The sequence below is a fragment of the Diospyros lotus genome, chromosome 10 (genome assembly GCF_014633365.1).
Source record: "Diospyros lotus cultivar Yz01 chromosome 10, ASM1463336v1, whole genome shotgun sequence".
Classification (NCBI taxonomy): domain Eukaryota; kingdom Viridiplantae; phylum Streptophyta; class Magnoliopsida; order Ericales; family Ebenaceae; genus Diospyros; species Diospyros lotus.
Genome location: NC_068347.1, coordinates 18,996,593 through 19,068,681, shown reverse-complemented (window position 1 = coordinate 19,068,681; position 72,089 = coordinate 18,996,593). Strand labels below are relative to the sequence as shown.

Below are 72,089 nucleotides of genomic sequence, written 5' to 3'. Positions count from 1 at the left end.
AATTGCATGGAATACCAAGGAGTATAGTGTCTGATCGGGACACAAAATTCTTGAGTTACTTTTGGAAGACATTGTGGAAGAAGCTTGGCACAAGATTGCTCTTTAGTACTATTTGTCATCCTCAAATCGAAGTGGTAAACCGTGCATTTTCTTCTTTACTTAGAGCTGTTGTTAATAAAAATTTGAAGAATTGGGATCAGTGCTTGGCTTTTGTTGAGTTTGCATATAACAAGAGTGTGCATAGTGCAACCAAACATTCTCTATTCGAACTGGTTTATGGATTTAATCCCATTACACCACTTGATTTAGCACCACTTCCGCTTAATGAGCGAGCATGTTTGGATGGAGAAAGGAAGGTTGACTTGATCAAGAAGTTACATGAAAGTGTGAAACAACAAATAGAGAAGCGAAATGCAACCAATGAGAAAGTGGCAAATAGAGGAAGAAAGCAAGTTTGATTTACTCTAAGTGATCTTGTGTGGATTCATCTTAAAAAAAAGCGATTTCCAAGCAAACAGAGGTCTAAACTCATGCCACGAGCAAAAGGTCATTTCAAAGTATTAGAAAAGGTGAATGATAATACATACAAAATTGACTTACTAGGTGAATATCAAGTATCAGCTACATTCAATGTAAGGGATTTAACACCTTATTTGGAGGACACTGAAAAGTTGGATTTGAGGGTAAATCCTATTCAACCAGGGGATGATGATGTGAACGGTAAAGAAGAAAAGGCAAGGGTTATCTAAGAGCGTATAAGTCTTGGGTCAATTACTCATTCAAGGGTTAAATAATTTCAAAATGAACTTGAGTTATTTATTAGGAAAACTCCAGCTCATTTGAAAGAGTTAGAATTCAAAGTGAATGAGTTAAAGCCCAAATTAATCACATTGTTTGTTTGCTTGGAAGCTCAGGACCAGAATGCAACCTAGGCACTCCATGATCAAGCCCAAGCAATCAGCCTATCTGCCAGGCCCAAGTCTTTCCAACAAGCCCAAGTCTCATAACTGATGTCATAGATGATGTCACCCTTCATTTGTTCTTTATGTTTGAGAGTGTTTTGTCTTGTTTGTATCATTATGTTTTATCATCATAACCCATTTGTCAAAAGTGACATAATGATATTTTCTTTATGCTTTTGATTTGTCTTTTATCATCATTAACCCTATTTTGTCAAAAGAGGCAATCATGATTCCCTTTGTCAAAAATGGCATGATAATGTTTTACTTTATGCTTTTTGTTTGTTTTTTATTATCATCATTAATCCTTTTTTTCAAAAGAGACAATAATGTTGTTTATCTTTAATTATTAGGTTTGTCTTTAAGACTAGTATTTATATGTGTGATCTTGTAATGTTTTGACATGAACATTTTTATGAAAAAAATGCAAGAGCATTTTTATCCTAATTCTTATCTAAGCAATTCATTTATTTAGTGACAAATTTACTTAATTCTTATCACTTTTCTTTCTTCTATCTTGGAGTGTGACGAATCAAAACTAGTATTTTTTTATTTGTTACGAACTTTTTTATCAAACAAGGGGTGCTAGTATTTCTTTTGTGTTTTGGACACATCAAACAATCTCCATAAGAAGTGTCATATGGGTCAACAATCTCCCCTTGCCTACCTTTGACCAAAAATTAAACTTGTTCCCCCTTGATTTCTTGTTCGATTCTTGTTAAATGGACACATGTAGGGTTTACACTAAGTCATAGGTGCTTTTTAGAGTTTCGAATTTCATCAAAAATTGGAGAAATTGATCTCATCAAAGTTGTCCCCTATTTCACCTCAAAATAGTTGGTAGTGGTTTCTTCTCGATTTTCCAGTGACTTTTCCAACAATTTCCCTTTTATTTGATAAGTGTAGGCACTAGTAAACATTCTTAGTCTTTCTTTTCTTCCTTTCCTATTTCTTTTTCCTTTTTTTTTTTGGCTTTATTCTCCTTACTTCTCGTTGTTTCTAGTGAGAACTTTCCTGTGTTATATATAATGCATAATTTCCTTAATTACACATTTGTCCCATATCTTCACTTGACTTCTTATAATGACACATGGACCTCTTTAACTTTTTCTTTATTCACTTAAATCTTATTTTATTCTACTTGGGCCACATCTTATTTTTTAAAATTCCAAATGCCCTTGTCACGTGTCTTGACATTTATTAATTACTCATTTGGGCCTTAAACTTTAAATTTTAATTTTCCTTAAGTCTTCGAGTTTTTAAAATATTCTAGAATTCATCCTTTAAGGTCCACTTGTGCCCGTTTGAGCTCCACATATTACACATTTTACCCTTTGTCCCTTCTCAATCAATAAGAGCAAGTAATACGTGGCATTACATTCTTATGATCTCATCTTGATTATTTCTGTATAGACCATGTTGGTTTCAGTTGTCATGGCTTGAAACACTACTTCAACAAAAACTAGTGCATTCAAAGTGCTGAGCACCTATTACATCTTTAACCTTAATCCATCCATGGATTTTTGGGCCTTCTTGTTCTCATTGAGCTTATATGTGGGCATGTATTTGATCAACCTAGTGAATCTCAACCTCATACTAAGTTTCTATCATTATTCTTGTTTGTTTGAGATTCCTAAACTCTCTACTCTTTTTTATCTTCCAACAACTTGGAAAATATTTTACATTGAACAACTTCTTGAATTGTTCCCAAGGATAGGTTGGTATTATCTTTGAGCTTGTCCTTGATCTTTCCTTAAGGTTAGGGTTTGCCCTTGCAAAGTTCGTTATTGTCCACCATCGTCTTGGTTTGTCTTTGAGCATAAAATTGACATAATTCACTTTTTAATCATCGTTACACCCTAAATGATCAAGCAATTTCTTTGTTTATTCTAACCACAACTCACTTATGCTACGTTTTTCATTTTCCCTTTCCTTGAATACTAGTGGATATTGCTTTCAGTGCAGATCCAACATACTTACCTCTCAATTATAACTCATGCATGTACCTTATCATATTTTCCATCAATCGTTCCATTCAGTCAATTCAATTGTCATTATCTTCGTGTCCTTTATTAGTCCATTTGCCATCTTAATTTTTTTCTATGTACATTCTTGTCATCATTGTTATCATATTGCCTATTATCACCTCCATTCTTACCTCTTTAGCCATCCCCATGTCTTTTAAGGGTTTTCAATCCTACGACTTGGTCAGAGCATGTATGAACCAGCTGTAATGTAAAATGTTTAAGGTGTATATCAAAATAAATAATCATTAATATTTCTTCAAAAAGAAATCAAAAACATTTCTTCGACACTTCATAAACATTCATTTCTTCGTCTTTTTCAACCTATGACCATTGTTTGAGGAATCAAGGGTTTGTTTTTTGAGATTACCTCATTACTATGAAAAATTAGATTTAACATGGGTTTTAACCGAGTGCAAAAATTTCAAACCTTCAATCCACCTTCTTAGAGTCTTTCAAAATTTCTAGCATCTAAAGAGCCCCAAGTTTGAGCTTATCATTACTTATAGTTTCGGTATAACCTTAGCCAAATGAACTCCTCAAGTTTTCCACCAACTGTTTCCAACGATCAACAATTTAACAGGCTTAGGTGACTCTTAATGTTAGTTTAAACTTTCCTTGGTACTAAAATCAGTTATTCCTTAAGTTTGACCTACATCAATCCTCAAACCAAATTATATTTGTTTTCGCACTCTAATAGCCTTTTTTGGTCTAGGTCTTGGGTTTTCTCAATCAACTTATTGGGTTTGGTTATATCCTAAACAATGCAAATCTCTAAGGGTTTCTTTCTCCATCTAGCTATGTGGACCTCAATTTCTAATAAATTTGTTCTTATACTAATTGCGACACCTCACTTTGTAGGTGTGTCAACCACAAAAGTTTGAGATTTTTTTCAACAATTACACTTTGACACCAAAATTTTCCTTTACCCTCTTAACATAACAACTTTAATGAAGATAAAGTTAAGAAAGACAGTTAGTGTCTAGCATGGAACATAGTATAGATGAAAGCTAAAATTAAGTATTAAATTTTCAATTAATAATATATGTATGTATATATATATATACACACCTAAGTTGACTTCAAAATATAATCTAGATTTGTTCAATATACAACATAAATTTCTCTATAATAGGCTTGGATTTATCTATTCTTTAGATCATAGGGATTGATTCTTGTTGACAGCTTATCTTTATCGGAATTACCCATGGATGAGGTTTTAACAAATAAATGCTTTAAGACCTTAATTATTCTGCATGAATTCTTCTCTGTGAAGATTATCTATATCTTGGCCTAGAGGATATTTGATGTCTGTCTTGTAGATGGATTAGTTTCTTTCAACTTGTTTATCTCCAGAAAATTCGAGAGTATAATTCACTTGAGATCCAAATTTTTCATGATAATTGGGCATTCAAAGTCAAGTCATGAATTAAACAAGTGTTTGACCTACAATATGGCTCTAATAACCTGTCACTTTGTCCTATGTGGACTCCCTTATTTTTCGACATCATCAGTTAGCTATCTTAGTTTATGTATTGTTAGTTGTATAATAGTTTTAATTCTTGTGCAAAGTTAATTCTTGTAAATACTACTAAATACTTGGATCTATTTTGAGTCTAAAATTATATAAACTTAGTTTGGAATCATGGGCCATTTTCAGCAACATATTATAAGAGTTCAAAAAGTGGTCAAAAATGATGTTAAAGGGGGGTTTTTTGGTCAAAATAAAACTATAAGGGGTTAAGTTCCCAAGTTATAAACTTTAAGAGTGAACTTCAGCCCTTTTTTTTTTTTCCTTTAAACATTTGAAAAGGAAAATAAAATTTGAATAACAGAAATTTTGAATTTTGTATTTTACATTTAAGAAATTGTTGTATTTGTCAAATTGAGTATGTATAATTTTAATTTTTTTATAAAATAAAATTAAAACAAAAGATTGTTTTCCATTTCTGAAAAACCTTTAATTTGAGCTCAAACTCGACTTAGCATTTTACTTGATTTGAGATTTAGAATCTAATTAAATTATATAGTTTGAAATGAAATAATTCAACCTTGACTCAATTTATACCGAAGACTGGAATTAAAGAAAGAAACAATTAAACATCACTATAAAGTGTTATTAGAATAGACTCAACAAAGAGATTCGGCCTTCAAATTCGAGCCAGACTTATACTCATTATGAAATTGCATGATGCTATGAGCCTGTTTGATATTGTTTGCCTTTAAAGTATAACTATTTTTTAAAAAAAATTAAAAAAAGAAACATGTGATAAAGTATCATTTTACTTTTAAATCATAATTGTTATTTTAAAAAAAGCAAGTTAAATGATTTAAAAGCAAAAGTAAGGGTCCTGTGTTTTTTATGAGGGAAAACATCACACCATCCATAAGATTTCGTTAAAAAATACGAATTACTCATGTGATTTTAAGAATATAATTTATCTCTTATGAAATCATCTCACACGTAAGAGAAACACTCTTTTTATTGAGTAACAATATATAGTTAATTTTATTAAATTTGTTAAAATACCCTCAATTTTTTCTATTCTTTTGTTAACATAAGAAAAAAACACTAAACAAAATGCCACCAATGAACCCATTAATGGGTTCACAAGTTGGAATCTATATCAATGGGTTTGTCGAAACCCACCAATGTGGGTTTCATAAGAGAGATATAAGAAGACAATAGAGAGAGTGTGTGTGTGTGTGAGAGAGAGAAATAAACTTACTATTTACATTTTCTTCATCTTCTTTGACCAAATTTGTTCATGCATATATACTTGCTGGTACCTCCACCATCTTCGAGAAAGCCCCATCTCTATTTGGGTTCACAAAACCCTTAAAGAATCGAAGTTTGTCAAGGTTTGAAAAATCAAATAACATAGATTTGGGTCCTTTAAAGGAATCGAAGGTGTAAAGAGAAGGGAAAAAGATTTTGAGCAGCAAAGAATTGTTCAACAAATAGATATCAATAGTTGAGCTTGGCACAGAAGTTGAAGTGAGCGAGGGAAACACTAATCTTGGGGCAATTATCAAAGTTGGGGTGACATGGCCCCGTTTGTTGCAGCTTAATTAAAGAAATTATAACTTCTAACTTCTTAGATTATAGCTTCTAAAATTTAGAATAAGTTGTGAATTTGTTTTTTATAACTTCTCAGAAGTTGTAGTTAAACAGTTGTGGTGTTTGATACCATAAGCTGTAAAATAACTTATTTTTGTATAATTGTCCATAATACCCTTAATAGTTATAGAATGATAATTTAAAAATTAATTAGTGTATATGTATAAGTTTCAAGTATTATAAAAAAATTAATTAGTGTATAGAAAAAAAGGGAGATGGCGAGAGAGAAGAAGAGATTTGAAAATGGAGATGGCGGTGGAGAAGAGAGACTCTTGATTGCATGGACAAAAGAGTAATTCTTTGTTAAAAATAGGGGCAAAATTGTCAAAAAAATGTAACTATTTAATCAGAAGTTGTAGAAGCTGGGGTACCCCAGCTTTGAAAAAGCCAGTTTCTCTCCCTTCAAAAAGCTAGTAGAAGCCATAAGATAGAATTCTAAAAGATAAAACAAACACTACATACCCACTTTTTTGAAGCTAGAAGCTAAAAGTTACGGCTTTTAAGCTGTAACAAATAGGCCCATGGTCTGAAAGCCAAGAAGACAAGCTAATAAAGTAATTCTAGGAAGGGGTTGGTGGAAATGGCAAGGATGAAGCTGCTAGGGCCGACCAAACTTCAAACCCATAAAATTGGACCTAAAGATTTATATGTTTGAAGTGTCAGCATAGAGAATTCTAACAATCTGTGATAGTGAGAAAGAGTATATAAAGAAGAGATAAGGATGGGAAAGAGAATATATCTTAAGTAAATTGGCAATGGAATCATTTTGCTTACCTATTAATGGCAAGTGAGGTATATTGAAACACCTCATCTCTTTAGAGTGTTTTTTTCACTGTCATATTTTGAGATTTTTTTTAACATTTTCCGTAAAACACTTGGCCAATTCTTATGATTTACATCTTATTTTTAAAATCTTCTTTTACTTGATCTTTCATTTTTATTATTTATTTTTTTCAAATTCACTGGAGATTATTCTCTTAAACGAAGTTTAGAGAGGTTTATCTCTAGTGGCCTCACCTTTCTACCAAAACTTTTGTCCTCAATTTAGTTCATCAAGACAATGTCTAAGTGCACTTATTTTTAATGGATCAAGCCTAGATTAAGTCATAATTCGTATTAAGAAGTCCAAATTTTAAATCATTCCAAAATACTGAGTTTAAAAGAAAAAAAAAAAAAAAACCATTCAAGTGTCTTAGTAAAAAATCTTTAGGAATTCTCGTTATAAATTTCTAAATCACTACAATCTAAGTATGTTTCGAAACCTCTGACTCTATGTCAGCAGAATATCTTTAAAACCAAGTAGCATAGGAGCTGAATGTTTATTTAATCAAAAACATTTAAATATTTTTTTTAGGAATCTACCTATACCCTGATGTTCAAATTTCAGATATGTTTTAGTGGAGAATAAAACCAAATCATTTTGTTTTTAAAGTAAAGTCTTCCACTCATTTTGTCTCTTGGTGCATATCTAGCTGTAAGGGCTGTATGTTTCGAAACATACTATGAGTGTTTCGAAACCTCTGTGTAAAAATGAGTTGTTTCGAAACCTGATAAGTATATTTCAAAACCTACTTTCTTATCTTGTCTCTAACGGTTATAATTAGCCAAAAGTGTATCCTTTTGATATATATATCAGCCCTTTGAAGACAAGAAGACTCTCTCTCTCTCAAGTATATACAATTCTTACACAACTACAAGAAATTTTTGTCACAAGCACAAGTGAACAAAGCCCTTTTTGTGAACTCTCAAAGAAGTTCCTTTCAATCATTCCTTGACGTGCATTGTGGAAATAACAGGAGAAGCAAGTCAAATCCAAAGCTCTTATTCTTTCAAGCTCTCCTCATTCCATACCAATAGGTTTGCTATAACTATTTGGTAAGGTGTTTTAAATTGCATTCAAATTGATGGATTGTATAAGATAAGTGTTATTTATCTTGTTGTAAGGTTTGAGTTGAACCCGTAAAAACTCCGTGTGTAAAGTTTTAGGGTGAACTGTGGTAAAACCCTTAGTGTCATTGATCGCTAGTAAAAGTGATTGTGGTTTGCAAATCCTTCAAGTGGGTAAGCTTGAAGGTAGTGGAGTAAGCAAGTGCCAAACCACTATAAATCTTGTGTGTACTTGATTTCTCGTTCCTACTTGTTGTTATTCTTGTTTATGTTCTTAAAAGAATCATTTTTAAAAATCTAAATGAGTTTTGTTATTTGCAAATCAGAGAGTAATATTTCGAAACTTACCTGACAGTAAGGTTGATTTTGAAACATACCTTAGTAGGTTTCGAAACATCTCTGTCAGTAAGTTTGATTTCGAAACATACTCATCTATATTTCGTAACATACTTAACAGAAAGGTTAATTTCGAAACATACCTCCTCAAGTTTCGAAACATAATATCCTGCAAGCCAAAGTTTTCAAGTTATCAAAAAAAAATTTACCCAAATCCCAATTCACCCCCCTCTTGGGATATGCTTGCCATTATATAGAACTAACAATTGGTATTAGAGCACAAGGTCTCTAAGTGTTTTGCAGGTTTAACCACCAAAGAGAAAAGATCCAAATGGCACTCAACACTGACTTCAAGTTGGAAGGACCAAACACCTCAAGACCACCCTATTTCGACGGTTCAAACTACACCTACTAGAAAACAAGAATGAGGTATTTCTTGATGCAAAATACTGAACTATATACATGCATATCTAGTACAGTTATACTTCTGGAACCTCCTACGAAAACTTGGAATGAACAACAAAAACAAACAAATGAGCTAAATGCTAGAGCTGTAAATATATTACATTGTGCATTAAGTCCAACTGAGTTTAATAGAATAATTTCATGTACTACGGCAAAAGAAATTTGGGATCACTTAGAAGTAACACATGAAGGAACCAAGAAAGTGAAAAGCACTAAAATTGCAATCCTCACTAGTGAATACCAAAATTTCGTAATGAATACTAGTGAATCCATTAAGGAGATGTTCACAAGATTTAATAACATTGTAACTAACTTGCAAGCTCTAGGAAAAACAATCACCACAGAAGAAAAGGTTCAAAAGATCTTAGGAAATCTACCATCTATTTGGGAACCTAAAGTCACGGCCATAGAAGAAGTTAGAGACACATCTACACTTACAATGGATGATTTACTAGGCTCATTATTGACTCATGAGATTAAATTAAATAGAAAAGAATCAAACAAGCTCAAAATGAAATCATTAGCATTCAAGACCAAAGAAGAAGATGAAAGTGAAACAAGTGATGAAGATGAAGAACTTACTCTACTCACAAAACGTTTCAATAAGTTTATGAGAAAAAGGGAAATTTCCCAAGAGAAAACCATATGAAAACAAGAAATTCTCTGAGGATACTCCTTATGAATTAAAATATTTTGAGTGTAAGAAACCAGGACATATCAAGGCAGATTGTCCTCAATACAAAAAGATTAAAAGGAACAAGAAGAAGAAGTCATTAGCTACATTGAATGAAGAAGATTCCCTCTCCTCCGATTCAAGTCAACAAGAAGAAGCTGCAAATTTTTGTCTTATGGCACAAGAAGAAAATGAGGTAACTTCATGCTCATCTAGTAGCAACTCTCTTTCATTCAACTCCTTACAAGATGAATACAACTTATGTTAGAAACATATAACAAAATGTTGGCTAAAAACAAAGTTTTGAAAAATGTCTCAATAATCGAAGAAAGAGAATGTAATGATCTTAAGAGTGCATATGATGACTTAGAACAAATAATTGAACAAAAGAATAACGAAAATGCAAACTTAAAGATCAAACTTTCAAAATTAGAAAAGAAGAACAATGATCTATTAGATTCATTTGAAAAATTATTAGAAGGAAAGAAAAAGCTGAAAATAATTTTGGGAAATCAAAAACCATTTGGGGATAAAAGAGGTCTTGGATACATAGATGATATGCCATCTACCTCAACAACTATATTTGTTAAAGAAAAATCCTCTAACAAACCCCATTCATTTAGAAAACATGTTGTCCAACATAATCAAGATCCTTATAAAAGAACAAGTTTAACTTGTCATTATTGTAACAAAAAGGGACACCATATCAAGCTATGTTTTTATAGAAAAAATGCTCATAGATTAAATTTGAAGTAGCTTCCAAAAGTTAATAATGATGTGTTTACTAACTTTGATGGACCCAAAAGGACTTGGGTACCAAAAGTACTAATATGATATGATTCTTGTAGGTAAGCTTGGCATCCAAAGAAGGAAAGAAGAAGTGGTATCTTGATAGTGGATGTACCAAGCACATGACGAGAGACAAGGATCAATTCGTCTCTCTCACCTATAAAGAATGAGGTAATGTTGTCTATGGAGACAACTCTAAAGGTAAAATTCTTGGCTATGGCACAGTTGGTTTATGTAAAACAAAAATTGAAAATGTATGCCTAGTTGAAGGTTTAAAACACAACTTGCTGAGTATAAGCCAATTATGTGATAAAGGACATAGAGTCACTTTTAAATCAAGCAAATGCAAAGTCTATAATATGAAATCAAATGAACTTATTTTTTTCGAAAATAAACATGGTAATGTATATGTTATTTGGCTTGATGATGTTGTGCTAAAACATGAAAATTGTCTTATTGCATCAAATTCAAACTTAACTTGGTTATGGCATAAGAAACTAGGACATGCAAGTATAAGCTTAATTGACAAATTAGCTAGAAAACGACTAGTTAGAGGCTTACCCAACATCAACTTTAAAAAGGATCATGTATGTGATATGTGTATGAAAGGAAAACAAACTAGAGCCTCATTTAAACCTATAAAATCAGTTAGCACAGCTAGACCTTTAGAATTGCTTCACCTAGATCTGTTTGGTCCTATGAGAACTCAAAGTTTAGGAGAAAAATCCTATACCTTAGTTATAGTTGATGATTTCTCAAGGTTTATATGGGTGTTATTTTTAGGAAATAAAAGTGATGCTTTTAAAACATTCTCTAGATTATGCAAAAGAATTCAAAACGAACAAGAATTAAAGATAAAACAAATAAGGAGTGATCATGGTGGAGAATTTGAAAATCAAGAATTTCAATCCTTTTGTGAAGAAAATGGAATTCATCATAACTTCTCGGTCTCTAGAACTCCTCAACAAAATGGTGTCGTTGAAAGAAAGAATAGATCTCTTATAGAAATGTCTAGAACAATGTTGCTAGAAAGTAGCTTGCCAAAATATTTTTGGGCTGGAGCTGTAAATATAGCCTGCTATGTTCTAAATAGAGTATCAATAAGACTTACCATCAAAAGAACCCCATATGAACTTTTCAAACACAATAAACCCAATATTTCATATTTTCATCCTTTCGGGTGCAAGTGTTTCATTCTAAACAATGGAAAAGATCAACTAGGGAAATTTGATGCTAAAAGCGATGAAGGCATATTCATAGGATATTCAGCTCAAAGCAAAGCTTATCGATTTTTTAACAAAAGAACACTAGTCGTAGAAGAATCAATTCATATTGTGTTTGATGAAAATCCAAAACTAGTCAATAATGATGATGATCTAGAAGTCATTTCAAATAAAGTAAATCAGATTCAAAATAATGAAAAAGAAGATCATTCTATTATCCAAGCTTCTAATATTCAAAAAGAAGTTTCATTTCCAAGAGAAAGAAACTATGTTAAAGAAAATGAAATTCTAGGAGATCCTAGTAAAGGAGTATCGACTAGATCTTCCCTTAGATTAAACACAGATCTAGTTCTAATCTCTCAAATAGAACCCAAAAATGTTCAAGAAGCTTTAAATGATGATGAATGGGTTAAAGCTATGCAAGATGAGCTAGACCAATTCGAAAAGAATGAAGTTTGGTGTCTTGTACCTGAACCTCCAGATCATCCTATCATTGGAACAAAATGGGTATTTAGAAACAAGCTTGACGAAAGTGGGAATATCATTAGAAATAAAGCTAGATTAGTTGCTCAAGGTTATAGTCAAGAAGAAGGCATAGATTATGATGAAACCTATGCTCCGGTAGCAAGATTGGAAGCTATAAGAATCCTGTTATCTTTCTCATGCTACAAGAACTTCACTTTATATCAAATGGATGTTAAAAGTGCATTCTTAAATGGTCTCATTTCGGAGCAAGTGTTTGTAAAACAACCACCTGGTTTTGAAGATCCTAAATATCCAAATCATGTATATAAGCTTACTAAAGCCCTATACGGTTTAAAACAAGCTCCTAGAGCTTGGTATGAAAGGCTAAGTAAGTTTCTTACTGAAAATGAATTTCAAAGAGGTAAGGTTGATACAACACTTTTCATTAAAGAGAAAAGAAATGATATGTTGCTTGCCCAAATTTATGTAGATGATATTATTTTTGGATCCTCAAATCTTAAGTTATGTGAAGAGTTTGCCTCGATAATGCAAAATGAATTTGAAATGAGCATGATAGAAGAATTAACATACTTCCTAGGTCTTCAAATTAGGCAAACACCTCAAGGAACTTATTTAAGCCAAGCTAAGTATGTAAAAGAAATTCTAGCAAAATTTGGTATGAAAGATTGTAAACCCATATCAACCCCTATGAGTGCATCTAGTGTCATTGATAAAGATGAGAAAGGAAAAGAAGTGGATCAAAAGCTATATAGAGGAATCATTGGCTCTTTGCTATATTTAATGGCTTCTAGGCCTGATATTGTATTTAGTGTTGGTATATGTGCTAGATACCAAGCCGATTCAAAGGAATCTCACTTGAAAGCCACTAAAAGAATTTTGAGATATATCAAAGGCTCTGAAAACCTAGGTCTATTCTATGCAAAATCAAAAGATTTCAAGTTAAATGCTTATACTGATGCCGACTATGGAGGATGTAAGATTGATAGAAAGAGTACAAGTGGAATATGCCACTTTCTAGGAAACTCTTTAGTGTCTTGGGGTAGCAAGAAACAAAATACCGTTGCCCTATCATCAACTGAAGCTGAATATGTAGCAGCTAGCCTATGTTGCACACAAGTCCTTTGGATTAAGCATCAACTAGAAGATTACGACATCTTCTTAGAAAAAATACCAATCAAGTGTGATAACACTACTACAATAGCTTTATCCAAAAATTCGGTATTCCATGCAAGAACCAAGCATATTGAAATCAAACATCATTTATTAAGGGATCATGTTCAAAAAAAGGATATTACATTGGAATTCGTAGACACAAATAATCAAGTCGCTGATATCTTCACTAAACCATTGGATAACAAAAAGTTTGAACACTTTAGATCGTGCCTTAACTTGCTAGAAATCAAGTTCTAGATTTAGTTTATCGAATTTTTTTTCAAGTGTTTCTGCTTAAGGAAGTTTGGAAACATCTCTTCTATGTTTCGAAACATGTGCTGTATCGAGTAAATCGTGTTTTGAAACTCCATGCTATCCCTTTTCGAAACACAATTTCCAGAGAGTGTTATTTCGAAACATACTTGATCCATGTTTCGAAATCTGTTTTCCAGAGAGTGTTATTTCGAAACATACTTGATCCATGTTTCGAAACCCGTTTTCCAGAGAGGTATGTTTTGAAACATGTTAGTCATGTTTCGAAACCTAATGTCGGGATTATAAATACCCGAACGGTTTCAAATCTTCATTTCATTGGAAATCTTCTCTCTATTTCGAAACCCTAGCCTCCGAAACCTCTTTTCCCTTTACTCTCTCTCGAAATCTCTCTCAATCTCACTCTCCTATCTTGCAAATCAATCATGGTTAGGTCGAAGAGATCCGCCGGAAAGCGTCAACGCACTCATGTCTCACCGTCTCCTGCTCCTCAAGAGTTCAATGACAACTTTCCTACTTCTCAAGCCTACCAATCCTTCAAGTTGCTATTTGAAAAACGTGAGGTAAATCCAGGTTGCCCATTTGATGTTGATGTTTTAGAAAAAGCAAACTTCTCCTACCTACCCTTGTTAAGAGATAGAAAGTGGTTGCAACTTTTAAAGTTTAGATCCCCAGTTTTTCTAGACTATGTTCGAATCCTCTACTTAAATGCTCAAACACACTTTGATGGGCATGAATATACTAATCGTTTTCGCACTTTTCTTCAAAACAATGAATTCGAAATTAGTCCTAGTTCAATAGCTAAATTTTTTAACATTCCTGCTGAAGGAGACATCTACATTCCCTATACCTTCAAGTCCCTAGATGCTTGTCGAAAAATCTCTGGAAACCCACATCTCAAAAAGGTTTTCACCAATATAAATGCCTTGTCATTTGACTTTCGTATTCTTCATATTATTATCTGTCAAGTCCTACATCCTAGAAAGGGAAACTATGCTAAGCTTTATCCCGAGGACCTATGGTTCATGGAAAAGCTAATGGACAACACACCGATCAATCTTCCCTCAATCATGTGTCATAAGATGGTAAATGCTCACACTCATCATAAACAATCACTTCCCTACGGTTGCTTACTCTCGGCATTTCTTAAAACCAAGTTCCCATATATCCAATCTTCATCTATTCTTCTGGTATCCAAGCTCTCTATTTTCGATCATACATCCCTAACAAAAATGGGATACAGATATGATGATGTGAACAAAAGGTATACTAAAATGATCCATCGCCATCAAAGATTTAGTTTTGAAATGGACGCACAAGCTGAAGAACAAGCGGCAAAAGAAGCTGAGGAAGAAGAAGACGAAGAAGAGGATGAAGATGCACCAGTCGCCTCCGATGCTGAACCATTGACTCGAGTCACACCGGATATGCTCGCATCACTTCAATCCACCATGGCTGAAGGTTTTGCCTCTATGACTCGGAAGTTTGATGACGTCTTGGTCATTCAAGCCACTTTTGGGACTCGGTTGCAAGCGTTAAATGACAAAGTCAATGACAATCACCACCAAACGAAAGACTACCTTGACAGTCTTAGGGATCAACTAGGAAACTTAGAAGAGTTGGTCGCGAGTCACCCAAGTCCTAGTGCTCCTAACTCCTCATCTCCCTAATTTATTTTTGTCAATTCTACGGGTTTTTTTTTTTTGTAACTCGTATTGGATTCTGTTTTTGCAAAGTATTGGATGTTTGTTTTAAATGTATTCCTATTCAGTTACTCTTGATCCTTTGCTTGTGTTCATGAATGTTTTATCTTGATTACCATATTTTTTTATTATGATAAAAATGGGGAGAAAAATGAAAAATGTAATGTATGTGTGAAATGGTTGCTTACTCAAGTTAATATCAAACATTCCTTTTTAAGCATAAATTGAAACACTAACTCTTGGTATCAAGGAAATTTCTATGTTATGTAGTTTCAAATCAAAAGCAAAAGAGGATGGGCTACTTAAAGGTTGTATTTCTAACTTCAATGTATGTTTATGGGGGAGTTATGTAAATTTTGAATGCATATTGATTTTTCAAAGGGTTTTTCATCATTATCAAAAAATAGGGGGAGAATTGTTATGACATATTTTTTGGTTTATGAGAAAAAGAGTTTTGATGCAAATTCCCTCTTGAAAAAATCATGTTTCGAAATGGGTTTTCATATTTCGAAACAATGCATAAGTAGTTGTTAGGCGCGTTAGCTTAAATGTTTAAAAGATTCCAAATGCATAAATGATGTTTCGAAACCAAATGTCTATGTTTTGAAACACTATTCTTATATGTTTTTATATATGTTTCGAAATGGTCTTGGTCTAGGTCTCATTGTTTGCTAAATCTGCATATCATATTTCGAAACCTATATTGAATTTAATAAGTATGTTTCGAAACCTACCCTATCATGTTTCGAAACTTATGTTTCTGTATGCAAAGCATTCAAGTGTTTGTTTTGAGTTGCATATGTTTTGAAAGAAGTTTTCAAAGTATGTTTCGAAACCTCATATCTATGTTTCGAAACCTCTGACTCTATGTCAGCAGAATATCTTTAAAACCAAGTAGCATGGGAGCTGAATGTTTATTTAATCAAAAACATTTAAATATTTTTTTTAGGAATCTACCCATACCCTGATGTTCAAATTTCAGATATTTTTAGTGGAGAATAAAACCAAATCATTTTATTTTTAAAGTAAAGTCTTCCACTCATTTTGTCTCTTGGTGCATATCTAGCTGTAAAGGCTGTATGTTTCGAAACATACTATGAGTGTTTCGAAACCTCTGTGTAAAAATGAGTTGTTTCGAAACCTGATAAGTATATTTCAAAACCTACTTTCTTATCTTGTCTCTAACGGTTATAATTAGCCAAAAGTGTATCCTTTTGATATATATATCAGCCCTTTGAAGACAAGAAGACTCTCTCTCTCAAGCATATAAATTCTTACACAACTACAAGAGATTTTTGTCACAAGCACAAGTGAACAAAGCCCTTCTAGTGAACTCTCAAAGAAATTCCTTTCAATCATTCCTTGACTTGCATTGTGGTAATAACAGGAGAAGCAAGTCAAATCCAAAGCTCTTATTCTTTCAAGCTCTCCTCATTCCATACCAATAGGTTTGCTATAACTATTTGGTAAGGTGTTTTAAATTGCATTCAAATTGATGGATTGTATAAGATAAGTGTTATTTATCTTGTTGTAAGGTTTGAGTTGAACTCGTAAAAACTCCGTGTGTAAGGTTTTAGGGTGAATCGTGGTAAAACCCTTAGTGTCATTGATCGCTAGTAAAAGTGATTGTGGTTTGCAAATCCTTCAAGTGGGTAAGCTTGAAGGTAGTGGAGTAGGCAAGTGCTGAACCACTATAAATCTTGTGTGTACTTGATTTCTCGTTCCTACTTGTTGTTATTCCTGTTTATGTTCTTAAAAGAATCATTTTTGAAAATCTAAAGGAGTTTTGTTATTTGCAAATCAGAGAGTAATATTTCGAAACTTACCTGATAGTAAGGTTGATTTCGAAACATACCTTAGTAGGTTTCGAAACATCTCTGTCAGTAAGTTTGATTTCGAAACATACTCATCTATATTTCGAAACATACTTAATAGAAAGATTAATTTCGAAACATACCTTCTCAAATTTCGAAACATAATATCCTGCAAGCCAAAGTTTTCAAGTTATCAAATTTTTTTTTACCCAAAGCCCAATTCACCCCCCTCTTGGATATACTTGCCATTATATAGAACTAACACTTTCTAGCTTTCCAACCTCTCTTTGGTCAATTTGATGGCAAGTCGTTTCTTCTCACTTTCACTTATTTTCTCTCTTCCTTCTCCTCTCTTTATTTTCTCTTTTCTCTTACACTTATTTCAAGTATCTCAAATGAGAGATTCTCTCCCAATTTATAGGGTCGTTCATCCATCATATCCAGAATTACACTAATATGGGGATTTTGTGTTTTATTTTTATTTACAAAGCTTTTCATCTTTGTGAAACATTCCTAAATATACATGTGGGAATGGAGGAAGAAGAAAGAAGCCAAGACATTAATGGGGATGGCTTGGACGCTAGCTATCCCCAAAGGTATAAAGGGGGCTGCCCAAGGCAGCCTTCAGACATTAGCAGTTGGCACGCAGGCGAGTTGCTGCTTCCTACAAACAGCGAGCAACTGCTTACTACTCAGAGGGACGTGGGGTCCCTCCATGGAAAAGGACCTCATGTCTTAGACGCCTGGCGGGTTGGCTTAATTTACCAGCCTGTTGGGCTTTATAATATTATGTATACATCTATACAATTATATATATATATATATTATACTACGCACACATATATATACATATATCACACACATACACACACATGCTTATAGCCATATGTAATTAAACCATTTGACCTACTCCTTCACCAAATAATTTATTTTTCAAAAATTAAGTTCAAATTTATTCCCTTAAACTTTCAAAATAATTTAAGGTGTTACGCACTTGATCAATTAAATTGTTCTTAAAATTAAATTCAAATTTATTTTCTTAAATCTTTAAATATACTAAAATATTTTAGAAACATTAGATATATGTTATTTTTGAAAACACAACAACAATCAATGGTAATTAGCCAAACTTCAAGGGAATTTGCGAAATTTACTCTTTTTATAAAAGTAAAACAACTTATAATGAAACCATATTTATCACTTACTTTTAATATTAATAAGTGCAACATCTCAAGGATTGTCTAGTATGAGCTTTTTAGTTAGTTTCTGTTGTACCATGGAAAATAAGTTGAGAAAAAATAAAAATTTTTAAAGAAAAAATAAAAACGCTTGCGGCAGTGTGCCATAAGCCCACTTGTGGCAAGGGCTTTGTGGCAGTGTGCCGCAAGCCCCCTTTGCGGCAGTAGTTTTGCGGAAGTGTACCGCGAGCCCCCTTGTGGAGAAGGTAAAACCTTGCGGCGAGACCTTGTGGCAAAGAAAAAATCTTGCGGCGAGACCTTGAGGTGAGACCTTGTGGCCAAGGCAAAATCTCGAGACGAGACCTTGTGGCGGAGGTAAAACCTTGCGACGAGATCTTGTGGCAAAGGAAAAATCTTGCGTCGAGATCTTGTGGCGAAGTGAAACCTTGCGGCGAAACCTTTGTGGCAAAGGTAAAACCTCGCTACGAGACCTTGTGGCGAAGGTAAAACCTTGTGGAGAAGGCAAAACCTCGCGAGGAGACCTTGTGGATGAGGTAAAACCTTGTGGTGAGACCTTGTAGCGAAGGCAAAATCGTGCGGCGAGACCTTGTGGCAAAGGTAAAACCTCACGGCGAGACCTTGTGGCGAAAGCAAAACCTTGCGGTGAGACCTTGTGGCGAAGGCAAAACCTTGCGGCAAAACCTTATGGTAGAGGTAAAACCTTGCGACAAAACCTTATGGCGAAAGCCAAACCTTACAGCAAGACCTTGTGGGGGAGGTAAAACCTTGCAACGAGACCTTATGGTAAAGGTAAAACCTTGCAGCGAGACCTTATGGCAAAGGCAAAACCTTGTGGTAAAACCTTGCATCAAAGACTTGTTGTACCCACACACCTCGAACATGGTTCATTCAACAAGCGACACGTTTCAACACCAAGCATTCTTGAGAATTGTTCCCTATAAATACCTAGCTACAGGACATTGAAAAAGACTTCCAACTTCGATAAAATCTAAACACTTTGAATACACATTTACTGTTTTCGTGAATAGTCATTAGGATTCGAGACTAACTTTGGCATCAGAGGGTCTTTACAGGTGAAGATTCTCGTGAGCCTTCTAACCCATTTTTTGAGCATCAGCAGGGCCAAATCCTTACGGCGAACCTAGCGGCAAGACCTCGTGGCAGAGGTAAATCCTTGTGACGAACTTAGCGGCGAAGGCAAAATCTTGTGGAGAATCTAAAAGCTTGTGGCGAGACCTCGTGGTGAAGGTAAAACCTTACAACGAGACCTAGCTGCGAAGGCAGAACCTTGTGGCGAGAGCTAGTGGCGAAACCTTGTGGGGAAACCTTGTGGCGAGAACTAGTGGTAAAACTTTGTGGCGAAAGAGCCTAGTGGCGAGGGCTAGTGGCAAAATCTTGTGGTGAAAGAGTTAGTGGCGAAGTCTTATGGCAAAACCTTGTGGCGAGAGCTAGTAGCGAAGCATTGTGGCGAAACTTTGTGGCGAAAGAGCTAGTGGCAAAGTTTTGTGGCAGAACTTTGTGACAAAATCCTTATGGCAAGCATCCTAGCAGCAAACTCCCTTGAAGGCAAACCTTACCCGACAACAAGCTCGAGTGGACCCCACATCACAAATTTTAATTATTGTATTTTGACAACAACAGTTTCTCTCATTAAAGTTAGTAGAAAAGGCAAAACATTTAGTTATTATTCTATAAACAACTTTTTGACTAAAAAAGCTTAACCTATATTTTGATCTTCTAGTAACATCTGAAAAGAAGCTTTTGATTTTTCAAAAAGTCAAAAATTCTTTAAAATAAATAATTTTAATATTATTGAACCAAACACCCTGAAAACTTTTTGTAATTAAATTTCTTAAAAAAATTCATAAACTTAATCTTGAACTCTATTTTGAATCACACCGAATAAATTGTCAAATTGTTAAACATTATTTTTAAAATATTATTTTTATAACATAACAATACTGAACAATCCTTTAAACCTTAAACCTAAACTGAGATGGGGTGTTTACGGTCATTTAAACTGTTGAGTAAACTATTAAGTTGTTAAAGTTTTGATTTGATGAGGAGTAGGAAAATTCTAATTAGTGATGATGACCAAAATAGTGTATTAGGCTTAGTAAATGAGTATAAAATTAATTGAGTAATATATAAAGATCGATTGAATAAGTCAATGTTCTTAATCAAGTACTAATTTGTGTTACTTGAGTAATAAAGTAATATCTCATATTAGGTCAAAATGTTCGTTCTCTTAATCGAGTAAAGACCTCATATAATCGAATAATTTTGTAATATAATTCCTGTATTCAAGTAAAATCTTTTTATAATCGAGTAATTCTATTGCTAAGAAAATCCTTAAGACTAATTCAAAGTAGGCATGATATGTTTATCTAGTATATCCTATTTGTAATCAAGTAGACATAAGGTGTATAATAGATAATCGATTACAAATCTTAGTATATTTGAGTAAAAATCAAATGTACTCAACTAAATAGGTATTTGTATTCGAGTTGATACTACAAGTTTCTGACAAAACAAAATGAATCGAGTATTTAATTCTTGTAATCAAGTAATGATATATTTGTACTCGAGTAAATATTTTTTATAATCGAGTATATATCCTTCAAAAATTGGTCAAGTCTCTAGATCATTTTTGTCATCGAATACTTGACATGTTAATCGAGTAATGGTTCATGTGTACTCGACTGCTTTTTCTTTTTAATCAAATAGATATCTATCAAAAATATGCCAAGTGTCTAAACCATTAATTTAATCGAATACTAAAATTGTTAATCAAGTAAAAGTCTTAGTTTACTCGAATAAATATAGCTTTCTAATTGAGTATATATTGAAATTTTCTATATCAAAAATTTAATCGAGTGAAAAATAGTCGATTAAACTCTACTTTGTACTTGAGTAATACTTGACAGAATTTGAAAAATATAATCGTTACAGAGCATTAAATACAATATGTTTTTAATTTTCAAAACATTAAATGCTTTTCAAACAAATTGTACATGGATTTTGATATTTATAACTAAATTTTGAGATGTTATAGAGACAAAAAGTGTCAATTAAGACACAAAGAACATTTTCTCACCTTGATAGATAGCTCAACAAAAGCATTAAGAGGCTGTTTGGCTTAGCATTTTTTATTGAAGCTTTTAAGCTAGTTGGCGGTTAATATAAAAGTTGTGTAGCGTTTAAGTTGATAACGAGTTTGGATAAACGAGCTTTTAAGCTATTTGTTAATACTTATGTGTTTGGTTTGTAAAAATTAATAAGCTGTTAGAAGTTGACAAAAAGACTAAAATAGACATGATACTAAATAATATAATTAAAAATCATAAAAATACTATTTTCGATCAAAAAATTATAAATTAATTTCTAATTAATAAAATACTTACAATTAAAGTTAATAAATTATACATAATTATTAAAAAAATAATAATACAATACTTTATATTTATTAATTTAGGTTTAGTGCATAAAAATAAAATTATAAAATTAAATAAGATTATTTAATTGATAATTAAATAAAATTAATAATTACAAAGGCATCAAACATTTCTTCAAAGCCATTGAACTGGAAACCAGAATCCAAGGAACTGGAAGCAGAAAGAGGCGGTAATGGAAGCAAAGACGGTAATGGCGCGACAAGGGGGAGATCCACCAGCGACAACAACGGCGACGCTGGATCTGGAGAGGAAGCCTGGCGTCTTGCGATGGCAGATCTGGAGAAGAATGAGGCAGTAGGTAATGGCACGACCCGGATCTGGAACGAGGCTGCTTGCGGCGGCCTAGCTAGACGAGGGTGACGACGATGGCAGTATGGAGGAGGGGCGACGGCTACGACGATGGTTATGGAAGAGCAAAGCTTCAAAAAAGATGATGGGAGAAGAGAGCTTTGGGGAGAAGAAGGATCCGTATGTAAATATGGAAAATATTTGAGGGCATTTTGATATTTTTCTTGGTCAACCTAGTAGCGTGTTTTGGCAAAGCTGGGGGGTACCAACATTTGCTAAACACTGTTACAATAGCGTATACGTGATGTAGCTTTTACGCTTATTATTAATCCCAAACACCTAACCATCAAACGCTATACAGCTTATCAGTTGCAAAATAGCTTATACGCGGTCAAATCGCTAAGCCAAACAGCCTCTAAGTAACAAAACACTATATAAAAGAGCTAAAACCTGAAGAATATAAGGATGTTGTGAACCAAATCTCAAGTATTCAAAAGCCTTAAAAAGTGCTAGTTCACATTTATCAAGAAGAAAAAGAGAGATTGAGTTTATTTTTTCATGTTCTTTCATCTTTTTGTAAACACAAGAGAATAGTTTATAGATCATGGTCATTCTATATCTTCTCTTGTATCTTTTATTCACAATTTTTGTTGTGATCCTGTAAAGGTTAAGTCTATTCTTGTAAAAGGCATTGGTTGTGACTGATTGTAACGCCCTGGTTTCTCGGGCGCGTTATAACTTGGACAATTTTGGAATAATAATTTTTTTCCTTTCAAACTTAAAGCTAAATCATATCAATTTTCATATCTATTCCAAAATTTTCATACATTTTCTTGAAAAAGAATCATTATACATATTAAATGCGGAAGCAAGAATCGAACCTGATATCTTAACATTGATCATAAATCAATTCTTACATCTTCATTAACCATAAGGATATACATCAACATTTCTCAAAACTTCAGATTTCAAAGTAGCAGAACTTAAATACATGATCTACATAACATACATTTCATTCATCATTCAATTCATCATGCACTTTGCTAAGTTCCATTTCATGCCTTATTCATCTTCGTATCTGCTACAATCTCCATCTGAAACGGTTGAATATTCCAGGGACAAAGCCCAAGTTAGATGATGAAACATCTAAGTAAGGGCACAAAATATTTTATCATGTATGTATGCAATGTCTTACTTCATTGTAGGGGTCAACTGCACATTTCCTACTACTCTTATTTTTTACAGCCACCTTTTTCGAAGCCGGGATGTATGGGTGCACCATTAGTAAAGTAGCGGCGTCAGTTCGTACTCCTAATGGACAACATGCATGTGATCAATAATTTCAACATGTACATATGCATTTCATAGTCATGTCATGTATGCAGTCTACGTGATGGATACATATCAGGGCATGCCAATATGATGAAAACATTCTTGAGGATCGAGTTTTTTAAACATAAATCACTTAAAAATCAAACATTTTCCATAAAACTAAGTCCAGTGGAGAAGTATCACTTACATTTTCAAGCTTATTGGGCTACCTCAATATTCACACTCGTCTCGAAATTCGTGCATCACCTCGATTTGCGTGCCAACCTCAAAATTTGCACAAGTCACTTCAATTTAAGCCTCAAAGCATCCTAATCACCATATTTATTAAATAAGCATTAAAACATATTTTTTCATAATTTTTTGCATTTTCTTTATTTTTCTCTCTATTTCTTCCTATTTTTCCTCAATAAATCCAAACTAAATATTTGTCAAATATTTCCTCGAATATTTCACTATGAAAATTCATAAAATAATATTCTTGAATTTCTAAAATTTTTTAGAGAATTTTACTTACCTTAACTTAGCCTTTTAAGCTTTCTCGATATGCGTGTCATATCCTTGAAATGCGTGCCCGAACTATTTTTCTCACCAAAATCTCCAAGATATTACTGAAATATAATTTCCTATTTTTCAAAATTTTTTTAGCATTTTTCCTATTTTTCTTCCCTTTCTTTTCTTTTTTTTTTCCTTTTTCTTTTCTTTTTTCTTTTTTTCTTCTCCTTCTTCTCCTCCTCCTCCTTCTTCCTCCCAGCGCGACCTGCAACTCTCGTGCACTAGCTAGCGGCTACCGCCACTTGGCCCTCCATCGACCGCCTCGGCCTCGTCGGACCTTACAGCTGCCGCCAGCATGGCCTTCTGCACCGCGGCCAGCCTCTCTGCTTCGAGTCGGCTTGTTGGAGCTCACAACTTCGTTGCTTCTAGCCGATTCCCGAGCCTCCACCGAGCATGAAGGTCGTCCCTGCACCTTGCTGGGCCATCGACTTGGTCGCTGTCGGTCGCCCCAGCTAGCTCGAGCTTGCTGAAAGCTTGCGCTCGAGCTGCCATAGCCGCGCCTCCCTTCCCCTCTCTCTTTCTTGCCTAGCCCAAGCTCGAACTCTCTCTCTCTCTCTCTCTCGCATTTCTCCGCCTTCCCCAAGCTTCCTGCCCCTACTCTCTCTCTCGACCATTTCTCTCTGTTGCGAGCTCCCTCTACTTCTTCCCTATTTGCTTCTTCCCTCTCTATTTATAGGCGATACACCACACACCCAATTGCCTTGGCCATCCCTCGACCCATCCTTAATTGCGTGCGAAGCTTTCCAAACTTGCAGAGGCGTGGCCATTGCGTGCCTGGGTTGGATTACAGAGGCATGGCCTCTCCTATACGCATACATATATATATAATTATATATTACACTATTAAATTATATATTTAAATTAAAGAAAATTACACATAAACCCCAATTTCCTTTTTAATTTCACTTGAGCCATTTCTTTATTGTAATTATGCCCTTTGCATTACAATACCGAAAATCCACAATTAATAACTTCAAAGTTACTCGATAATGACGATTTCACCCCAGTGTTCTCATCAGGCTGTCGTTTCATCTCGAAACCACTGAAGGGTTGCTCACTACGCAAAATCGGAGCCCCCCTAGGGTTCCGTTGATTTTCTGGGAGTCCCCTATGATAATTCGGTTTTGCAACCTAAATAGCAACTGTATTTTAGATGTACCGAAAACCGTTTCCGATCCGATTTCTTTCGATCCCATAAATTCTATCTCGGGATGCTTATCATCGCTGTATCATTTTCCTTAGACAATTTCACTCAGAGGAATTCCCTACAGTCGATTCAATACTTATAACTGCTATCAAGCCAATTTTTCGATAATCTAAACTTGCTTAAATTACATGACAACTTCATACAAACATGGGGTATTACACTGATTCTATTTAAAAAGCCATTGATTGTAAAGGTTTGTAACTGACCTTATTTTAAAAGTTACTCAATTAAGTTGGTTTGACAAAATCCTTAGTAAGAAAACAAGATAATAGAGTAAACATAATCGAACCACTATATATCTTGTGCGCTACATTATTCAGTTTCTTTTTACTTTAAAGCTTCAAGTTATTCAGTTTCTTTTTACTTTAAAGCTTCAAGTTACTTTTCACAATCACATTTTAATATATTTAAAATACCCTCATTTAAAAATTCATTTTTACCCTTCTTATTACATCTACTTTCTCTCTCAATAAGTCGCTTGTTAGTCGCCATACACGACCGGCTATTCACCTCAAAAACGATGCAACCCGTCGGATACGATGGGACGAAGACAGAAAAATAAATGCAAATATAGCCATGGAGTAGAAGAATAATGGCGATACATCCAAATACATACATAAACACACATATGCATATACATATACCTATACATACATATATATATATACAGAGTCATAGAGACACACATATACACACACATATAGCTACTTTCGAATGCATAAACACACACATATAAATATACACAGGCAACGGCCATACCCGCCGACAGTAACCATACCCACCAACGGGAGCCATGAAGGCCGTTCCTGAACCTTTGGGTTCGGGGGCTTCAAGGCGCCCTGAACCCTAGGGTTCAGGGGTGGCTTGTGTGTATGTGTATATATATGTGTATCTATGTGTATATATATATATATTTGTGAGTGTCTACGTTGTGTATGTGTACGTATATATGTGTTTTTGATTATACAGACTTCCTAGTATTTGTAGATTTAAGTAGTTGAGGTTTGAAGATATGTTTGAGAGATGAGTGAATGCGTGATTGTAATAGTAGAAGGGGGTATTTTTGAAATTATTTGCTGTACAGCGTTATTAATGTAACTACAAAAAAATAAAAGGTAAAAGTAAATTTTTAATGGCTGCGAGTAAAAAAAAAAAAAATGGCTGCAAATAGAATTTTCCAAATATCGTTTGGTCCATTTCTCTCGCAGCTTCCGGAACTGCCCTACGCTCTCCTGCTCACCGTTCTCTCTCTATCGCTCCACCGTCACCATCATCGTCATCTCTCCTGAATCAGCCAAAACATGGCGGCGCGGATAGCTGCGGCTCGTGGAGCTATGGATCTATCTCGGCTCGGCTCTCCCAAATCGGCGGCTTCCACTAGTCGAGCTGCCAACTTGGTCCAGCGGCGGTAACTTTCTCTTCTCTCCACCCTAACCAATGAGTCTATAACACGTTAGGGTTCACACACACATAAGGAATAAACCCATTTCCAGTTTTGGCTTGTTAATGGCTACGCACTATCTATTTGATTCAGTTATTCTGATCATGAAATGTAACATTTGAATGTTTGCGACTAGGCCTTCAAAGATAACTGCTTGGATGGAATAGTTTAATTTTCCAGTTGACTGATTCGGAGTTTGTAAATTCATGATGATATTAGTCAAGATTTTGTGTATCACACAGAAAAAAGGGTTTGATTGATGTCCCCGTTTTATATTTAATACATGTTTCACTGAGCTTCAAATTTGATAAAAGGATGATTATGTAGACTTTTGGGTGCTTCCTTTCTCTGATAAAGCGCACGAATTGTCCAATTTATATATGTTTAGGTTTGAAATTGGCCAGTCAACTAAACAGATCAATGTCTAGAATAGGTAGCGCTGTTTCATTAATATTGTATTTAATTGACAATTTCAATGCTTATCAGGAAAATATGTTCAATATGGTGTTGAACAATTTGAAGTTCTTTAGACATTTTGTTCCATTGTCTTTATTGGTGAGCAAGTTTGTGGTTACAAATGTGTGAGGACCCTAGGATTATGATAGGGTAATTCTGTCTTTTGCTTAGACAATGTAAGGTTGTTATGCTATTGTACCTAGACTGCTACTCAAGTTGTACCTTGGCAGTTATTTTGTGCCAAGGAATAGCTATAAAAGCTATCCTAACAGAATGAGAATGGGACAGAAAAGCATATTCTCTGAAACAGAATCCTCTCTCTCTCTCTCGATCCTTCCCTTTCTCTTGCATCCCTCTGTTCTTCTCTCCCTCTCTGCATCCTTCTCCCAAAGTTCCTAAAATCTACTCAAAATTACCTGTGAAGCCCAAAGGGCTTGACAGTTTGGTATCAGAGCCGAACGTTCCTCAGCTTGGATTTTTGGCAAACTCGGTTTGGGTTGTATTGCGATTGACGTGATTTGGGCTGTCGGAAATTGTGTTCCTAAATGGACGTTTGAGCCGAATGCTGTTCCTCATGAGATATAACCGCGGCCAATGGTACGCAGATGAAGCAGATGGAGTCACAGTTGTTGAGTGTTGCAAGCGAATGCCTTTGTGTCGGAATTGAAGAATCGAGTTGGGTCAATGGATGGTGCTATTGGTTAGATGCGTGAGGATGTCAGTAGCTGATACGACCCTAGGGTTTGGCTAGGGTTTAGGAAGTAAATTGGTAAGAATTAGAGGAAGAAAGAGCAGAAAGGGAGGGAAAGAGAGAACATAACAGAAAGAATGGTGGGAGAAGAGAGAAAACCGAGGGAAAGCTAGGAGAATTGAGAGAGGGAAATGGTATTCAATTGTTATTCAAAATCCCTTTCTCTAACTATGCTACTCTCTTTATAGGCTTACAATTGAAGGAAATAACAGAAAATATAACCAATTACTCTAACAGCCTTGCTAACTGTTTATACAAGAGTTAGTTATTTTCGCCTAATCTCTAAACTTCTACAATTAACTCTGCAACTTATACACCATGGATTTCCCCCTAATTACAATCATATCCTTAGGGTCATGACAGTAGCCAAATTCGCGCAGAGGTTGGGTTGATGGAAGAAGCAGTGGAGAAGAAGTTTAGCTGCTTCATTGGACAAATGCACGTAGACATCAGCGATCAAATCTACGCAGAAGTTGGAGTACTATGCACTGAGTTCGGCAACCAATTTCGCATAGAGGCAGGAGGTTTACGCGTTAAAATAGACGGTTTACGTGATGAAGTCGGGAATCAGACTTGGGAACGGATACAAAACTTCATGGTAATGTTTGCGGGGGCAGAATCAGGTTAGAATATTGTTGGACTTTCCTCCTAGGGAAAGGTCCGATCCAATCCTTCCTACTTTTGGACCATCCCATAGAGCGGCAGAGTCTTTGGATTTTGAAGTAGAGCTTATTGCCAATGGAGAGATCTTTGAGGAGTGAGCTATGGGAAGAAGACCGGGGATACAGGCTATGTCAACTTAGCCTCAATTCCCTATGCCTAAGCTCGATCTTCCGATGTTCGAGGTTCAGAATCCACAGTGGTGGATAAGGCTTTGTGAGAGGTTGTTTTCGTTATATCATATATTGGAGCAACAGAAGGTGGTACTAGCTTTAGCATATTTGAATGATGTAACAAAGTCTTTGCTTCAAGGTTGGAGTAGGTCACAAGCAGATAGAAATTGGACGGATTTTGTGGAAGGATTTTGTGCTAGATTTGGTGATCAAAACTTGGTCGACGTAGTGGAGGAATTTAATAAGTTGAGACAAGAAGGCACTGTCCAACAATATCAAGTAAAATTTGAGGAATTCAAGTCCTTAATGATCAATTTAAACTCGGGATTACTTTGTTTCAAGCTTCATCAGCAACTTGAACGAAGAATTGAGACCAACCGTCAAAATGTTATAGCCAAGATCAGTCCAACAGGTTGCAGAAAGTGAAAGGTTGTAAGAGATGATTGTGGACGCTATTATGAGGAAACTAAAATTTCCCATGAGAGGACAGTAGACGGTGATGAATAGAGGAGTGCGGAAGGAGATGGTGAAGATGGGTCAAACCTAAAGAGTACCTATTGTACAATCTACAACAAATTTGAATCAGCCCATAGGAGGAAAATCTGGAATTATGGAGCAGAGAAGACAGGCAGACCAATGTTTCAAGTGCGAAGAAATATATGCTCCAGGACATCAATGTCGGAAACAGTTGTTAATGTTGGAAGGGGATGAAGAAACAGAGGAAATAGAAGAGATTTAGGAAGAAGAAGAAGTGGATGGATCGAGTAATGGTGCGATTTCGTTGCATGCCTTGCGAGGCTTGGTTAATAGTAAGACCATAAAAGTGGAAGGGAAGGTTCAAAGTCATAGACTTATGGTGCTAATTGATAGTGGAAGCGCCCATAGTTTCTTGGATGAGAAGCTGGCCGAAAGGTTGGGGTGCAAGGTGTTTAGCACACAGCCATTGACAGTGACTTTGGCAAATGGGGAGAAGATGATTAGTAGGTCTGCTTGTGAAAATTTTCAGTGGGAGATGCAGGGGGGAAATATTTGTGACTTAAGTTGGGAGGATGTGATGTTGTGTTGGGAGTTGATTGGATGCAGACTATTAGTCCAATAAGCTTCGATTTGAACAAGCTAGAGGTTACCTATTACTAAAGATGGGAAGTCAATAACATTGGTTGGAAGCCTAGAAGCAGGCTCTTGCAAGGTGATGACGTGAAAGGGGCTGCGGAGGTTGCTGAAAATTAAACTGGAGCAAGTGGCACATCTTTTCTCGCTGCAGGCCACTGATGACGGGGAAGATATGCAGCAGAGGAGATGATAGTGATTGAAAGCAGCCAAGATCGGCCTATTTGGCAGGTACATGAGATTGATTCTTTGCGTATACTTTTGAATGAGTATAGGGATCTCTTTGCAGAACCCACATCGCTACCTCTCCAACAATTATATGACCATTGCCATACCCCTAAAACCTAATTCAGAATCGGTCAACATTTGATCTTATAGATATCCACCCAAACTAGGGAATGAAATTGAAACCTTGGTGAAGGGCATGCCTGCAACAATCAATCATACAACCTAGCCATAGTCCTTTCGTTTCTCCAATCTTACTTGTTCAAAAAAAAAAAAAAAAAAAATGGTTCATGGCAATTTTGTGTTGACTATCATCAACTAAATGCCATAACCGTCAAGGACAAGTTTCTCATTCCCATAATTGAAGACCTACTAGATGAACTTAAGCATGCTACTTTTTTTCCTAAGCTAGACCTAAGAGCAAGTTATCATCAGATTCGAATGAAACTAGAGGATACTCACAAAACAGCCTTCCAGACATATCAAGGGCATTATGAATTTAAGGTCATACCCTTTGGCCTCACAAATGCCTCATCCACCTTCCAATCCTTGACGAACCATGTCTTTACCTAAGGAAATTTGTCCTTGTTTTCTTTGATGACATCCTTATCTACAACCCTACCTTTGCTGAACACCTCAATCATTTAAAATCTGCATTTGAGATCCTTAAGCTCAATCACTTGTATGTGAAGAAATCAAAATGTACTTTTGCTCAAGGACAAGTTGAGTACTTGGGGCACATTATTTCAGCTGAAGGAGTCAGCATTGATCCAAAAAAGGTCACTGCTAGGTTGGAATGGCCGAAGCTTGTTAACGTGAAGGCTGTGAGGGGATTTTTAGGGCTGATTGGATATTATCGGAGGTTTATACTGGGATTTGGAGTCATTAGTAATCCCTTGATAGAACTGTTAAAGAAAGACAACTTTCAATGGAACCCATGGCCAGAGGAGGCCTTAATAAACTTAAAGAAGGCAATTAGTGAGGCACCTGTTTTGGCCTTACCAGACTTTAATCAACCCTTTATTTTAGAGACAAATGCGAGTAATGTTGGGGAGGGAGGTGTTCTCATGCAAGAGGGCTGCCCTATAGCTTTCCTTAGCTCCCTACATGTGGGACTAAGTGTATATGATAAGGAGTTATTGGCAGTGTTGATGGCCGTTGATAAATGGAGGCGCATTACTTGGAGGGTGGTTCCTTTGTTATCCACACCAACGATGAGAGTTTGAAGTTCCTAGTACAACAAAAGTTGCAGACACAATTACAAAGAAAGGGGATGAGTAAATTGATGGGTTTGGACTATATTATTCAGTATAGAAAAGGGAAAGAGAATGTGGCTGTAAATGCTCTCTCTCAGTGTTTTGAAGAAGGTAGGGTGGCAGCCATCACTTCAATCATACCTGATTGGTTACAAGAGGTGACAGCTAGTTATACACTAGCTGAATGGTCGAAAGAGTTGTTGGAGCAACTACTCATTGATCCTTCAAGTAGATCGGGATACACAATGACTAATGGGCTGATCCGATTTCATGGTAGGATAGTAATAGGGGATTGTGAACAGCTGAAGTCCAAACTTCTGCAAGCCTTGCATGGAGTCACCAGTGGGTGGGCACCCAAGCATACGAAATGCCTATCACAAGGTAAAGCAACTGTTTTATTGGCCAAACTTAAAGAGGAGTGTGAGTGAGTATGTGCTGTCCTGTGAGGTGTGCCAGAGCTGTAAACACGAAACAGTGGCAACACTAGGGTTATTACAACCTTTGGAAAGACTGTCATAGGTCTGGGTATGCCTATCCATGGATGTCATAGAAGGATTACCAAAATCGGAAGGCAAGAACTATATCCTTGTGGTGGTGGACAGATTCACTAAGTTTGCCCATTTTATAGGTCTATCCCACCCTTTTTCAGCTCAAGAGGTGGCAGGAGTATATTTGGATTCGGTGATTAGTTTGCATGGGGTGCCTTAAACCATAGTCTCTGATAGAGACAAGGTCTTCACCAATTTGTTGTGGCAAGAATTGTTTAAATCCTTGGGTGTCAAACTCCATATGTCTACGGCATATCATCCGGAGACTGACGACCAAACAAAACGAGTGAATCAGTGCCCAGAAATGTACCTACGATGCTTTTGTTTTATATGGCCTAAGGCCTGACACAAATGGTTATCCTTAGCACTGTGGTGGTATAATTCATGTTACCACAACTCCATCAAAATGTCCCCCTTTCAGGCCTCGTGTGGTTTTAAACCACCACTACTGCCAGCCACCTTAGAATTCACATCTGTAGCCGCTGTAGATGACTATTTACAGCAACAATAGGAGATTTTACAAGTGCTTCGGAAGGAGTTGGCCATGGCTCAACACAGAATGAAACAATTTGCTAATTGTAGGTGAAGTGAAAGGGAGTTCTTAGTGGGTGATCAAGTTTGTTTGAAGTTAAGACATTCCCACCAAAGGGCTATTACTCACAGACCGATTTCTAAACTAAGTCCCTAAGTTTTTTGGTCCCTTTCCCATGGTGGCCAAATTTGGACTGCAGCTTATAAGCTCTAATTGCCTGCCAATTCTCACATACATCCTGTCTTTCATGTCTCCTTGCTCAAGAAATGAGTGGGTACCCAACCGGTTGATCCTACTTTACTTGCCTATGTACCTGATGCTTCTCTACCAGTGGAACCAACCCTCATCTTGGATAAGTGGGTAATTCACAAAAAGGGGCACCTATCACTCAAGTGCTGGTCCAATGGGCTCACCTCCATCCGGACATGAACTTTTGGGAATACCTACCTGATTTGCCCCAGCAATTCCCTAAAGCAGTTCAACTTCTTTCCATTTCTTGAGGGCAAGAGGGTTATGATAGGGGTAATTCTGTCTTTTGCTTATACAATGCAAGGTGGTTATGCTATTGTACCTAGATTGCTACTCAAGTTGTACCTTGGTAGTTATTTTGTGACAAGGAATAGCTATAAAAGCTATCCTAACAGAATGAGAATGGGACAGCAAATCATACTCTCTGAAACAGAATCCTCTTTCTCTCTTGATCCTTCTCTTTTTCCCTCATCCCTCTGTGCTTCTCTCCCTCTCTGCATCCTGTCACGAACCTGTTGCTGCTACCTTTTAAATTTTTGCTTTTAGCATAGTTAATTTTCTATTACATTGTAATTGATTATTTCTGTTAGTATATTCCCGTTCCAGCTAACATTCGGTTAGGTGTCAGGCCACGTGTAAGGCCTGAGGAAAAGACAAGGAATTTGTTAAGGAGATGGACAAAGGTAATCGGTTGTAATCGCTTGAATGGCGAGATTCCCCCCACTGAGCGAGTATATTAACTCCTCCTCCGATGGAGAGAGGATATCGAATGATTAAGAACTTTTTTCTCCATTCTCCCTCTCTATTCTCATATTCTCCTCCCTAATTAGCCATTATGTTTCTCTTTCCCCCTCTTGCTATTTCTGTTCTCCCTTGAATCACACTGATTCAAGGTGTTTCTCTTGTCTACTGTGACAAATTGGTATCAGAGCTCGATTCTGGGCCAGGATTGTTCTAGCTCATGGCGGAAGGAACTCGCATGAAAAACATGGAGACTCAACTGCAACAGGTCAGCTCGTCCACGGCCGAGGTCCAGAGATGAGTAGACCAGCTCGAATTGGGAAATACTCGTAACCACGAGGCGATCATGACGATCAATCAAAAGCTGGACGGAACACTGGTTCAACTGCGCGAAGAGATGGCGCAGATGAGGGAAGAACTGGGTAACCAGTTTCAGCAATTCATGTTGATGTTTACACGAGAAAACCCAGTCAGGACATGGGGGAATGGAACCTCTCTTACGTCATGATAGGGGACTAAACAGGCTTGAAACTCCTGATATGGAGAATGGTCAGGACACGGGGGAAGGAATAATGCAGGATAGGGGACGTGACGAGCAAGGACATCACCAACAAGCAGGTTTCCCCATGCCTCGGATGGAGATACCTGTTTTTGAAGGTGACAACCTCGTTGGTGGGTGCTGAAGTGCAAAAGAATGTTTAATTGGTATGACATACCAGAGGGTCGGAGAGTTGCCTTGGCAACTGCCTACTTCGATGATGTCGTGGATGCATTGTACCAAGGTTGGGTTAGTGTGAGGGGTCAGTCTATGTGGGGAGAGTTCATTAAGAAGCTGTGTGAGAGATTTGGGAAACGAAGTATGATCGACATTATTGAAGAATTTAACAAACTCAGGCAAGTGGGTGAGCTAAAAACCTACTTGAAAAGGTTCGAGGAGCTGCGATCTCTCATGAGTAGTCAAGACCCGCACTTGTCCGAAGCATATTTTGTGTCTAGTTTCTTGAGTGGCCTCAATGACGATTTAAGACCAATGGTTAAAATGATTCGACCCCGGACGGTGGAACAAGCAGTGGAGAGTGCCAGGTTACAAGAGATGCTAGTGGAGGCCTTGATGAAAAAACAGAGGCAACAAATTAAAACTATGATGGCAGGGCCCTCCCACCAAGGCGGGAGAGGAGTAGGCCGTGAGTGAACAGGGGGTAATACTAGAATGAGGCCCCCAACGATGTCCCAACCAAGTGTTAGGCACAATGACCAGTGGCGACAGCCTGGACTGTGCTTCAGGTGCGGAGACAAGTATTTTCTAGGGCATCAATGGAAGCGCCAACTTCTCCTTTTGGAGGGAAATTTAGAAACACTAGAAGAAGAGGAAGGAGATAGAAGTGAAGAAGAGGAAGAGTCTGGGAATGAGAATAATGGTGAGATATCATTCCATGCCTTGAAGGTAGTGACCGACAATAAGATAATCAAGGTGGAAGGGAGAGTGAAGGACAAGGGCTTGCTGGTCTTAATAGATAGCGGAAGCACCCATAGCTTCCTGGATGGGGAAATCGCTAGAAAGCTGAAGTGCCCGCTCTCTAATACCCAGCCCCTTAGTGTGATAGTAGCGGATGGGGGTAAGATGTTAAGCAATTTGGCTTGCTATGGGTTTAAGTGGGAGATGTAAGGAGAGGGGTTTGAAGCTGATCTTAGGCTGTTGCAACTAGGGGGGCTGTGACATGGTGCTTGGGGTTGATTGGATGAAAGGGGTGAGCCCCATAAGTTTCGACTTCAATAGGATGGAAGTCTCATTTGATAAAGGAGGAAAGATGATGACATTAAAAGGAGGAAGGAAGACTGGGACATGCAAGCTGATAGCGGGGAAGAGGCTGCATAAAGCCTTTAAGAATAACTGGAGCAAGCTGGCTCAATTATTCTCAATGGTAGCTGCGGACGAAGGATGGGAAAAGCTAGCGATGGGGGAACTAAACGTAGTTACCTGCAGCCCACAAGGAAGAATTGACTAGGTATACTCTCAGCACCTTATTGATGAACTGCTTATTGAATTTGGGGACCTATTTGCTGAGCCCAACACCCTACCACCTTCTCGCAACCTGGACCATTCCATCAATCTCAAGCCAAATTCCGAACCTATAAACATCAAGGCCTATAGATATTCGCCAACCCAAAAAATTAGAAATCGAAAAAATGGTTAGAGAAATGTTGAACCAGTCCTTCATAAAGCCCAGCCATAGCCCATTCGCCTCACCAGTGCTCTTAGTTAAAAAGAAAGATGGGACCTGGCACTTTTGTGTGGATTATCGCCAATTAAACACCATAACCATAAAGGACAAGTTCCCAATACCCTTAATAGAAGATCTCATGGATGAACTACACAATGCAACCATATTTTCCAAGCTGGATCTTCAATCCGGTTACCACCAGATCAAGATGAAGCCTGAAGACACCCATAAGACTGCTTTTAGGACCCATCATGGGGACTTCGAGTTCTTGGTGATGCCCTTTGGGCTCACCAATGCCCCAGCCACTTTTCAGTCTCTTATGAACCAAATATTTGAACTATATTTGAGGAAGTTTATACTAGTCTTCTTTGATGATATTCTTGTGTATAGTCCCTCCCTTGACCAGCATTTAAAGCACTTGAAAACTACCCTAGAGGTCCTTCGATCCAATCAGCTGTTCATCAAAAGGTCTAAGTGTTCTTTCGGCCAAAGCCAAGTAGAATATTTGGGTCATCTAATCTCTGGAGAAGGGGTGAAAACAGACCCGAGGAAGATCGAAGCTATGCTCAATTGGCCCAAACCTACAACCCTTAAGGCATTAAGAGGATTCCTTGGTTTAACCGGCTATTACAGGAGGTTTGTAAAAGGTTATGGGGTGTTGAGTCGGCCACTAACATAACTATTGAAGAAGGGTAATTTCAAGTGGGGAAAGGAGGCCGAGGAGGCTTTCCAAAAGCTCAAGGAAGCAATGGGAACAGTCCCCACTCTAGGGTTACCTGATTTCAACGAACCCTTTACACTGGAAACTGATGCATGTGGGGTAGGCATTGGAGCAGTTCTCCTACAGAGGGGTAGACCGCTGGCATTTTTGAGCCAGGCCCTACGCACAAGGCATTTGGGGTTAAGTATCTATGAAAATGAGTTCTTAGCAGTGCTGATGTCAGTGGAGAAATGGAGGTATTATTTAGAGGGCAGTAGATTCATTATTAAAACAGATCATGAGAGTCTCAAGTTTCTATTATAGCAAAAATTACACACTCAACTGCAGAAAAAAGGGATGGCTAAGTTGATGGGGCTCGATTATTCGATACAATATAGGAGGGGCAAGGAAAATGTGGTAGCTGATGCCCTATCAAGGCGCCAAGAAGAGGGCAACACTTCAGCAATTACTGCGGTAGTGCTGGCATGGTGTCAGGAGGTGATTGATAGTTATGCTGATGATGAGCAGATGAAGAAGATGTTAAAAGAAGCGGTGGTATCTCCAAGAAGGGCTAACGGCTACACCTTAACAGAAGGGCTGTTGAGATACAAGGGGAGGATTGTAATAGGGAATGGAGGAAACCTCAAACAGAAAATATTGCAAACTCTACATGAGTCACCAGTGGGTGGGCATTCCGGTATTCAAAATACCTACCTGAGGATTAAGCAGATATTCCACTGGCCTAACTTGAGGAGTGATGTCAAAAAGTTTGTGTTAGAGTGCGATACATGCAAAAGGTGCAAGCTGGAAAATGTGGCCTACCTGGGTCTCCTACAATCTCTGCCTTCTACCAGACAGAGCTTGGACTAGCGTGGCCATGGACTTTGTCGAAGGAATGCCTAAGTCAGAAGGAAAAGACAGTGTGATGGTGGTGGTGGACAGGTTTACCAAATTCGCTCAGTTTATTGGGTTAGCCCACCCTTACACGGCCAAGGAAGTGGCTCGGTTGTTCATGGACAGGGTTGTTTCCCAATATGGAGTACCAGGAACCATTGTCTTAGATTGTGTGTTTACTGGCCGTTTTTGGCAAGAGCTCATAGGATCAATGGGAATACGGCTCAATATGTCAACAGCCTACCATCCACAAACGGATGGGCAAACGGAACGAGTGAATCAGGTACTAGAAACCTACTTGAGATGCATGTGTATCATGCAGCCAAAGCACTGGCATAAGTGGCTCCCCTTAGCCCAATGGTGGTATAATTCCACATATCACTCAGCCTTAAAGATGTCTCCCTATGAAGCATTGTATGGGTTTAAACCCCCGCTGCTGCCAGCTGTAGGAGGGCCCTTTACAGAACTATCAGTGGATGACCACCTGCAACAGAGGAGGGAAGTGGTGCAACAACTAAAACAGGAGTTGGCCTCTGTTAGGAACAGGATGAAACAATTTGCGGATAGGAAGAGAAGCGACCGAGAGTTTGAGGTGGGCAAGCAAGTATACTTGCGGCTAAGGTACTAGCATTTGAAGTCCATCAGCCAGAAGCCCGTCACTAAATTAAGCCCCAAGTACTTTGGCCCGTTCACCATAACAGAAAAGATAGGTAAAGTGGCCTATAAACTTCAGCTACCGGAAGGTACTAACATACACCCGATTTTTTATGTATCTCTCCTTAAGAAATCCATCGGGACCGAACAAGTCAATTCAGCTTTGCCAACACTACCTAAGGGGAAGGAGAAGGATGATCAGAAGGAGCCGAAGGCTATCATAGATAGAAGAGTGATTTACAACCAAGGGGTTCCCCTCATTCAAGTTTTGGGCGAGAGGGCACTCACAATAACACCTGGGAGTATCTTCCAAGTCTACTGCAACGTTTCCTAGGAGCTGCAAGCCTCCTTAACGTTTCTTGAGAACAAGAAACATTTCAAGGGGGGAAAAGTTGTCACGAACCTGCTGCTGCTACCTTTTAAATTTTTGCTTTTAGCATAGTTAATTTTCTGTTACATTGTAATTGATTATTTCCGTCAGTATATTCCCGTTCCAGCTAGCATTCAGTTAGGTGTCAGGCCACGTGTAAGGCCCGAGAAAAAGACAAGGAATTTGTTAGGGAAATGGACAAAGGTAATCGGTTGTAACCGCTTGAATGGGCGAGATTCCCCCCACCGAGCGAGTATATTAACTCCTCCTCCGATGGAGAGAGGATATCGAATGATTAAGAACTTTTTTCTCCATTCTCCCTCTCTATTCTCATATTCTCCTCCCTAATTAGCCATTCTGTTTCTCTTTCCCCCTCTTGCTATCTCTGTCCGCCCTTGAATCACACTGATTCAAGGTGTTTCTCTTGTCTACTGTGACACATCCTTCTTCCAAAGTTCCTAAAATCTACTCAAAATTACCTGTCAAGCCCAGAGGGCCTGACAAAGTGCTCTGCTACTTGATAAATTAATTAAAGTTTTAGAGTTTTGCCCTATTAACATGAAACTTAAAAGTGGCAAAGCATGGATTTTATCACGTGAATTGGTTGGAGAAACAATATATTGCCTATACTTTATTCTGAACTTCTGAAACATGTATCTAAGGCCACCTTTGTTGGAACTGTACAATTGGGGTAATTCATGGGATTACATATACCATGTGACTGAAATATCTCAATGGGATTATTCGTACTGTGTTTCCTTGAGGTGTGAGGCAGGATTAGAATTAGGGAAGGAGAAAAATATGGACTACTATCATTGGCTAAGTTGGGATGGTGAACTAGCCCAAGGCATGCTACCTTAATTCTTAACCTATGGTTGGAGGGTTGTGATTAATAACACATTGTACAATGAATCCCCCATTTTGGGGATTAGGCATCTGGTCTGGACTTTAGTTGGGATGGAGTTTCCTGTCCAAAACATGGGGACTTGTGAGACCAACATATTGGATCTCCAATCTACCTCCTAACCCCCCAAATGATATCTTTTGTAGCAAATTGGGTCATAGTGATATTTTTTGTTGCTTTTATTGCAGATCATCACGGACCTCCAAGGGTGAATTTTTGGCAGGATCCTATGAACCCATCTAAATGGAAAGAAGAGCACGTGAGTGTTACTTTTACTTGTTTTCCTTTTGATGGCACATGATATAATTTGCAGCATAATATCTAGGTTTTGAATTGGAATTATCCAAAATTTTATTTGGCACTGGATAGATCTTCTGCAGCTAGTTTACTAGACACCAATTTCTGTTTTAAAGTATAACAATGACTCTTAATTCGGATTCCATATTCCATGCTTGATACTTAGGTAGGTCTTCCTAACAAGCATGGAGGTATTACTTATATCAAGCTTCAAACATGTTTTTGGGACACTTCTTGAACATTTCCAAATGTGGCTAGGCACCTTTCAAAATGTGTCATCTTACTTTTTATTTTTACTACTGGATACTTAATAGACACTTGGACAGATGCTTTATTAATGGAGATACTTATGTCCATTGTGAGATTTTGTGCGTGCATCACCTAGAAATTAGAACCATATTGTTAATATAAAAAAGATAAATTAAAAAGAAACTGTAAAATAGAAATAGTTTATATTTATATTTATTGGGGCCCCCTCAGTTAGAAAATTTTAACAAGAGGAAAAAAAAACCCCACAAGTCTTAATCCCCCAAGGTTTGTTTAGAATTTATGATGTTTTTGTTTGACGAGTTTTACATTAGTTGTTGGGTACATGAAAAAGTAACCTTCCTTTACCCAAGTTTCGAATCAGCTGTAGTTGAGGGAATCTCTCAAATTCTCAATACACTTAGTTCAATTATTTCTTCCCTTGTAAGACATGAGTTATTTTTATGCATATATATAAAATATATACTGACATCTCCCTTGTCTGCCATGTCCTAATATTTTTGAAAATTATAGCATCGACATGTTTGTGTCTATCTGTATCTCTTAGGCTATTTTTGACAAAAAAATAAAATTGGCATATCAAGATCTATCCTTAATACTTGCTCCAAAATTTATGATAGTTGCATGGGGATATAGTATACTTGCTCAAAGTCACTGCAAGAGTATAACTTATATGAAAAGCCACTATATGACTCAGTATTTATGTTATCAGCTATGGATGGATTTAGATGTGGATGTGCGTCAGGTGTTGTATCTTCTGTTTATCAGTGACATCATATCTATACTGCTGATTTTGGAATAAAGGTCCTTTCAAAGGAGATACTATCCAATTATCCAACAAACTTTGTTGGCACTTGGTCACAGCTAGTATGTGCTGTCTTCTAGTTTTCCCTATTGATGGTTCATGAGAATTTTCAAGTCTAATTTTGTTGGCCAAAAATTTGATAAATCAACAAAGTGAACTGTTTGTAAGGCAACCTAGTACAAAAGCTTCCACCCTTATAGGGTTTTAGGAGGACAAATGTAAGCAGTGTCCTATGTGGAGAAGCCACGTCCATGAAAGTGAAAGGTTCTTATAAATCTGATATATTTGATTATTTTTACTTTTGTGTTGCTTCCAATTGTAGTTTATCCCTTCCCATGTGAGAGTTTCCATCTAGGTGATTATTTTACTTTGCTGATGCATTTGAAATAAATTTGGGGTTTAGTTGGTGTTATTTTATCTTATAATTTTCTTGCCATCAACCAAACTTGCATGCAGCATGATAAACTCTAATTACATACATACAACATATCCAGCCTTTATCCCACTATGTGGGGTCGGCTATGTGGGTTACACCCCAATAAATAGTTTGTCTAGAATTCATATTTAAATCCGACTAGGTTTTACGCTAGCTGTCGGCTACCTAACGCAACCCTCCTCCTTTATCTAGGCCCGGGCTTGGAACCGGCAGTGGATAACTCTAATTAATGCATTCATAAAAAATTAACCTATTGATATAACACCATGCATTGTGTACTTTTTCCAGATTTGGTACCAACATCATTGACATTAATATTACCTTGAATCCTAACAGCCTTTCAGTAATTAGTTGGTCAATTTGATCCACAAGTGCTGAACTTGTAATCCACACCGAGTACTGTCCTTGCATGCTCATATTGAGGTCTTATATTTCCAAACAGAGGTTCTTGGAGAAGCTGTGCTAGGATTTAGCAGACTGGTCTTTCTTAGATTCAGCAAGTGGAGTGCTACTAATACACTAACCTTATTGTTAGATCTAATTTATGATTGTTTAACAATTGTATGATTGTTCAACAATTGTTGTGTTCTATTATCTATCTTAATTCTTTTTTTGCATTGTTTTATCTTATGTTATCGATTCTTTTCACTTCCACTGCCTCTTTCTTGTCAGTAGGTTTGGACCCCCTAACAAGTAACAAACAGGACCCTGGTCGATTATTTTTAACGCAAATTCGAAACTCTTTTATGTTTTGCAGTTTGTGATAGTCTCTCTAACCGGCTGGGGCTTAGTTTTCTATAGTGGTTACAAATTCTTCACAGGAGGCAAAAAGGAAAAGAAAGAAGAGGTACTTCAGTTCTATGAAATATTAAGATCCACCTACCCTGTCAGATTGGCAAAGTCACCCTCATGGTGACAACAGAATCAAGGTCTCCTGATTGATGATGGTAACGGCCTCCAATTTGTCTTTTATCATTTTGCAGAAAATTGGAGAAGCATCGCACTGAAATCAGCAACAAGCATGATCTGAAATAAAGAAAATGCTGTTCATTTGGGCTTCAGCTTCTCACCTGCACTGCACGAGGTTGTCTTCTTAGTTGTTGGACATTCCGTTTTTGTCCGTAGATGGAGGAGCCCTTGAAGAGTAACCACTGGTGACTGCTACCGCAAGTTTACTACTACGCATGTTCAAGTTTTCCTTGTTATGGTTTGGTTTTGATTGAAATACTCACATCTTTAAGTATATGTTCTGATCGTGCTTTGCTGTTGCTGCTGCCCTCTTGAAATCATATCTAAATTACACTCTGAGTCGGGACGTTCTAAATTTTGATAAAAGGATAGATGCCCCTAATATTTTAATGACAAAAAAAAATGTTCACTTTGCAATTTTAACTACATTTTTTTCTCTATAATTATTTTACAAATGTTAAAAAAATTTAAGACTGAAAATATCTTTATTTTTTCTCTTCTCATGTTGTGAACTAGTCAAAATTTAGTTATTTGTCAATCCCTTGTTTTCATCGTTATTGAACCACAGAAGGAGAAAAAAGATCATCAATTATTTTAATTTTAATTTTGTTTTTGGGCTCTTGCTCGCACTGCTCACAACTTAATGTCTTGACACAATAGTTCAACAAAATCGTTCGGTATGTTTCACACCTTAGGCGAGATGGATGTAGGAGTGGAGCGAGTGGGTCACTATTATCAAATGGGTAAAAATGCTCTAGCCTACCCAAGCCAAATAGTTCAAGTCCTCCCGTATGGTAGCAGTAATTTAAAATTTGGATACAGTGTCAGGTGAGGTGCAGTATTGACAGCTATGCCACATGCCAAACAATAATAGACTTTACAGAAGTAATGGTAATATACAAGGGTGGTGCAGGAAATCTTGAGATTAAAGATGTGGATCGATCACAATTGCAAAAGCGCTAGCAGCCCTCTGCATCATCTTCATGCGTGTCCTCTAAATCAGAGCTATAGGCAGACGCTTGTTTTTCGCATTGCAGCTTTTTGACTTGGACTAAGGTATGGTATAGAGGTACATCTGTGACAACAATAACGACGACAAATACATCAAGCCTTTATACTACAACTACTACGTTAGGATATGTTCATGTGACCAAGGAACAAAAAGAAGATGGAATGAAGAGAGAATAAGATTTAGAAGACAAATTAAAATATACAGAGAAAGGAAACACCAATGACAGAGCTTTGAAGCCATGGGCATATTGAGAATGCAAAAAATACAATGTGAGAATTCAGTTTCCATTGGTTTAATTTGCAAAATTATGCAATCTTGACAACTTAACCATGGCACAGAGACACAGGTTGAGTTCTGAAATGCCAGGCCCATGCAAAAAAAATAAAATAAAAAAATCAGAGGCCTTACACAGCACATACATTAAATTATGAATAGGCCCATAGGCCCCATACAATGACAAATGTCATGAGCCTTCATCTCACTAGGTAGAGTGAAATGAATTAAGATCAGATGGCGTACATCATACAGAAATGAAGAGAAAACAGCATAGAAACGTACCGTGAATTGAGCTTAATGTCTGCGTCCATAATTTCACAACGATGAAAAATATTCACTTAATATGTAGTTTTACACAAAGAAATTACAAAACCAAACCCTTGCGTGACATTATTTGCAAAGGTAAAACTGAACACCATCCTAAACCTCACAAATTCCAGATAATGAATCACTAGCACTCTAGAGACTTTGATTTTCAAGTCGTGGCACATTTTTAAATATTACTGTGTTGTGTCTCATCAACCATTATAGACGACAACTTTAATGGGATTAGGTCTCCTATTCTTTTATATAGATAGTAGATAGATAAATCTCATATACATATCTACTATTTACAATCAGATTGGGTTTTGTCCAAGGGTCTAAATCTCTATTAGATTTGAATTTGAGAAGTTATCTCACAAAATGGGAATGGCCATTTTGGCAAGAAATCTCTCTTAAAATTTAGGTTGTAACTTCCATTCCCTGAACTAGAATTCCAAGGTAATATGTCTCTTAAAATTACCTAGGTTACAAATCCCATTGTTTCAAACCAAAATTCCAACTTCCAAGGCAATGTCTTCATCTCACCTTGGAACATTTGACATGACTAAGAGAAAATTTGATTCAGTTCTTCACATAGTTTCCTTGAAGACATGTACGATAAAAGTTCTCCCAGAATACATATTTCCCCAGTTTTGCTCTCTCTTCTAAATTCTAATGTTCACCCAGAACAAGAATATCTAGTCTATAGTTGTTACTTTTCTGAAACAATATCCTTCTTCCAGTCTTCTTTACCCGCCAAACAGTGGCAAGTACCCAATCCAAAAAGAAAAAGAAAAAACTAGTGGCAAGTGCCTCTATCTATTGGGGATGGTTGTGGCTATGGTGTTGGTGTTGTTTTTAAGGAATTATGATCCTTTATTTCCAAATGAAATATACTTACCATATGGGATGATTGCATTATAAAGGGAAGCTTCAGTCTACATCTTTTACATCAGCTTCAACATCAACAACTGCTGTAGAAAAATCCTTTTCTGCACAACCAACCATAACAAATTTGGGAACATGTCAATTCTGAAAACCCACAACTTAGGACTTGAAGAAGAAAACATAAATTTGTTATAAAATGTTGATTTTTTTTGTTTCTTATATTCTTGATTTAGAAATTCAAGGCGGGACATACAGAATGAACAAGTAAACTACAAAAAATAACTATACATACATACATATATACATCTCTCCAAGCAAGTCCTGTAAAGAAGTACCTTTCTTGGAGTTGGAGCGAGAAGAGAAATTGCTAAATACTTCTCCAAAAGTAGTAGATTGGTTGGAGAACTTCACAGGATCACTTACAAACTCATCGCCTACCACTGAAAGGAGGTCGACGTTTTCAGATATAGAAAACATGTAAAGACTAATTGTACTAACTGCTACAACAAAATGATTACTAACGCTGTGTTGATTAACCTCCCTCCAGGGAGTCTCCATAAAGATGTCTTTACACTAATACAAGAAACAACATCATAATAGAGTTTTCAATTTTATAGTGTACTGACAGTCAGATGGTGTTGTTACCAGAGAAAGGTTGACTACAAAAGGGGCACAGTTGCAAATCATCATTGACAGCGGATCTGCAGCAAATTGCATTCAAAATGAAGTCAAGTAACTTATAAGGCATAACAATTATGTCAGATCAAATTACCTTCACATCAAAATAGCTAATCTTACCTGAATATCTGAAATTCATTTCTGCAGTTTGGACACTGCATGGAAGGCAGAGTTGTGGAAAAGGAATCAGCAAGTGTATAACAGAACGAAACTTGTTCGGTAACCTTTTTTTTTTACTTGCAAAAGCCACCAAAAAGGAATGATATTCTGTGTTTTCCCATCTTGTGATTTCTTTTCGCAGTAAACTCTAAACAATGTGGAGAGAAACCAGTATCATGGTGCAAAATCTCACAAGGAAACACCCCCCACTTTCATAAATATGCCGGGGATTTTATAACTGTTCGTGCTGCCTGGGTCCTAACATTACGAGAATAAATTTCTAATCCCATCTCTCCCCATCCCTCATTTTATAATAAGTTCAATTTAACTACTCTTTTCCTTTTACTTAACTCGAGAGACATTGATTTGACGTAATCTGGAGTTTTCAGATTGATAACAAACACTCTCAAGGAAAATCAGTTGTTCTTTATTCAAATAAGAAAGCTTTTGTTACAAAAATACAGAATGAACCAAATCTTTCTGATTTTCGTTGTTTTACCATCAAGAGTCTTCTAATAATAGTGATAATAAAGACTAGAATAAATCTGATCCAGCAAGCAAATTCAGGATCTCATTGATGATGAGTTGATAGATTAATTTATACCACCAATAATGAAGCTACTATAGCTATAGGAAGATGAGAACATAAATTGAGAATCTTCTAACTATATCAGGCTTAAGTTTCAGTGATTAATCTATATCCAACTTGAAGCAGCAAGATGAAGAGAAATGAGTTGAATATCGAATGGAGAGGCACATGCACATAAATTAAAATCTGTCACATGAGAACAATATGAATTGGACACGTGGATAAATCGTGATGCAGACGTGTACCTGTGCTGGCAGCCAGTAGAAGAAATTTTTTTGTTGTTTCTTTTCCTTTTTTCTTTTTATAATAGAGTTCTAGATCTAGAAAGAGTACCAAAGCAAAAATATGCAGCCAACTACAAAAAAAAGGAAAATAAACGACAAAAAAACAAAATAATAGAAGATAACTACCAAAGCAAAAATATGCAGCAAACTACTTGATTCTGTCGCTTGGCGTGCAGTCAACAAAACATACCCAAAGATAAAAAGCCTTACTGCAGGATGGAGTTGAATTCCATTTACTCTTCATTTATGCCACGTTTGGAACTGGGAAGGGACAGGAAAATGGCCCTTCTCCCACCCTCTAGTAACCCTCCCCTGAAAGAGAACCCTCCTCCAAGGCTAATCAGGGAACCTCATGTACTAGGGATATGAATTTTAGTCAAAAGATCTTTATTCCAAACTTAGCTGTAGTTGGTACAGGGTATAATAATGGGGTGATAAGAGTCTCACAAATGGTAAATCTACCTCAGAAGGTTAATAGAATTTGTTAGGGAGTCTCTATAGGAAGTATCATATTTCTGAGTACTCAGAATCCACATGCATACATATGTTACGGCAATGAGTTTTCCCCCTGCCACTGAGTTTTTTTTTTTTTTAAACTGTATTTCCTGTTTTTACAATTTAAGCAACTTCCATCCAGTCCAGCCCAATGAAATCAATCATCCACTGGCAAGATGGAATTTTTAAAAAGTAGTTAGAAGAAGCCTCACACTGCCTTGAACCATATCTCTTCCTGCCCACCAGAGGAAAGCTCCCAAACCCACAATTGGTAGTATCACTGCTAGAAGCTGAACATGAAAATACATCAATTAGACAGATATCAATGGTGTGTTTTCAAGAAGTAAACTATCACAAACATCAAAGGTCAAAGGAAATACAGATTGTAAACCTAAAAGATGAACAACCTCGATCTGAAATCATAACCACACGATAAACAAAGCCAGATGAGAGAGAGAGAGAGAGAGAGAGAGAGAGAGAGAGAGAGATACCCAAACGGAAACAATTGCATCCAACACCCAGCCAAGCTGGCCAGTCATAGAGAGATAAGTCAAACCAATAGCCAAAGCAAGATTACCCAAAACCCTAGCGGTGCCGCTGGTATCTCTCCCGCCCCCGCCGCCGCCCCCGCCGTTGAAGCCAAACCCTTGATTGAATTTAACCAAAACCACCCTCTTCTTCTTCTTCTTCCTCTTCAACCCCTCTTGTCTCACTAAAATCCCATCTCTATCCCTGCTCACTTTCAGGAAAGACAATCCCCCCCTAAAACCCCTCAAAATGAACCTCCTTTGATGCAAAGAACCAATTCCTGTTCCTGAAACGGAACTAAAGTTGGTGGGCAGTCTCTTGCTTCGATTGCCATAGGAGGAGTTTAAGGCCGGGAGATTGATGGAGATTTGCAGAAGTGCTGTCATGGCAAAATTTGCAAAATCAAAGAAGATGGAACAGTGAATCTGGGTTTGTCGCGGGATGATGAGTCGTGGATTTTAAGTAGCAACCAGAATAATAGATGACACCAAAGAAAAAAAATAGTCAAATAGATATTTTAACGTTCACTTGGGCTGTGAAGCCGAGACAGCAACTGTCTCTCTCTCTCTCGATTTTCCCCGTTTACTTGGCGCCTCCGCCTTGCCATAATTGTCGTGGCCCGTTACCCTTCACTGTTAGAGGTTAATATTGAGGTAAAATTGAGAAACATTGTCGAATAATGATGATGAGGGAAAGAGTAAAAGGGTTTGTCACATCTTTCAAGGAAATGTGTCAAATAAAGATAACTCAAAGAAATTAAGCACCGACATATGAGCTGTGTATATAAAAGAAATCTTACAAACATGGGGTGTTGAAACAAAATATAATTTAAATATTTATATAAAATCTAAAAAATTATCTAAGTATTCACACCTAAAAAGTTAAATTGACTATTTTATAACAAGTAGAGAATATTGGAACATGTTTCAAGACTAGTATAAATGATTTGAAATGAAATTATAAGTGTTTAAATATATATATCAATCGATTAATACATAAATTATAATTAATTTTAACTTATTACTTGAACATCACATCGGCCCTGTTTGTTGCAGCTTAAAAGCTATAATTTCTAGCTTCTAGCTTCAAAAAAGTTGAGATATAGTGTTTGTTTTAACTTATAGAATTCTAACTTATAACTTCTACTAGTTTTTAGAAAGGGTAGAAGCTGACTTTTTCAAACCCGGGGTACCCCAACTTTTACAACTTCTGCTTAAATAATTACATTTTTATGACAATTTTGTCCTTATTTTTAACAAAGAATTACCCTCTTGTCTACTCAATCATGAATTTTTCTTTTCCACCGCCATCTCCATTTTCAAATATCTTCCTCTCTCTCGTCATCTTCCTCTCTCTCTATACTTTAATTAATTTTTTTATAACACTTGAAACTTATATATATACACTAATTAATTTTTAAATTATCATTCTATAATTACTAAGGGTATTATGGATAATTATACAAAAATAAGTTATTTTACAACTTATGGTATCAAACACCACAACTACTTAATTACAACTTCTAAGAAGTTGCAGCAAACAGGTTCACAACTTATTCTAAGTTTTAAAAGTTATAAACTATAATTTCTTTAATTAAGCTGCAACAAACGGGGCCATCATATTACTCAAGTAATATCAATAAATTTTCTAAGACTAAAAGATTGATGTGAGTATTAATCAAGTAATATTCTTACATTACTTGAGTAACTTACAGAAAGAGAGAGTTTTAGAAAATTAGTCAAGTAATATATCCTATTAGTTAAGTAATATTATTGAATCTTTAAGACTAAAAACTTGATGTAAGTGTTAATTGAGTAATATATCTTTACATTACTTGAGTAACCTACAAAAACAGAGGCTTAAAAAGTTAGTCGAGTAACAAAAAAATTTTCCTTGAATAACCTATAAGGAAATCGAGAGCCTCAAAAAGTTAGTCAAGTAATGGGTAATTTTAATCTTGCTTGAGTAGCTTAGACATATCACTCAAGTAATGTTGGCTTCAAAGAAGAAATTCAAATTTGTTATATGCATTACTCGAGTAATGCTGTTACAATACTTGAGTAATATGTGTTAGATATAAATATCACAGTATATATATTGAACTCACAAATCATATAAAACACTGATATCTATAAGAAGAAGAATACCTCTTAGCTCCATAACAGCGATCAAGAATCTTGTTTGCAATGGCCAGCACAAATGCACTGCACCAAACCAGATCTTTCTCTTCTTCTCTACTATTATGCCTTAGCCTTTTCTCAATGGGAAGAAAATGGTGTAATAGATTAATTAGAGAGAAGAGTGGACCTAACCATATATATATAGAGCCAATAGGGTTTTACCCATCACAAAACCCTATTGGACCTACACTTATTTTACAAATCACATATGAATACAAATAGGCCAAAGCCCATTAAGGTGCACCAAGCCCAATGTCTAATTATGATCACATATAATCCATTTGGGCCTCCAGGCATTGTTAAGCTATAGCCCAACTGACTTTTTCCTAAAACAAGATCCAATTAATATTGCACACATAATGGAAAAATTCTAACATTCTCCCACTTGTGCAATATTAGTTGATGTCAATTTTTTTTTTTTTTTGAAATTGACTCTCCAGTTGGACAACAAGTATTTGAAAACTTGAGTGGCCACTATTTTGAAAGTATAGCTTAACAGATAATCACCTTTAAACATGTTCCGTTCGACCTAATTACCAAAATTAGATCATAGCCATCAAAATGTATCTATTTACATAAATTCGCACTATGGTCATAACTTTGGCAATTAAATTAACATGAACACAATATGATTTGAAAGTGTAGTACAGACAATAGCATACACCTTATATGATCTTCATGCCAAGTCTATATCAGTCCTTTAACTATCACTATCCATGAAAGTTGAATCTGAATGCCTTCAATAGTGGTAAAAGAAACAAGCATAACAGCTCCAAAACATACAGTGATATCACCAATCTAATATCATGAAAAGATACATCAACATGCATATGACTTTAAAAATTTAACATGGATCCATGGAACAAAAATAATCGAGCTCATTACATAACAGTGATTGGGAGTAACAGTTCAATAAAATAACAACTCCCACTAATCAAGCACATCAAAAGACTCTAAAATCCCCATATTAACAACGTGCCTTTTAAAATCAATAGGTCGAAGTCCTTTGGTTAACGGATCAGCAACCATAACCTGAGTATTTATGTGTTCCACAATAATATCACCTCTCTTGACCATGTCTCTGACTGAAAGATACTTGATCTCTATGTGTTTGGAACCACTAGAACTTTTATTGTTTTTAGTGAAGAAAACTGCAGCAGTATTGTCACAATAAATTTTGATTGGCTTTGAGATGGAATCAACAATCAAAAGCCCAGAAATGAAGTTCTTCAACCACATAGCCTGTGATCCCCCTCCATAACATGCTACAAACTCTGCCTGCATAGTAGATGAAGCTACAAGTGTTTGTTTTGCACTTTTCCATGAAATTGCCCCACCAACTAACATGAAAACATATCCAGAAGTGGATTTTCTTTCATCAGGACACCCTGCAAAATCTGCATCTGTGTACCCAACCACCTCAAGGTGATCAACTTTTCTATACACTAGCATAAAATCTTTTGTTCTTTGCAGGTATCTCATAACTTTCTTTGCCAACACCCAATGCTCAGGCCCAGGATTAGAAGAAAATCTCCCCAACACACTAACTGCAAAAGCAATATTAGGCCTAGTACAAACTTGAGCATACATCAGATTTCCAACAGCACTAGCATAAGGGACAGTTTCCATCTGTTGTTGCTCTATTACATTTTTGGGACAATTTTTCTTACTAGGCAATTCTCCCTTAGCTATAGGCACTTCCCCAGCTCTACAGTTTTGCATATTAAAGCGATTGAGAACACGATCTATATATGATCTTTGAGAGAGTCCCAACAAACTTCGAGTCCTGTCCCTTTTAATTTCAATACCAAGAACAAATAATGCTTCACCAAGATCTTTCATGTCAAAAGTCTTGGAAAGCATTTGTTTAGTATCATGAAGTAGGTTCAAATCATTACTCGCAAGGAGAATATCATCAACATATAGCACAAGAAGAACAAATCTGCTCCCACTGATCTTGAGATATATGCATTGGTCTATCTTATTTTCAGCAAATCCAAATGAAGTAATTACCTCATCAAACTTTAAATACCATTGTCGAGAGGCTTGTTTTAAACCATAAATAGATTTCTTCAACCTGCATACCAAATGTTCTTTGCCATTTTCTTTGAAGCCTTCAGGCTGTTGCATATATACTTCTTCATGCAAATGTCCATTTAAAAATGCTGTTTTAACATCCATCTGATGAAGTTCAAGATCAAAATGTGCCACTAGTGCCATAATGATTCTGAAAGAATCTTTTGAGGAAACTGGGGAAAACGTTTCATTATAATCAACTCCTTCTTTCTGAATAAAGCCCTTAGCCACTAATCTCGCCTTGTACCTTTCAATATTGCCTTTTGAGTTTTTCTTAGTTTTGAACACCCATTTGCAACTTATAGGCTTAACTCGTTTAGGTTGTTCAACTAGTTCCCACACATCGTTGTGTGCATAGATTTCATTTCATCCTCCATTGCTTCCAACCATTTATCAAAACAAGTACTTGAAAAAGCTTGGTTATATGAGATCGGATCTATAACATGACTAACATCGTAGTCATTTTCACCAAGGTATACCACATAATCATCTGATATAGCAGATCTTCTTTCTCTCTGAGGGCGCCTATCAGGAATTTCAGGATGTGAAATGTGTATTGGAACATCTTCCTGTTGGGATACTTCTTCTGTTTGATCTGGTTCAAACACCATCCTTTCATGTACAACTGGTACTGGCATTATCATAATTTCCTCTTCCACATTAACATCCCTTACACGAGAACAAGAGCATTCCCTTGAATCATTCTCCAAAAATTTTGCAGTGATAGAATCCACAATCTTTGTGCCTCGACTAGGGCAATAAAATCTGTATCCCTTAGAATTGTCAGGATAACCAACAAAGAAACAACGTGTAGTCTTAGGATCCAATTTACTCTCAAAAGGATTGTAGATTCTTACCTCAGTAGGACAACCCCAAACTCGAAAATGATTTAGGCTCGGCTTACGACCAACCCAAAGTTCAAAAGGAGTCAGAGGCACAGATTTACTGGGAACTCTATTCAAGATGTACATTGCAGTCTTTATGGCTTCACCCCAAAGAGACATAGGTAGATTACACCTACTCATCATCGTCCTCATTATATCTTTTAGTGTGCGATTTCTCCTTTCAGCTACTCCATTTTGATCTGGTGTGCCAGGCATGGTATATTGAGCAACTATCCCACAATCTTGTAGATACATGGCAAACAGACCCATACATTGTCCGCTAGGTCCATGTCTGCCATAGTATTCTCCACCTCTATCAGATCTCACAACCTTTATACTTTTCTCTCGCTGCTTCTCAACCTCAGTTTTGAATATCTTAAACTTTTCGAGTGCTTGAGATTTATCCGCAATAAGATATACATATCCATAGTGAGAAAAGTCATCAATAAATGTGAGAAAATATTTGTTCCCACATAATGTAGAGACATAAGGTCCACTTATATCAGTGTGGATAATTTCCAGAAGCTCATTACTACGAGTTGCACCCCTTTTCTTGGTTTTGGTGAGCTTTCCCTTAATGCAATCAACACAAGTCCCAAAATCATTGAAGTCAACAGTAGGCAAAATACCACTTTTAACAAGTCTCTCCATCCTTTCTTTGGAAATATGACCCAATCGTTTATGCCATAAGGTTGAAGAGTTTTCTTTAATCAACGTTATTTTAACACCAACATTCTCAACGTTCAAAGAAGTAGCCATGGAAGAAAAATTTAACTTATATAACCCATCACATAAGAGTGCAGTGCCAATAATAACTGAATTAAAAATCAAATTTAAAATTCCATTACCAATACCAAAATGATATCCCTCACAATCCATCTTAGAAATGGAGATCAAATTCCGCCTAAAAGACGATACAAAAGCGACATCATTCAAAACAAGGGTATATCCAGTTTCTAATCTAAACTCTACTGCTCCCATATCTTCAACTTGTACTCGAATGCCATTTCCAACCACCAGCGTTCTCTCATGATCATTTGGCTTTCGCTTGCTCTTGAACCCCTGCAAGGTATTGGCCACATGAATGGTTGCCCCAGAATCAAACCACCAAGTGTTCAATGGAACATCAATTAAATTGGATTCAAAACAAACAAAAGCAAGTGGTTTACCTCCACTTTTGTTCTTTGCCAACCAGTTCTTATACTTGTGATAGTCAAATTTCTTATGACCCTTTTTCTTGCAGAACCAGCAACTGATCTCTTTCTTGATAGTAGGTTTGGGGCCATTGCTCTTCTGATTTTTTATCTTGTTGCCACCTTTGTTATTTCTGCGATAATTGTGGCTCAAGGAATGCCCTTTCATGTTTGGCTGACTCACAAAATTCACACTACCACCAGAACCCCTAAGGATCCTCTTTTCTTCTTGGTCACAAATAGAGATTAGCTCATTGGTATTCCACTTATCCCTCTGAGTGTTATAAGAAGTCTTCAATTGGTCAAACTGTGAAGGCAAGGAATTAAGAGCATGATGAACAAGGAATGACTCAGTAACGGGGATCTCAAGCTCAGTCAGTCTAGTAGTTATATCAACCATCTTCATAATATATTCTCTAACACCACCCACCCTATCATACTTCATTCCTGTCAACCTATCCATAAGTTCTCTAGCATCTGCTTTTTCAGACGATTTGTATTTTTCAGCTATATCATCAAAGAATTTCTTAGCATTTTCTGTCTTAGATATGGCGCCAATGAGAGTATGGGAAATAGACCTTTTCATTATCATCAAACTTAAACGATTCGCCCTTCCCCATTTTTCATACCTAGCTTTCTCTTCAATGGAACTCCTCGCAGTTGGCTTAGGAGGCTCATTCTCATGTAAGGCTATGTCGAGATCCATTAAACCCAGTTGAATTTCAATATCTTCTTTCCATCTCTTAAAATTGGTTCCAGTTAGAGTCTCAATAGTCGAAATATGAGTACCGACATTGAAAGCGCAAGGGGTTGTGAGAAAAAAAAAAATATCGCAAGTGAATATGGGCAAAAGATAAACAAGAATAAGCCCGAAACTTTTATGGCATTATTCTCACAAGAACTTAAGATGCACATTATAAAATCACCTTTGGGCAGAAAATATAATGCACAAGTTAAATTCTCCAGTAAGTAAATCAAGGGCAAAGGATAAACAAGAATAAGCCTTAAACCTTTATGGCATCATTCTCACAAGAATTTAAAATGCACGTTATAAAATCACCTTTGGGCAGAAAATATAATATACAAGTTAAATTTCCAAATATGAAAAGCAAGTAACTCAGAAACAATCTCCTTTGGGATAAACATTTCAGGTCACAATGCATTTTCACATTTACATCATGTCATCTAAATTAAAATACACAATTAACACCTTTGGGCAGAAAATTATGCACCTCAATTCAAACAACAAATATCCCAAAATAATTAAGTGAAATCAATCAACTTAAATTTCTCCCTTCTTTTTTTTTTTTTTTTTTTAGTAATGGATTTATCATTTAATTATTAATTTTTAGGCTCAAAATAAAATTTTAATTTCAGACCTAAAAATATAATTTAAATAATTAAATGAGTAAAGCCCATAACAAAAATATATATATCCCAATAAACATATGGGCTAAGTTAATAAAAAACAGGCCCAAACAATCAAATTTAAAACCCATAACAAAATAGGCCCATGAATTGAAATTAGCCCACTTGATAAAAGGATTGCCCAAGCCTAATAAAAACAAACTTTGGATCTGCTGGAACAGATCTACTTATGGATCTCCACAGATCGGGTCAGACGGCCTAGATCCGACCCGAATAATAACCCAGCCCCATTTAAAATCCCATCTTCTTCCTTCTAGGGTTTCTTCTCAAACCACCGCCGCCTCCACAATCTCTCTCTTCCTCTCTGTGCGCCGCTGCCACCATCTTTGCTTCCTCTTTGCTTCACCGCCGCCTCGCCTTCTTCTTCTCCATTCAAGGCCGCGACCGGCGACACGGGCCATCGACGACAACGAACGACGCCATGGCCGACGCTGCTGTCGCCCCTTTTCTTCTTCTTTCAGCAGCGACTTCATCGCTGCTCACCGCCGGCCGCGCTTCATCTTTAATCGGCCAACAGAAAAAAAAAAAAAAAAAACAACGCCATGGCCGAGAAAAGCAGCTCAACTGATCGGCCATGGCATGAATCGACCGACGGCGAGAGGGCGAGCAAGGCGGGCAGAAACAGTGGGTGCTTCCATGGCCACCCTCAACATGCGCCAATGATCCGACGGTGGCATCTCTCTCTCTCAGATCGGTAAATCAGTTTGGGAAAAAACATATGTATGTATATGTTTTGTTCAATCGTAGAGAGCTTAGAGAAGAAAGGGAATGGTAGATATATAATATATATCTTGTATGTATATATGTATTTAGTTGCAGAGAGATTGGAGAAATAGGGCAATGGAAGATATATATATGCGTATATATATATATATAAGAGTAAATGTTCACGGCAGAGGTGGAGTAGTTTGCAATACGTGGAAATTGCGCAATAAAGATTTACAATATGTGTATTGAAACTCACAGTGCGTATAACCAGGTCCTATATGAATATGTGTTTGCTCTGATACCACATGTTAGATATAAATATCACAGTATATATATTGAACTCACAAATCATATAAAACACTGATATCTATAAGAAGAAGAATACCTCTTAGCTCCATAACAGCGATCAAGAATCTTGTTTGCAATGGCCAGCACAAATGCACTGCACCAAACCAGATCTTCCTCTTCTTCTCTACTATTATGCCTTAGCCTTTTCTCAATGGGAAGAAAATGGTGTAATAGATTAATTAGAGAGAAGAGGGGACCTAGCCATATATATATAGAGCCAATAGGGTTTTACCCATCACAAAACCCTATTGGGCCTACACTTATTTTACAAATCACATATGAATACAAATAGGCCTAAGCCCATTAAGGTGCACCAAGCCCAATGTCTAATTATGATCACATATAATCCATTTGGGCCTCCAGGTATTGTTAAGCTATAGCCCAACTGACTTTTTCCTAAAACAAGATCCAATTAATATTGCACACATAATGGAAAAATTCTAACAATATGATCTACTAAAATTAAGCTTCAAAATTTCTAGCTGTTAGACTGCTATTAATCCTATTTGAAAGTGCATATAATGCTACCTGGACAGCAATGAATGCTACAGACCACCTTTATACTGATACATGATTTTACATTGATATATACATGCATTAGCTATGATTCTTGATCTAACCTATCTATATTGCAAAAGTAGATTATATTTTTCTTGCTAGCTACAGAAAAAGTTAAAGTACTAATTTTCTATACTTTCAATGGGAAACCAAGTCATGTATATATATAAATGTGTGTGTGTGGAGCTCCAAATAAAAAAGGACTATGACTAAGAAACAAAAAAACAGAGCAAAGAGACAATAAAATCAAGTATTGAGCTGAAGTAAACATTAGTTAGAATCATTTTTTGCAAGCAAAAGATCACCCAGGGATATTGCTTATATATTCTTCATTCTTTCTCCGGGTTGTTCAATAGTACTCTTACCCACACTCTTTTCTCATATATTATTGGGATGTGAGTTTTTATTGTGAACTTAGTCTTCAAGCTCTTTTTATTCTTATTTGTTTATTGTAAAGGGTTGGTGCTTGAACCCTAAAAAAAGTCATCTGTGGTTATAGCTGGGCTAAATAGAAGCTAGCACGTAAAAAAGAAGAGTGCTTGCCTTTCTAATTAGGCACTTGATAATAAACGTTTAAATCTAGGAAGTCAAGGTAAGACAAACCACTATAAAATCTCTAAATACTCTTTTCCATGCTATCCTGTTCTTCATTTTGTTATTCACTGTTTTGAATTTAAAATTTTCTAGTGAGTTTTATTCACCCCATCTTTAAGCTAACAATCTTTTTAAAGGGTATTATGATCATTCCAAAGAAGATCATTTTTAACATTCTCTCTCTAATCTGTATTGCGCATAATCCATTTTTTTTATTACCTAACTTAAGCATCCAAGGGCAATATTATGCATGTGTCCTAGGCAGTTCACTTTATCTCATGATTGTAGGTTCACCATGTTAGGTTTGCACGTGTATGTCACCACACACCCAAAGAAATGGTGAATTAAGTCTTTTAAAAATTAAGTTAAGATTTACAAATTTTTGCTTGAAAAGATGTTTTAGTGTTAAAGAATAGAAGTATAAAATCATGTTTGTAAAGCTTAAAAAATTTGAAAGCAGAGAACGAAATCAACATAAGGGATTTATAGTAGTTTGGCTCAACTGACTTAGTCCACTACCTTAACTCTTCACTAAGGATTTCAAAATTCACTAAATCTCTTACTTGAACTCAAGTAGATCCTCTAGCAATCATCTAGACAATTTAAAACCTCCTACTTACACTAAGTAGGCCTTCTAGCAATATAGCTAAACAATGTATAACATTAATTACAAAGAGAAGATCTGAGAGATATAAACTCTCTGTTACAAGTTCTCTCAAATGATTACACAAAGGCTAAAACAAAATAATACAAATGATATCTATAGTCTTTTGAGAGAAAAATTTAAACAAATGAGCACTTGAAGAAGAATGATACAGCTTTGACACTTGCACAAGTTGGTTAACCTTCTTTAATGCATCTTTGAGTTGTATTTATAGTTTTCTCCCAAGCTTCCATTAAATGACTGTTGCTTGGAGCCATTGAGAGCATTAAATGCATGCAAAAACTAACAGTTTGAAATTGTCAGTGAAGAAATTGTCAACGTATTCTTAAACTGGTAGACTGTTTCCATCAAGACATTTAAAAATTTCTCTTGGCTTTGAAAAATTTTGACATTTTTGAAAAGAGATCGACTTTTTTCAACAAACAGTCAACTATTTTAAAAAAGTAGACAGCTTTTAGTAAATGTCGACACTATATAGTCACTTTCGACATTTTTTGAACTTTCATAAAAACAACAGAGAGCATGAAAATTCCTTGACGATAAATTTAAGGACTATCAAAACGGTCGACTATTTTCACAATAAAATCAATAATTTTGTTCATATATTTAGCCTATATGACTAAGGCATAAAATGTAAAATTTCCTCTGGAGGAGTATTTTTGAATATATGGATTTGAATGTACAATAGCTATTTTATACACGAGGAAGAGATAAAGCTATGCCTAAATGATAACAACCTTTCTAACTAATACCTTGATTTAGGGAAACTAATCTAGGCAATAAATCAAATATATACAGAAAATCAAAAACAAAAAAAACAAGAGAGAATCAAGGAGTGATTAGGTAGGATCTTGATTCTTAACACTCCTCCTCAAGTTGGAATAGATGTTGATCATTTCTAATTTGCTGATAAGATTTGAAAACTGTGGCACAATCAATGATTTAGTGAAGATGTCTATTAGTTGTTTTGATGTCGATATATGGTAAGTCTTAACTACCCCAGCTTGAACCTTTTCTCAAACAAGGTAACAATCAATTTCTATGTGTTTTGTCCCTTCATGAAATACCAGATTGGAAGCTATGTGTAGAGCGACTTGACTATCACAGAATACCTTAACCGGCTATGAATGCTTTATTTCAAAATCATATAAAATATTTTAGAGCCAAGTGACATCACAACAAACAGATGCCATGAAATGATATTCTACCTCTGTACTTGAGCGGGAGACAGTAGCTCACTGCTTCATTTTTTAAGAAACGAGGAAACTCTTAATAAAAACATAATAGCCTGTGGTTGACTTTCATGTGTCTCGACATTGAGCCAATCCGCATCACAAAAAGCATTCAATTGCAATGAACTTGTGGATGAGAGAAAGATACATTGTCCAGGTGTTTTCTTGATGTAGTGTGAAATTCATTATGTCGCTTCTAGGTGTGGAACTCCGGGTTTATCCATAAACTGATTGAGAATGTGAATAGGATAAACCAAGTATGGCCTTGTGATAGTTAAGTAAATTAATCGCCCAACAAGTCTTCGATAAGAAGAGGGATTTTCAATACAATCATCCTCTTCCTTATTAAGAGATAAATTCTGCTCCATTAGAGAATTGGCAGGCTTCATGGTCATCTTATGAAATGGTAATGAGACGAGCATTGTGAGGCTCGAATAATAGATTAACTTCGATGTCTAGTGTGGCAATGCTAAGTGAAATCATGAGATGGTCGTGTTTGCAATTGTCTTTAAGGAAAAGTTGGATGGCACAAAGGAAAAGCTATCCAACGTGTGAAATGAACATGGTAGATTTGATTTAGACACGCCATTTATGTGGTGACGTGATCACCGGTCGTGATGAGGGCCTAGAATAAATGTTCTTATAGAAGGAGTTTGACTTAGGGCAGCGACAGTGAATGATAGTTCTCATAGGACTATGACGAGACCGTGCGGTTTTCACCTAGAGCATACTCATTTGAGGGTTGACGCTTAGTGTAGGAGTAAGCCTACTATGAGACCGGGTTGATGATGACAGCTTGTGTGCTGACTGACGGTAAGTGTAGTGCCTATGAGAAACTAATTTAATGGTCGCGTGACAATAGTCAGCTAGATCTAAAGAACGGAATGCGAGAGTCAGTGGATTCTTGATAAATGAGATTTCAGGTAGCGGAGCATGGCTAGTCAAAAGCCTTGATGACGAGTTGTGAGATGACAATCTCGGTTCAAGGTAGGGTTCTAGTATCGAAAATGCAAAGAGTTGCTTGATAGGTCGTAGCAACACAAAAAGGAATGATAAGGAGAACGAGTCAACATAAGTTGTGACTACAGTTCAGTATGCCGAGTGGGCTTGAAAATTCAGAACTCTGTGAAAAGGGACACGTGAATGGACTGTGTCTTGTGCAACCGCATGAGGACCAGAATTATTATTTGAGGATTAAGGTATCCTTAGGCAAAGAGTCCTTTGGGAGTTTTTTTTTTTTTTGAGGTTCAATTATTCACGAGTTTCTAGAAGATGGTTCGAACCAGATATTGTGGTCTGATTCGGGATCTTCAAAGATAAATCGGGTTAGGATTCCTGAGGAATTTCCTAAAGGTGATTTCAAAGGGCCATTAAGGATCTAAGATGAAACTTTAGAGTTTTCAAAAAGAAATCCAACAAGGATTGGAGTACTGTAAGTGATATGAGTACCTACTTACTCTAGCTGGAAGTAAAGTTATGGATTATCGTCTTAAAAATTGTGTGAATCCTTGTCGTAATTGAGAGGATCGAGTAATGACAGATGTGCTAGGATGATGGGACGCAGTAGGAGAAGCTGCAAAACTAAATCGATTGGAGATTTTTGATTTTGAAGAATGAAACTCTTGTATGGTTAGACGGTAAGTCTAGGTAGTCTGGTAGGCAAATTGGGAGATGTATAGCTGGACAATCATTAAAATAATGTCAGCAAATTATGAAAATAAGGAGCCTATTGATATGAGGTATAGGCATTTGCGGTCAGTGAAAAGCCGTAAGAAAAATGAAAAATACCAGGATATATTCTCGGAAGATTTAACGGGATTATTTCTTAATGATGAATTTGCCAATGATAGCTTGAGGTTATTAGATGCTTAGCTATGTGTGACTTGATTGAGAACGTGAATTATTAGATGATAATTAAGTGCCAATATTTTTACCTCGATTTGATGAATTATTAAACAGCTGCAAAAGGATGAGATATTTTATGATCAATATGTAATCGAGGGTAAGGCAAGGAATGTGACGTTAAAGTACCCAAACATAATATTCATTCCATACATTCAACACAGTTACAAGTGATCAAGCCATACAATTACTCAAAAGAAAAAGTCAAACCATAGAATTGATAATGTTGCAGATGCTAAGTGATGACGATGGTTGTCGAACACGGAAGGTCATACCTTATCGATGTCATCTCGAAGTGGCATCTGGCTACTGCTAGTTTTGCCAGAGTGAGGTAGAAGAGTAGTCTCTAGGAAACTAGGATGAGGGACGTCCTTTGGGATGATGGGAAGTTCAAAGCTCCAATTTGGGTTTTGATCGGGCTGTGGGAGAGACCAATCTAGGACAGGTTGGGGATGTGCAAGATAGGTTGCAAAGATTAAATCCTGCAAATGAGCTTGATAAACTTGTAAATCACTAACCTGTTGTTGAAGGGTAAGGATATGAGATACATAGCCATAGACGAGATCTTGAAGCTGAGCTAAAGCTTCAATAGTAAGTGAAACGGCTACCTCAGACCGGTCTCTTGCTGGAAGCTAGGCCAGAAGAAGGGAGGCATTGTTGACACCAAAAACTCTGTAGATGATAGGCAAAATCAGTAGCTCATTCCTCATGGCTAAAGTAGGGGGCAAAGATGCATCGTGGGGGACATTGGGCATGCAAGACTATGCAGGCACCGCATCGAGGCCGGGGTCTTGGTATGATGTGCCTTGGCATGTTGGATCTGGGTTCTGGCTTAGATTTGGACAAATCAGGTATGGGTAAGATCTAATTGGTGGATCGGATCAGGTGCGGGTCAGATTTAATAGGTCAAATCAGGAATGGGTCGAACCTAAATCGGGTCGAGTCGGCTCAAACCTGATCGGGTTGGATCAACCCAGATCTGGCTTCAGATCCGACAGTGGCGGGCAACGGCGTTGATGGTCGGCAGAGGCGGTGATGGTCGCGATGGCAGTCGGGGAAGCCAAGCAAGGTTGCAACAAGGTTGCAACGATCACACTTGAGATGTGAATTTCTTGGTGAGTAATTCTTGTTGAAATTTGGTGGTCCATCTTTGATAGCAAAGATAACTACATCTAGTGTTTTCCCAATCACCTCTGAAAAGACGTTTTCGCTTTTTTTCATCTTGAATAATGAGGGAAAATACCTTGTTCATAGGTGGCAAGGGATTCATGAGTAAGGTCTTCCATTAAGCTCCGACATAAATGGGGTTGAGTCTCATGAGGAATTGAATAATACGTTGTATTTGTTGATACTTTTGTAACTTTTTTGCCATGTCGCCGTTACTAGATGGAAGAGGACTTAGAGCATCACGTGCATCCCACAGGCCTTTTAATTTGGTGTAATAGTCAACAAAGCTCATGTCTCATTGAACGCACTCATGAATCTCTTGTTCAACATGAAAAAGATGCACACTATTCGCATGAGAGAAACACATTTTCCATTCCAACTACATCTTGGATGTACTGTTATTATACATCACACTTTGAGCAATGTTGGATGAAATAGTGTTGAGGATCCAACCTTTGACGAGGAGATTACAACGAGTCTATTGCTTGTGTTCTTCGGTGGATGTTGCTGAGGGCTTCGTGATGGATCTGTCCACAAAGCCATTATTGTTCTTGGTGGTAAGAGCCATGAGCATGGCATGACTCCAAAAAGGATAGTTGTTCTATGTCAATTGTTTTAAAAGTAAAGGGCAAACAACGTAGTTCAAAATTTTGAACCTAATCCCGATTCCTAACAATTGGATCAACGTCCAAATCAAAACAATCACATATATAATAAAATAAATCTAACCTTTAGATTTTCGAGTCGTTTGCGAATTCAAGCCGTCCAAGTGTGGCCTTTAACTTGTGATACGCGGCACGCGTCTGTTGATGAGGAGAGCGGAATAGGAGTTCTAGCTCTTTCTCCTTTTTGTGGCTTGTGTACAGACGAAAAAGAATGCCCTCATTTCAAATCAATGCAAAAAGAAACAAGAGAGAGTGATGGACAATTATTTTTCAACTCTTGAAAAATCACATAAAAAAACTTCATCAATTGGGCAACCCTTAAAGAGGTATTTATAGAGGAGTCCTAGGGTTTCTTAAACCCTAATGGATATGGGTTGGCCCATTTATTTTAATTCAGTTAGGAACTTAATTAAATGGATTTATCCTAGTCCAACTAGAAACTTAATTAAGTGGTCCAAATCCAATAATAAGTTTAAATAAAATATTTGGTCCAAATCTAATTTAACTCAAATATATTATTTAATTTAATATTTGACCCAAATTTAATTTAGTCCAAATATAATATTTAATTTAATATTTGACACATATCCAATTTAGCTCAAATATTAATTTAAGCCCAAATATATTTTTATTTCCTATTTGCCACTCCAACAAATAGAAAATTATTAAATTAGAAACTCTTCATAATTTAATCAATTACCATTTTAGGAAACTCTTTCCTTTATAACGACCCCACGTCATATCGATGTCATTACGTCTATTTGTTATTTTTCCGTGAAAACCTGCGATGGCACCACTTCTTGCCAAAGTGTCCCATTCAACCATATGTCTACTCTCATAGTTTAAGCCAGGGACCATACCTATTGCGTATGACTCATTAGGCTTCCGAATATGTTGGCAATGTGTCGGTATGAATACATAAGACAAGATTGGCCTCTAGCAAGATGCCATGCCTACCCAATTATTCAGAAGGATTCATAATCTGTAAACAACCTTTCACAAGCATGGTTACCGTGTAATTCGATCCTCTCGTCAATGTATCTTTTATGATCTCAAGTTTGGCGATGTTTTATTTGATTATGATCACATGAGTTTTCTTCGATCATCCGGATATCCTAACTCAATAGAAAGTGAATCAATAACTTCTTATTGATCTCTTTCACCATGGCCATGGATTTAAAGTGAATATCCACCGAAGGCACCTTAGATACATCTTCCTCTATCAAAGGATAGAAGAGTTACATCTTGGTTATGCACCCATCTCCATAAGCCTCACGATATGCCCAACAATCACCCACTTACAGCCTTTGTCTAGACCCATCGAAACGATATCAAAGCATATTGGTTTTCTTATGAGATGACCGTGACAACCTCAGGTTCAAGGATTAGTTACACCCATCTCATATGAGAATTCCATCAACATATAACCAAAATGATTCTCATGGCGAGTCATATTCAGTGAGACGTTATCCAACATTGGTCACCTATGTACTTGTTTAGGCATCCTCATGCCTATGGGTGTGATACCCCCATTGCTATCACATAGCAAAAACATAGCACATACAAGTCTTATCGCAAATCAATGTCCATTCTTGACATTACTACGACTTGAGACATTTAATGATGTCTACAAACTGTGATGCATCATCTCACATCTTTATAGATTAATCACAGTATACATCATATGGATTTCTATCTAGTTTCATTTGGTCATTACAATAATATCAAGAAACTAATAGAATGATTTCTTGTGAATTTGAATAACTTCTTATTCAATAATAAATATGATTGCAATTATCAGTGTATAACATACACAATCTGATTGGGTCTAGAGCACCTACACTAACAGTTGGGTCACATGAACTAAACCTGGTTGGTCAGAGTGATGGAGATAAAAGGGATCACTTGAATCATCGTACATGTTGGTAGAGGGATTGGTTGTATTTGAAGTTTCATCATTCTTTGCCATGAAACTAAAAAGAATGGACACTTGGAGTTGAGTGGCCTATGGAGATTTCACAGCTCTGATACCATGTAAAATTTCCTCTGGAGAAGTATTTTTGAATATGTGGATTTAAATGTACAATAGTTATTTTATACACGAGAAAGAGATAAAAGTTATGCCTAAATAATAGCAACCTTCCTAACTAGTACCCTGATTTAGGGATACTAATCTAAGTAATAAATCAAATATATACAAAAAATAAAAAATAGAAAAAAAAAAAAGAGAATCAAGGAGTGATTAGGTAGGATCTTGATTCTTAACATAAAATGGTCGACAGGTAGAATGAAAAAGTCGATAGTTTTTGTCTTGTTTTTAAATGATGTGTATGATTTTAAAAGAATTATTAATGTACTTCATACATAAATTCATTTGATTTCAAAGACATATTTCTTAAATGGCAAAATGATGTTTTCCAATGAAAAATTTGTCATTTATTTAAAACAATAATTTACCTCAAAAGCAACACAGGATTTTCCTTATTTAAAAATTCAATATATAAAATATATTTTATTTTGAAAATCCAATAGTTATAAAGTTTTTCATCATCAAAATAATATCAAAAGTAAGACAACATATGACATAGTAGAATTAAGCTATGATATAATATCCCGAAATTTGAAAATAAATAATAATTATTCAAATCGGTGTTTGAGGGCATTATAGAATATTTGAGAATTTAAGAGGGAGTATTTATTTATGTGGTTTTGAGGAAAATAAAGAACTAAAGGTAATTAATTAAATTATTTAGAAATGGTTAATAATTATTAATTATTGTATTTATGGTGATTATTGAATATTTGTGGGTTAAAAGGAAATATTAATTTATTTGGGTATTTGGAGATTTATGAAAAATGTTTATTTATGTAATTTTGAGGAAATAGGAAATTTAGGTATTTAATTAAATTATTTGGGAGTATTTATGAAAATGGTAAATAAATTAATTTGGTCGAATTTCTAAAAAATTCGAGATATAAGTGTAATAAGAGGAATTGGAGTTTGAGGGTGTATGTGGCATTTTCGGAAGTTATGGGGTTAAAATGTAAAATTCTGGAAGTTGTAGAGGATGTCTTTAAATTTAATGCGAGGCATATTATGGTTGAAAGTGAGCGCGGGTGCGTACGAGGGCGTTCGTGGGCGTGATGAGGGATCGAGACTGAGGAGCAGCGCGTGCAAGGGAAATTGGTCGAACTTTTCAGCCAAATAGGAGGGCCGAAACGGCATCATTTCGACCCCCAAAGGCGGTGGCGGCGTGCGTGACCCAGCGGCTGCCACGTGGCCGCGCCTCTGCCTTTGTTTTGGGGAAATTTAAAGGCAAATTTTGGCCTTCTTTGAGCTAACGAACAGAGGAGAAAATGAGGAGGAAGAAGGGAGGCGCTCGGCAACGAGAAAATGGATGAAAAGAGAAGAAAAGTGAGGGAATTAAGGGGTTTTTGAGGCTATTCGATGTTTAAAATATTTTGATAACTCGGTTAAATTATTGGAAGTGTTATATATTTAAATTATGAATTTTTCACGGTTAGATTCTGTGGATTGTGCGATTAAACTTAATTAATTCGAGTCGTGAACTTGTTATTTTCTGTATAACATTTTACTTCGCATCGGGAACGTAGAAAAGTCAAGAATTGGCCAAATACAGGCAAGCTCCTAACTCTCTTCTCATGTTTTTTACTTCCCGTCTCTCTCTATAGTTTCTTGTATTCTATTCACTCCCTCACTGTGACTCGATTCCACGCATTAATAATTATAATCCGCATGGCAACCACCCTATGACTTACGTTTTATTAATGAGTTTACTGTTAATGGAATGAGCTAAGCAATGATGTCTTGGTGTCTTTCATTTCAATCGTCATGGAGCTTTGTATCGCTCCGCTTCCCTTGGGAATGATGCCGTATCCGTTGGCCTAAGTTCTTAGAGGAGTTGATTATGGTTTAATGGGGTTATATTAATAATTTATTATGAATGTGGAGATGGTTTCCTATGTATGAGAAGAGATGAGCATAAGAATGACATAATGGAGTTTATGTTTTCATGGAGAAAGTTTGTAGTTTGTGAAATGATAAGCTTAAAGTGACTAAGTTCAGTGTTATCTGTAAGTGTGTCTAAGGGTATGGAGTACAAAGCCACTGACTGTCGACCCTAGGTCGTGGCATTTGATAACTGGATGTATGGGCGCCAATCATCGGTTCTTATGATAAACGTTAGACGGGCCAAAAAAACTAGTACTGCTAGATTCCCGCCTTGATTGTGTGCATATCATGATGTGTGTACTGCATAAGGACTGGGTTGCATTCACTTGAGGACATGCTTTGTGTGTGATGGGATGTGTGAGCATTTACATGACCCGGTTGGTCTAAGAGCCGATTTGGGTTCTTTAGGTGAGCCGGTGTATTTAGAGCATATCGCATGTGTGAATTCTTATGTGGGCGTAGCATAGCCTGATGCTTGATTTATGAGGGCCTTGTCATCACGTTTATGCTGTAGAAGCCATTGCATTTCTTATGTGTTGCACTGCATGGTGAGAATGCACGGTTTTAAGTGATGAGTATGGGTGGCGGCGTGACCCATGGTAAGACCTTGGGAGTGAGACCCACGGCGGCGTGGCCCACGGTAAGACCCTGGGGTGAGACCCACTGCAACAAATTATGTTGATAGTGACAGGAATGGACATGTAAGGGAAATGGTATGGTCGCCTATAAAAGGCTGATTTTAGATTTATATGTGGGACTAGGGTGCCAATGTGTGTTTGATGTGGGCCCCAAGAACTGTTTATGTGAAGTTTATTATATGTTTGTGCATCTAGAAATAAAGCAGGTATTAGGCATGACATGGTATGACGTTGCATTGGCATGAATTGCATAGGGTGTTATGGGAAGAGTCCTGTCTGTATCCTACAACCTTTCTTTCTAGAGCTTACTGAGTCTTGTGACTCATGTTTTCTTTCCATCATTCCAGGTAAGAGTATTTCGAAATCGCAGGTGCGTACGATAGAGTTGGGTCCATATCGTCAAGTTAGGATAGCAAGTGCATAGTTCTCCCGAGACTAGGTCCTGGGTGTCGTTATGCTTGTGGTAGAGTAATGTTTTATATTTTTGGGACGAGTGTACTCTATGAATGATTTTGTAAGAATGACTACTAAATTCTTCGTGATAAAGAGTTATGGTTTCTAAAAAGGTTGGGTGTGAGTTTTTAGTTTGTGTTATTGTTCGATATCACTCAAATAATGACCCACTCACGGTATCCTCTATGCTCCAAGGGACGGGCCGTTACATGTGACTTGAGAGCTTTTGTTAAATTCTTAATTTTTACGGGTCACGAGAAAATATTTTGATTTGAAATTTCTTTTTGCAAAGGATCTTTGATAAATAATGTAATTGATTTTGAACACTTTGATGATGAAATACATTTTTCAAATCCAGTGTCTCTTGAAAGCACATCTAAGCTCAATACTCATGAATAATGCTTAATGTATAGAAGTAGAGATTACTTTATCTTCTTTATTTCCATTCAAGCAAACTTACAGGAATGATGGGGAACTGTTTTTGAGCTACAATTCCTTTCATAGAAAAGTTAGTTCTAATAAAGCCATTGTCAAAATTTTCATTTGAATTGAATGACTGAAAACACATTTTCATTTAAATGTCTCAAGAATTTGAAATCTCATTTTATAAATACATATGCAGTAAAAAAATGGTTTTATCATAGTACATCAAAATCATGTGCAAAATGAGACCTTAATAATAAAGAACAAAATCTTCTCACATGTACAAAATAATATTAGATTAAAAATGGTAAAAATATTTTATTGTAGTCTTCCACCGTCATAGGGAAACTGACGGCTGATTGGGTGTGCCCTAGCTACAGATTTGTAGAAGGGTGCATTTCATGAAAGTTATTTGTCATACTTATCTAAAGAATGAGATGTTGTCAGTGTATCAATATCATTATGGCCAAGAACCTATAATTATGTGTGGTTATAGGGATTCAAATTAATCACTGGCTGAGGTGGTGGGTAAAATCTAACTAATTCATTAGGCTAATAAACTATTATGTGATGTTTGAATGAGTTAGGGGTTGAAGATCAAACCATACATGAAATGTGAAAGGCAAGAGTTATTTACTCAATTGTATCGATACTCCAAGAACTTATTATGTGAGGGGTATTCATATGACAAAAAACTTGATTACCCACTATGATTCCTAATGGCATTGCGTTTTCTACTTGGCAAGTATGGAAGTCAAAATACCTAGTGAGAGGTGTCATTTAATTTGAGCTTGAAGTTAAATGGTTTTGCAAGATAAATCATCTAATAATTTGATTTACTTTCGACAATTTTCTCAAAAATGTCAAATGCCATAAACCTTCTTACTCGTACACTGGAAACAAATCATTTAAAAAGACAATGAGTTACAATGTCAACATGAGCATATGTCAAACACTATTAGCATGATTATGAATGTATGTAGGAATTGTATGAAAAGGCAAAGCCAGACAGTTAGATATAAGATATCTAAGTTGTTTTGAGCCAATATGCAAGAGGGTGTTGATGTTGGAGATTATGTGATTAATATGATTAATCTAATAAGTTAATTGGAAATACTTGATCTCGCAATGGACTTTCATCTCCGAACAGATCTCATCCTCCAAATGTTGTCTAATTCATTTTCTCAGTTTATTATTAATTTTAATATGAATAAAGTAGAATGCCCGCTATTTGAGTTGTTATATATGTTAAAGATAGCTTAGACACAAATGAAGGGGAAGGGCAAAGGCAAAGAAGAAGTTCTTGCCATTTGCTTCTTCTTCTTCTTTTTAAAAAGGAAAATGTAAGAAATTTAACAAAAAGAAGAAGAATCCAATGGTAACCAGGGCCAGTCCTGGGCCAAGGCTGGCTGCCTAGGGCCCATTTCAGATCCAACCAATTTTATTTTTTATTTTTGGTAATTTTAGGGAGGCCTAATTTAATTATAGCCTAGCCCAAGCATTAAGCAACCTTAATAGGCCTAGCCCACAGATGAATAAAGATGTGTGCGTACATGAGTAACATAACATGACTCATCATCTCCATCTTTATCTTCTCTTCATCTTCATCCAAGAGTATCGTTACCAAGAAAGCTTTGATTACTTGAATTTCAGTTTTTCAAAATTGCCTAAAATTATTGTGCACTGGATATTTACAGTCTCCACTCTACATTATCTTCTCTTGCATGTTAATAGACATAGATACATTGATTTGTTTCTACAGGTATTTTTTCAATCTTTTTTTTTTTTTGTTTTGTTTTTCTTTTCCTGATTATATTTTCTTGCCTTCTTTTGGGTTGATTTAAGGAAATTTTAATCTTGTTTCCTAATCTTGATATAAATATGTTTGGATGTTCTTCAAGTTTGTGTGTGAATCAATGAATCTTATGCATATGTTATATGTATATATATATATATGTTTCTTGAATTTTGGATTTGATTTTAGTGAGAGTTTGTTTAGAGAAGTGATTTTTGTGAAAAATTGAATCAATTGGATGTTAAAGAAGCCAATACATCGAATGTGATTCTGATGCATAAAAAGTTAAGTTTCACTAGAAAATATTTGTTTGGAAATGAAAAAAAAAAAAACTCAAGAATTTATTCTCTCTCAAGTAGAAGCGTTAGACAAGTTTGTCACTAAGAACATTAGTAATATAATAAAAAATAAAGAGTGCGATAATTTAGTGGATAAAGAGGTTTAAAATGACATGCAAGAATAACATGAATTAAGAGATGTCAAAAATAGAAATAAACAACAACATAAAATTTTTTATACATAATGCTTAGTTTGCCCTTTGGACGTAATTGATCCAAAAAATTGAAAAATATTGATCAAAATTTTATAGACTTGTTGGTAGAAAAAAGTCCTATGAGAGGAAATGTGGTTGATTTTTTCAAAGATTCAGAAAATAGGCATTTATTTTCTACATATTACATTCGACATTTATCAAATGGTGACAAGAGTGATAGAAAATGGTTGATCTACTCCGTTTCATTGGATAAAGTATTTTAATTTTGTTGCAAGTTATTTAAACAAGAACGAAACAATATTCAATTAGCTAATGAAGGGACAAGTGATTGGAAAAATCTTGATTCTAAACTGAAAAACCATGAAATAAGTAGTGGGCACATGGATAACATGATAAAATAGATTGAACTGGAAAGGTAATTGCAAAAGAATTTAACAATTGATAAAGCTATGAAAGATCAAATCAACAAAGATATAAAACACTAGAGATATGTTTTTGCGAGAATAGTTTCAATTGTTAACTTTCTCAGTAAGAATAACTTGACATTTCGTAGAAGTAGTGAAAAATTATATGAAGAAGATAATAGGAATTTTCTAGGTTTGATTGAAATGATTGCTGAGTTTGATCTAATTATGAAATAACACGTTTGACGTATTCAAGAAAAGAAAATTCACTATCATTATCCGAGTCACAAAATTCAAAATGAATTCATACTCATATTGGCCGATAAGATCAAAAGTTCAATCATTAAAACAGTTAGAGAAGTAAAATATTTTTCAGTGATACTTGGATATAAGTCATGAAGAACATGTGTCTCTAATCATATGATGTGTGAATGTCTCAGCAAGTTTAGTTAAGGTAGAAGAGTTTTTTTTTAGAATTCCTTAAGATAGACGATACTTCAAGACAATAATTGTTTGATGAATTTTGATAAATGCTTTATAAACACTTGAACTTGATATTGGTGACTTAAGAGATCAAGGTTATGATAATGGTTTTAATATGAAATGAAAGCATAAAGGTGTGCAAAAAAGAGTACTAGAAGTAAATTCAAAAGCTTTTTACACTCCATGTGATTGTTACAGTCTTAATCTTGCACTATGTGACATCGCAAATTCTTGCATAAATATTAAATCTTTTTTTAGAATTGTGCAATGCTTATATATATTGTTTTCATCTTTTATAAAGTGATGAAAAATTTTGCAAGATAACATGGAAGGCCCAACACTTGAACCACTATCACACACACGTTGGTAAAGTTGAGTTGAAAGTATTAAAGCAATAAGATTCCAAACTCCACATATAAAAGTTGTTTTAATTCACTTGATGGAAACATGTGATAATCCTAAGGCATTTCAAGATGCTAAAAATCTATTACATGACATTATGAATTTTGAGTTCTTATTTGACATGGTTATTTGGTATAATAGATTGTTTGCTATTAATAAAGTAAGCAAAATGTTACAAAGTAACAATACAGTCATTAATGTTGCTATAAGTCACTTACAAGCACTTTTTTTTTTTTTTCTTGAAACCTATACAAAAATTGCATTTGAATCTGATATGCTTATTGCTAAAGAATTGTTGCTTAAATAAAAATTGAACCTACTTTTTAAGAAAAACATATTATTCATAGAAATAATCAATTTGATAAAAATGCCAATGATAAGATAACACATTCAACTAAAGAATCTTTTAGAGTTGATTATTTCTTATATATAGTTGATCAAACTCTTTCTTTGCTTAAGTATAGGTTTGAACAACTTTAAGAATATGAAAATATTTTTTTTTATTTCTATTTGATTTGAAAAAATTATATTATACAAATAATGATTATTTGAAGAGATCGTGTGATCAGCTAGAAGAATTTTTTAGGTACAAAACGAATTTAGATATTAATGGACA

At 36.2% G+C, this 72,089-nt stretch overlaps 1 protein-coding gene and 1 long non-coding RNA gene across 2 annotated transcripts; one reads left to right on the top strand and one right to left on the bottom strand.

Moving 5' to 3' along the window:
* The first annotated feature begins 26,130 nt into the window (after positions 1 to 26,130).
* LOC127812124 (uncharacterized) lies at positions 26,131 to 41,464 on the top strand. Its single transcript, XR_008025823.1, has 3 exons — positions 26,131 to 26,346; positions 39,013 to 39,083; positions 41,387 to 41,464. It is a non-coding gene; the product is annotated as an uncharacterized LOC127812124 (long non-coding RNA).
* A 907-nt stretch (positions 41,465 to 42,371) lies between these two features.
* On the bottom strand, positions 42,372 to 47,341 carry LOC127812066 (uncharacterized). The gene is made up of 7 exons (XM_052352367.1): positions 46,774 to 47,341; positions 46,495 to 46,572; positions 44,876 to 44,910; positions 44,723 to 44,778; positions 44,413 to 44,517; positions 44,091 to 44,181; positions 42,372 to 42,673 (listed from the first exon to the last, which is right to left on the bottom strand). Exons 1-6 carry the CDS (start codon positions 47,194 to 47,196, stop codon positions 44,123 to 44,125), a joined length of 756 nt encoding a protein of 251 aa, XP_052208327.1. The 5' UTR covers positions 47,197 to 47,341; the 3' UTR covers positions 42,372 to 42,673; positions 44,091 to 44,122.
* Positions 47,342 to 72,089: the final 24,748 nt, after the last annotated feature.

What these genes read in the sequence shown, in the direction of transcription:
- LOC127812066 (XM_052352367.1), bottom strand. Translation starts at nt 47,196, where the DNA reads ATGACAGCACTTCTGCAAATCTCCATCAATCTCCCGGCCTTAAACTCC. An exon ending in GAGATATGGTTCAAGGCAGT is followed by an intron (nt 44,911 to 46,494) that starts GTGAGGCTTCTT and finishes CCTTCCATGCAG; the next exon opens with TGTCCAAACTGCAGAAATGA. An exon ending in TCGCTCCAACTCCAAGAAAG is followed by an intron (nt 44,182 to 44,412) that starts GTACTTCTTTAC and finishes TTGGTTGTGCAG; the next exon opens with AAAAGGATTTTTCTACAGCA.